General features: G+C 39.6%; 7 protein-coding genes across 7 annotated transcripts; 6 read left to right on the top strand and 1 right to left on the bottom strand.

Moving 5' to 3' along the window:
* Positions 1 to 4,750: 4,750 nt before the first annotated feature.
* Positions 4,751 to 9,047, top strand: LOC140951638 (tubulin alpha-1 chain). The gene is made up of 6 exons (XM_073400936.1): positions 4,751 to 4,891; positions 5,339 to 5,561; positions 6,246 to 6,394; positions 6,503 to 6,895; positions 8,225 to 8,512; positions 8,665 to 9,047. The coding sequence occupies exons 1-6, from the start codon at positions 4,889 to 4,891 to the stop codon at positions 8,965 to 8,967; spliced, it is 1,359 nt and encodes a 452-aa protein (XP_073257037.1). The 5' UTR covers positions 4,751 to 4,888; the 3' UTR covers positions 8,968 to 9,047.
* Positions 9,048 to 12,368: 3,321 nt separating this feature from the next.
* LOC140951637 (tubulin alpha-1D chain) lies at positions 12,369 to 15,722 on the top strand. Its single transcript, XM_073400935.1, has 6 exons — positions 12,369 to 12,511; positions 12,986 to 13,208; positions 13,725 to 13,873; positions 13,980 to 14,372; positions 14,892 to 15,179; positions 15,338 to 15,722. The coding sequence occupies exons 1-6, from the start codon at positions 12,509 to 12,511 to the stop codon at positions 15,638 to 15,640; spliced, it is 1,359 nt and encodes a 452-aa protein (XP_073257036.1). The 5' UTR covers positions 12,369 to 12,508; the 3' UTR covers positions 15,641 to 15,722.
* A 7,075-nt stretch (positions 15,723 to 22,797) lies between these two features.
* On the top strand, positions 22,798 to 25,740 carry LOC140952341 (tubulin alpha-1A chain-like). The gene is made up of 6 exons (XM_073401763.1): positions 22,798 to 22,938; positions 23,440 to 23,662; positions 24,166 to 24,314; positions 24,432 to 24,824; positions 24,979 to 25,266; positions 25,361 to 25,740. The coding sequence occupies exons 1-6, from the start codon at positions 22,936 to 22,938 to the stop codon at positions 25,658 to 25,660; spliced, it is 1,356 nt and encodes a 451-aa protein (XP_073257864.1). The 5' UTR covers positions 22,798 to 22,935; the 3' UTR covers positions 25,661 to 25,740.
* Positions 25,741 to 28,030: 2,290 nt separating this feature from the next.
* On the top strand, positions 28,031 to 31,800 carry LOC140952343 (tubulin alpha-1A chain-like). The gene is made up of 6 exons (XM_073401764.1): positions 28,031 to 28,171; positions 28,411 to 28,633; positions 29,664 to 29,812; positions 29,895 to 30,287; positions 30,963 to 31,250; positions 31,387 to 31,800. Exons 1-6 carry the CDS (start codon positions 28,169 to 28,171, stop codon positions 31,684 to 31,686), a joined length of 1,356 nt encoding a protein of 451 aa, XP_073257865.1. The 5' UTR covers positions 28,031 to 28,168; the 3' UTR covers positions 31,687 to 31,800.
* Positions 31,801 to 34,854: 3,054 nt separating this feature from the next.
* LOC140952340 (tubulin alpha-1C chain-like) lies at positions 34,855 to 38,288 on the top strand. The gene is made up of 6 exons (XM_073401762.1): positions 34,855 to 34,984; positions 35,157 to 35,379; positions 35,847 to 35,995; positions 36,709 to 37,101; positions 37,467 to 37,754; positions 37,891 to 38,288. The coding sequence occupies exons 1-6, from the start codon at positions 34,982 to 34,984 to the stop codon at positions 38,194 to 38,196; spliced, it is 1,362 nt and encodes a 453-aa protein (XP_073257863.1). The 5' UTR covers positions 34,855 to 34,981; the 3' UTR covers positions 38,197 to 38,288.
* Positions 38,289 to 40,449: 2,161 nt separating this feature from the next.
* On the top strand, positions 40,450 to 52,257 carry LOC140953293 (uncharacterized). Its single transcript, XM_073402788.1, has 7 exons — positions 40,450 to 40,573; positions 44,421 to 44,496; positions 45,236 to 45,279; positions 47,299 to 47,792; positions 48,576 to 48,638; positions 49,357 to 49,535; positions 51,363 to 52,257. Exons 1-7 carry the CDS (start codon positions 40,536 to 40,538, stop codon positions 51,900 to 51,902), a joined length of 1,434 nt encoding a protein of 477 aa, XP_073258889.1. The 5' UTR covers positions 40,450 to 40,535; the 3' UTR covers positions 51,903 to 52,257.
* A 4,144-nt stretch (positions 52,258 to 56,401) lies between these two features.
* On the bottom strand, positions 56,402 to 65,523 carry LOC140952352 (acid-sensing ion channel 3-like). The gene is made up of 8 exons (XM_073401774.1): positions 65,393 to 65,523; positions 62,091 to 62,675; positions 60,403 to 60,657; positions 59,421 to 59,577; positions 58,250 to 58,315; positions 57,975 to 58,149; positions 57,156 to 57,247; positions 56,402 to 56,670 (listed from the first exon to the last, which is right to left on the bottom strand). The coding sequence occupies exons 2-8, from the start codon at positions 62,658 to 62,660 to the stop codon at positions 56,525 to 56,527; spliced, it is 1,461 nt and encodes a 486-aa protein (XP_073257875.1). The 5' UTR covers positions 62,661 to 62,675; positions 65,393 to 65,523; the 3' UTR covers positions 56,402 to 56,524.
* Between the last annotated feature and the right edge of the window lie 4,533 nt (positions 65,524 to 70,056).

Genomic DNA, 70,056 nt, shown 5'->3' with positions numbered 1-70,056 from the left:
GCGCCCCTAAACTGTGGAACTCGCTACCATTAGCTAGATTTGCACAAGTCACCATCTTAAGCCAGTTGAAAGAAAGGACTGAGAACACAGTTTTTAGAGAGTAAGTCAATATTTTTGTAAAACTTCTTTTTGTAAAATATCTGCAGATCATATACCTATACTTATAGAATGTATATTCAATCAGTTTTTTGCATGACTTATTATCATTACATAATTATAAACTTTAATGGCAAAATAGTTTTAAAACAGATGAATTCTTGTTTCCTTTTCTTGTTCTTCTTAAATTGCAAATAGATTTTAAAATATGTATTATTTCATGCTCAAGATAGAATTTTTTTTCCTCTTTAACATTGTAAAGCACCATTTGCTCAGGATATGAGCGCTATAGAAAGAAGCTATTTTTACTATTATTAATTTTAACCAGTATAATCAGCACAAAATATGAAGAGAAAATGTGGCTTTCGATAACAAATTTATCACCAAGAAGAGCTTAAAACTTCACTTAAACCTGTCGTGATTCAAACTGAAGACAAATTTCCCCTAAAAAACGGCAATTTCTTTTAGTAGATACTTACAGTTCATGAAAAGACGCCTTCAAGCCGCCATCTTGAAAGGCTAATTTGCCACTGAGTACGCGTCTGAAAACATCTTCCTTGGATGTTCCATTTAGTTGACTTGTTTGTCAATAATAATACAATTTCTTTTTTTATTTTCATGTCTTTCATGTGATTTTCATCAAAATAATGGCAAAAAACAAGGAATTGATATTTTTTTAGCACAGGGCACCCACCATGGTATATCATAATTGCTGTATTATTAAGTTGACTTCTTTTAGTCATTGGTTTCAATAATAATAGTATTAATACAGTTTCTTTTTCCATCTACTTGCCTTTTTATGTGATTTTCATCAAAAATGGCAAAAAACAAGGGATTGCAATTTTCAGCACAGGACACCCATCATGGAAAGTTGTTGAAGAACTTCAGCGAGCAGTTGCTGCAAATCCTGAAGAGGTAGCTGTGGGCACCGATCCTAATATTGACTAACCTGCCCTAAGCTACAACCATGCAAAGTTTGGTGCTTTTGTCCGCTCTGTATAGATCTCGCCAAAATTTTGCACTTAGCCACCGGACTATTAATGATAGACAACAAGTGGTACGAATTCATTCAACATTTTTAGAGCCCTTACCCATTAACTGCGTTATTCCGCAGGGAATTAAGCATACTCGGGCCACTTTTATTTAGCATATACACCAATGATCTTCCTTCAGCACTAAAGAAATGCAGCGTCCAGAGCTATGTAGATGAGAATGCTAGTCGTATCCTTTAAAATGAAAGATACTGTAAACGTCGTTGCTGATTTAAGTGACGACTTGCATAGAATAGGCCAATGGTGTTCCAACAACCTCTTATTGTTGAACCCAAGCAAAACTAAACTTATGGTGTTTGGTAGCAGGCAAACGCATTCCAAAGTGGTCACTCCCAGCCCCACTTTCATGGGAAGAGAGCGTACCTGAACACACCTCTAAAGATCTTGGAGTGATTCTGGATACTAACCGAACCTATGACGAACACATTACCAAAACTGTTTCCTCCTGTATGTCTTGTCTCAGTCAAATAAGCCGCACAAAGCATGTTTTTGACAAACGATCCCTACTGACTATTTTTAATGCTTTAGTTTTTAGGAAATGTTTTATTGTTCAAACGTATGGGCGAATACTTAAAAAAGTAATGTATGTAGATTACAAAGTATTCAGAACTTTGCTGCTCGAACGCGCAAATATGATCACATTACACCAGTTTTAAAAGAGCTTAAATGGCTACCAGTCGCAACTCAATTATACTTTAGGAACGCTATCATGGCCTTTTAATGCCTTACTTCCCGCGTGCCGGAGTACCTTTCCTCCCAGTTCATCAAGCGAGGAGAAAAAAGCGGGCGTGCCAAGAGAAGTTCACAGATGCTGAACATTAAACTTTTCAAGTCTGCTAGTGGTCAGAGGACGTTTTATTATAGAATAGTCAGTATCTGGAACTCCATGGATAGCCATCTTGAAACTTTTGAATCAGTATCTGCCTTTAAGTTCAATCTGAAAAGTAAACTGGTCAAGGATTTTATAGATTCTTAAGTTTTTATCACGTCATTTAAATTTTAGTGTGAATATTTTTATTAGAGTTTTTAAGTACAAGTTTTTAAATTAATGAATACATTATACTTCTGATAAATATTATTACAAATATTTTAAGCGTCATTGAAGTAGGTTTTTATTGTAGTAAAATTTTATCTTTTTAGTTGTATGTAATTAATTGAATTATTGTCTTTGAAAAGCCCTATTAGGAAAGTCAATAAAGTATGTATGCATGTATTGAAGGTATCGACCCTTTCCGGGCACTCTAGTGATTTGCAGTGATGGAGTGGGAGTTTTGGGTCAATTCTCGACTCAGGTGACCGACACCGGTTGCTTCCCAAAGGGCTTACGTTTGGCTGTAACATCAGATGTACCTGTGATATTACACTATAGCTAGGGACATCTGGTTTCCTGCTGCTAAGCAGACTCTGCCCTCTCGGTGTGTGATTATTGTAGTGGAGATCTGCATTGGGTTTGTTAGAGGTTATCCTGACCCCTTTTACTCACAGTCAAAGATAGATCAAGCAAAAGGTTTCCATCTACACTAGTCCCGTAAGACTCCTGTACGAGCCTTGGCTATTCGGAGAGCCACCTAATTTGCGTTAACATGGATCACGTGGGTTAGTGGGCCCCGGTCCATAACCCAATGCGCCTCACTTCATTAACTTAACCATGCTGTTGAAGCCGCCGACGCATTAAAACTAATACGTACATTCGCTAAGTGAGGGGTAAGAGGGGGTTGACTGGCCTGCATGACTCCCCGTGCCCGGGGCATGTTTTAGCCTTTTCATGGTTTGGCTCCCATGCCGGTATTGTCTATGGAGTATCCTCCTTTGTACGATATGAGGGGCGGACTCTTGCAGATTTCGCTCAGTAATGGTTGCTGTTATATTCAATGCTAGTTTCTCACGAGACTTTGCTTTAGGTTAGGCACTTGGTGTGACGGTATTGTGTGACTCACAAAAGGAAAGAGTCGTCATGTTCGTAGGTTTCTCTTTTATGTCGAAGGGCTAGTTTTCTGTCTCGAAAATAAATTTCTGAGAGGGTCGTATGTGTGACATCCTCTGTGTAACCTTTCTCTCTAGCAGATGTGATTTTCACGACTTGCTTGAGCACAGGTAGCCGAAGCTCACTATGAGAGCCCTGAACAACATTATCCTACTTAGCTAATTAATTATTCATATGGCAAGAAAATTATAAGACGTTGTATGGAGAAATATTCTTTGCTCACTAAATTAGCAAAATGTACATTGAATATCGCTTTGAAGCTTACCTTTAGCGTCTTCTTGTTTTTCTTTGTATTCTGACTGCATTTCAGACCTCTTAGGCACTGTTTAAGGCCTTTTTTGGAGCGACAGTTTTTCACCCAGATGACAGTAGAGAGAAGAGAAGAGAAGGTTGGCAAACCTCTCTTGGCCGGCTCCGCTCTGTTTGAGTCGTACCACTTGATAGGGCCCCCCTCACGACAACTTTGCCAACAGCTTCTTTGTGTCGCTAATGAGATGCGAGTTCTCCAATTGCACGTGCAAGTGTCATGCAGTTGAACTGTATGTGGTACCTCAAGTTATCACACGGAAATCAGTCAACCATTCACCACTATTTATAGTCTATTAATATTCATAAGACTTCGCACATAGTATATAAGCATGTGTTCATTATTCGCAGTGAGTTTAACTAACTTTACCCATCCCTTCTGCTTACTTTATTAGCACCTACGTGTCTTCCCCATCGAGCTTGCTCGTCTGGGGTGACTTCCCATAACTAAATGCTAATAAGTATGGAAGAAGGATATTGAACTAACGTAACTGGACCGTGTGCAACTTTGTACTTGACTGATTTTTTATGATTTCTTTTTCAATCCAAGACAGTTTTATAATTTTTTTTTTGTAAACTGAGGCTTCAAAACCACTGCAAAAACCGTGAACGATCAATGCAGCTCAACGTTCGATCAAACAAGATCGTGATCAGTCGAAAAAGATAAAAATATAATTTAAGTCAAAAAGACTTCTGCAAAGACTGATCAAACAACGTGAAAAACCGGCTGAGGTATACAATATTTCGTCTGGCGAAGACCATGCAGCCTTCATCAGGTTGTTAGGAAAAATCACAAATATACAGAATAATACTACTGTAAAATAATAAACGGAAGCAACATGGTACTCGTGGTCAAGTGTGGCTGCTAAGGAAAGATAAAGATTACATATGATTATAATTCGCCATATTCGTCATTCCCTGAGGCTCGATTTATTTTATTTGTTTATTTATTCTTTCGTGAAAATTGAAATGTAGGGGAAATGCACGTGTATTATTTTTTGACAGTGTATTTCTCTACAAGTTCCCAGAAGCGACTCGTAACGATAAGCCCTAAGACCCTGGGTCCCAAGGGACTAAAAAAATGTTTCAAGATGTGTCAATTTGATGGCAATACTTTGCCGGTTGCTATGAAACTCATTAAATGAAACACCAATATAGAACGTTTTCACTCACGTCACCAGCATCTATGCTATATTGGAACAAAAGAGAGCATTTACATGAGAAAAGAGTTCAAGTCCCACAGGATTTTTCTGGAACACCAATATGGCCGCCGTGACGTCATACGAAAAACGCTCTATATATAAAACAGGCGTCCACGCGATCACTCTTGCATATTTCACAACTGTTGCTAGTCTTCTTTCAAAGGCGTCACCTTGAAGAAAAAGAAGACTTCTGTTCAATAATTCGACTCATTCCTAGTATTCTTATTAAGTTAACTCTCTAAATCAAAATGGTAAGTAGAAAGGTCTTAACTGAAAAGTGTCCTAGGTAGTCCTGCGGGTGAATTTCGAAATTACATTCTTCACTCCTTCAGTGTACACGCTCGTAGTATTCAACCGTTCTTGGCTTAATCAAGTCCCCAACACGAAGTAGAAAACTGAAAACATGATACTGTTTCTTTTAACAGAATTCTCAGTACTTTTGGATTGAAACTTTTGAAAATTTTCATAGTGTAAACACAATATCGTTTAGAATTTTCGAGAAGTCCGCCATTTTATTGTTTGTAACAACTCACCACGACTAGAACCTTGAGCGCTTCGAAAGTCACAGGCGTTTTCTATCCGAGGATAAACGGTAGTCAACTTTATCGGAAGCAATGGCAAGTCTTCGTCGAGTAAACAAAGTTGTCGGTATGGTAGTGACGAATTTTAAAATTAAAATATTCCCTGATTTTTCACAGCGTGAGTGTATTTCTATCCACGTTGGCCAAGCCGGAGTTCAAATTGGAAATGCTTGTTGGGAGTTGTACTGCTTGGAGCATGGAATTCAGCCTGATGGCCAGATGCCGAGCGACAAAACCATCGGCGGTGGTGATGATTCCTTTAACACGTTTTTCAGCGAAACTGGAGCGGGAAAACACGTTCCTCGTGCTGTCTTCGTAGACTTGGAACCCACTGTTGTCGGTAAGAAAATACCACAATTGCTTGAAAACCACATCAAGATTTGACGAGGGCACCTTTTAGTTTAGAAATCTAAATCTCGGATTTTATGAGTCTGCTTCTTCTGTGAGTTGAGTCGGTAAATTCAAAGTGTTTTGGTTAATTTTTAGTCGGCGATGTTAGAAAAGTAGAAATTTGGTAAAGCTATAGATTGGTTAATTATTAACCAAAGTTTGACATTGTTTCCTCCCTGAAAGATGGAATATTATTTTTCGTTTTTGTCCTATTTTTTATTCTGTGTGGTTCTGTAAAAATCTTTTTTTGTGTGTGGACAGTGGGGGATCCAGACCAGGGGGGGGGGGGGCGGTCATCGAGACCCTGAGTTAAGGGGGGGGTGGTCTCCAAGAAAGTTTTTTTCGGCTCTTCGGGCCTCATTTTGGTCGAAAAATAAGGGGGGGCCCGGGTCCCCTGGATCCGCCACTGTGTGGAGTTCTTCCAAGTACAGTGTGGCACCGTTCCTGTAAGATCGTTTTGTTTCCAAATTAAGTGCCTTTTGTTGTTACCGCCATTTTGTTTTACCTTAGCAAAAGCAGACCAACTACAGGATAGGATCAAGAATATAATTTATTTTTTCCACAAGTGACTCTCAAACTTACGTGAGCAGTCAATGTATGAATGGTCTTTCATATACAGTTTTTTTTGCTGCAGATGAGGTTCGGACTGGCACTTACAGACAGCTGTTTCACCCAGAACAGTTGATAACCGGTAAAGAAGATGCCGCTAACAACTATGCTCGTGGACACTACACTGTTGGAAAGGAGCTTATTGATATTGTTCTGGACAAGATCAGAAAACTGGTGAGTAACTTGCTGAACACTTTTTCCATTTAAGTATTTTCTCTCTAAAAAAACGACAACGTATTTCCTTTCACTTTGTTAAAAGTTGATCTGTTCTATCCTCACCAGGCAGACCAATGCACTGGCTTGCAAGGATTCCTTATCTTCCACTCTTTTGGTGGAGGTACAGGTTCTGGCTTTACATCTCTTCTCATGGAGCGTCTGTCTGTTGACTATGGCAAGAAATCCAAATTGGAGTTTGCTATCTACCCAGCACCTCAGATTGCAACAGCAGTGGTTGAACCTTACAACTCCATTCTGACCACTCACACAACCTTGGAACATTCTGACTGTGCCTTTATGGTGGATAATGAAGCCATTTATGACATCTGTCGTCGTAACTTGGACATAGAAAGGCCAACTTACACCAACCTGAACCGTCTGATTGGTCAGATCGTATCCTCCATTACTGCTTCACTGCGCTTTGATGGTGCACTGAACGTTGACTTGACTGAGTTCCAGGTAACTAATTACAGCGTTTAATCTAGGTCACGTTTTTGCTCTCCTGACGGCGCGAAATATTTTATTCTGACGCAAAGTGAAATTGTGTGGTTCCAGAAAATATCCATACCACCCCCACGGAAGGGATTGGCCGTATAACCCCCTTCCCCTTTGGATTTTCCAAAATCAGCACCCAAAATTTATCCCCCACCCTCCCCTCCGGAATTTCCAAAATTTTCGCACACCCCCTGGAAATATTGCTATCTCTAATTGAAGTGAACAAAGAAGTACTTTTGTTCACCAGGATGCCAAATTTTGTGAGTTTCATGTATTTTCTGTTGAATTGTATAACAGATAAGCGAATTCCTTATGCGAACTCCTTATGCGCTCAAGTCACAGACAAATTTTGTGCGTTTCATGTAATTTCTGTTGAATTCTACAATTCTGCAAATGAAATACAAGGTCGCGTAGGAAACATAACTGTACTTTTCTCGCACTGCGTCAAGAAGAAAGCAACACTTGAAGAAGTATAATTAAAGCGATCAGAACCTCGTCGCGCGATAAGACATTGTGAGTATCGAATTCGAGTTTCGCCGATTTCATTGATAAGAAAATTGTCACGCAAAGTCTAACGTGCTGGAAAAGACTCGTGTATCTTGGCTTTGTGATAGAGAAACAGCCAAGAGAAAAAGAAATGCAACCAATTAAAAAAACACATTTTTCGTGTTTTGTGTTCTCGACATGCAAGGAAAATGAAGTTTCGTTCCGCTGGCTCATAAACTACAAAAGCGTAAAAGATAAAAAAAATATTATTTTCGGGAACTTGTTGAAAAAAAGTTAGTGGGGAGGAGCGTTGCTTGACGACACTAAAAACGGCTGTGTAGCAGACTGAAGCCGTTCGAACGGATGACAATTATTGTGTCATACTGACTCCAGAAAAGGTAACCTTATTTATATATACTGAAGAACATGAAGATGGGCTGGAGAAGGATGGTGAAGCTGGAGAAGTCAGTTTAATAAGTTAAGCTCCAACTGCTTCAAGCTCAGCAATTAACACTGTGATACAGCTTTGTTTGGGTGATGTCAGTTCTTCAAATTTTCAAATTCGTAGCCGAATAACCCAGACCATCTTTGGCATGGTCCAATTTATTTAAAATGCTATGTTAAACAATACCCACTTTGACTAATTTTTAGATTGAACACTGAAGTTAGATAAGTTATGTCAATAAAAAAAGCTTTATAAAAAGCATGTGTTTAGTTACTTATCATAGTTTTTTCTTTAGTAACTCTCTTTGTGATTCATGATTTGAATGGTAGCTAATTATATGATTTTGGTTTTTCATTGTACAGACCAACTTGGTTCCTTACCCACGTATTCACTTTCCACTGGCCACTTATGCTCCAGTTATATCTGCTGAGAAGGCCTACCATGAACAGTTGAGTGTTGCAGAGATTACAAACATGTGTTTTGAGCCAGCCAATCAGATGGTAAAATGTGACCCACGTCATGGCAAATACATGGCTTGCTGTCTGCTGTACCGTGGTGATGTGGTACCCAAGGATGTGAATGCAGCTATTGCGACAATCAAGACCAAGAGAACCATTCAGTTTGTAGACTGGTGTCCAACTGGCTTTAAGGTTGGTAAAGCCGTCTTAATTTTTTTTTAAACCAGTTTGCGTATTCGTATATGTTTCACATCCGTGACACGGAAGCTGCTCTTAGCTTTTACACACCTTAAGCTAGAAAAAGTCATGTTGCATTCAATTTTTTCAATCAATTTATTTTTCAGGTGGGCATCAACTACCAGCCTCCCACAGTTGTTCCTGGTGGTGACTTGGCCAAGGTTCAGCGTGCTGTTTGTATGTTGAGTAACACCACAGCTATTGCTGAGGCCTGGGCCCGTCTGGATCACAAGTTTGATCTGATGTATGCCAAGCGTGCCTTTGTCCACTGGTATGTGGGTGAGGGTATGGAGGAAGGAGAGTTCTCTGAGGCTCGTGAAGATTTGGCTGCCCTGGAGAAGGATTACGAGGAAGTTGGCGTGGATTCTGTTGATGCCGAGGGTGAAGAAGAGGAAGGAGATGAATACTAAATACAGAGCAATCCTCATGATTTGAGAAAAAGTCTGGTTGGAATTAAAAGTTCCTAATAAAAGCTTCAGTTAACCTCTAAGCTAATTTGTCTTAAATGAGGAGTATTATTTTTCTTTTTTGTGTGATTCATGTTAAGAGAGCTGATGTGTCACCTACTGTAGGTATTCACCCCACATTTCATATGACAGTTTCCTAACTCGTAGCCCAAAAAATAAGATTTAAAACATACCAAACTACCCCACAGTATTGGAGAAAATCTGCTAAGAATGTAATGGAAATATAGTTTTGATTATCTTTTCGATCCGTTTCGTTTCTAGTGGCATAAAATCCCTGACAAATCTTCATAACCAGCTAGCCTTGACCAAATTTGGACGATTTTCTTTTATTTGTTTGTTTGATAGAATCTACATAGTGTCCTGATAAGAAAGAGCAAAAAAATTCAATATCGATTTTTCTTTTCCTTGTTTTGACCATAGTTATTAGAGGAGACTGGTTATGAAAAGCGGCAAACATCAATGATAAAAACAACAGTGCTGCAGTAGTTTATGTTGGAAGCATCCTGAAAGTGCACAATCCTTTGTTTTCTGTTGGCAAATTGTTACGGAATAAATTAATGCAACGTTAATATTGATCAATACAATCAAAATGATAGGAATTCTTTTGAACGTTGTGCACTTTCAGGTCCACAAAAACATATAACAAAGGAGTCTGACGGGTTTCATAGCCATTCCACTCAATTAGCTATGTTTTGACGATCCAAAAACGTGAAATTTCATTTCTGATGGCGTACAATACCATAAAGCGCAACTGAAAACAGCAAATTTCCCAGTCGTTTCTTTCTTTGTTTCGACGTTGTTCGATGTTTTAGCGGTATTTGCAGTTTACTGAGACCGGAAATGGGGGCCTGAGACTAGGGTGTACGGGAATCGGAAGTCCCAAGGCAAACCCTGTAAGACTGCGAGCAGTCCCTTAGGATGGTCACGCGAGCTGAGAAATCGAGCGAAGCGACCGAAAGTAAAAAACAAGACTGACTGAAGACCATGTCGGTCCCAATACCTCTCATAGTCAAGGCTACAAAATGGCGTCAGCTATGCCAGCCGATTCTAGCGAAAACTTACAGCTCTCTTAGAGAAATGACGGGCCAGAACCAGCCACAATTGCCAGAGACCGTTATATATTATAGCTGACAAGAATAAAAGGCTTCTGATTAAAAAAATGTATTTTTGGTCTTACTTGCCGTGGTTTTTGAAGAGCACAATTTTAAAAAAAAGGAACATACGCTGGAAAAAAGAGCATAATTTTAGCATAATTTGACCAAAAACAGAGCAGTGCTACTGGCATAATATGCTACTTTTACCAGCACAATCTATAAAAGCCTACGAGGGACGCGTGGAAGTTGGAAAAACTGGAGAAAACTCAGAAGACGCTCAGCAACATCTGGCCGCCGAATTTGCAAGCCTTGTCGTTTTATTATGTATTAGTCGGGTGTGTCAGTTTTAAGCGACTGAAAACGCCACAAAAACGCAGAACACATAACTAAGAACATACGGTAAGTTATCTTTATTCATTTTTCTTACATTATGTCAACATTTGAGATCAAAAGGTGCAAAATTCTGTGTTTTATGAAGCATTTCTACCGATCACTTGAATCAAGTCGAGTGCGGGCGTTAGTAAATGTGATCACATGTCTCGCGTGACATCACGATGCCTCGAACAGTTCGGATGGTTTACCTGTGGTACGAGTGAGCTTATTCAACACAACGGGAGTAGAAAGAAACTGAAGGAGACGGCAAATCTTGTGTGCCAAGCTCGACAATATTTTTGTTTGAAAAATCTTTCCGCCAAACTTTACCCTCCGTTAAACAGATCTTCTATAGAAAAAGACCGAAAAAAAATTACTGAATACGAATTCAAGTGAATATCACGACAAAACACGTAACAGTCCTGTCTCGTTTGTCAAACACAAGTGTTTTGCCGTCCTCTTCTTTTTGCCATCCTGTTGATAATGGCGACAGCGGTAATTAATACTTAAGAGCGATTATTCCAACGTCTTCTACCCAACGCCTGAATGTGTCCAAATACATCTAATCTGAGATCAGCGGCCCAATTTTAGCAGCTTCCATACATTCTGTCTTTCGAAAATAGAGCCTGATCTTAAGTTAAAATACATCAGAACAGTCAGAGATGCCAACCTCTGGAGATCTAAATCTGGAGACTCTCTTTTTTCACTACCCCCTCCCGCAATTTCACCCCCCCCCCCCCCCACACACACACACACACCCCGAAAAATTGACCAAGCCCCCAATAGGAATGGCTTAGGACATTATATGAAGTCTTAAATTAGGTACATACTATGAAAATTCGCAATCATCGTTTTGATGCCAGAAATAATCTTTGTCAGCGAGTAAATACGTGCAAAAATGCCCCAGAAACCGTACTGTGGATAAGAAAAATTCAAGTTTTGTGCTAAAAATGAGCTAAATCTCAAACTAAGGCACAGAAAAACTCAAAAGATGATTTTATCCGGGAGAAATGGTGACCCGTACGGGAGAGCGGGAGATCGGTGCCTGCAAAAGGTTTTCTTTGTGCTTTAGAAGCGGATGTCCGGAACCGCAGGGCTGGAACCGGTCGTCTCGAAAGCAGGAGGGGCTCCTGTCGAAAGTTTTTATCAGCTTTCTCCTTTCATCCGAAGCTGCAGTACCAACCATGATGGGTCCGGTTGAAAGTTCGAGGACATGGATTAGCAATATTTGCTCCTTCGAACAGTTACAGTCAAACCCCATTAATATCATGCGGACACTGAAGGGAGGGGCGGAGGGATCCACAAAATTCAGAAAGGGGTGGCCGGGACACTTTCCCACTTGCGCACTTGCCAGCTATATAGAAACTTTTCTGAGAATTCTATAATGAATAATACAAAATTTTAAACTAAAGGGTTGGCCGCGGTCCACCCCTAAATCCGCCCTTTAAGGGGGCCATAGAGAGTGTCCCTATAACGGGGTGTCCGCATGCAGTTGTTAAGCGGGTCAAAGTCAAAAAACCCCTTTCATTAGAAGAAAATACAAAAGAAATAGAACAGGACATATTAGCATCGTTAAATTAAAGGTTGATTTACGATTTCTTTTTCAATCCAAGAAAGTTTTATAATTTTCTTTATTTTTATCTATTTTATTTATTTATTCTTTCGTGAAAATTGAAATATAGGGGAAATGCACGTCTATAATTTTTTGACAGTGTATCTCTAAAAGTCCCCAAGAGCGACTGGGAACGATAGCCCCCTCTCCTCTCCCCGACAAGACCCTGGGTCCCAAGGGACTTAAAAAATGTTGATGTGACAATTTGATGTTAATTTTTTGACGGTTGCTATGAAACCCACTAAATGCAACACCTATAAAAAGAGCGCTCGACCCGCCTAGTCTTTCATGTATTTCACAACCGTAGCTGGTCTTCGTTGAAAGGCGTCACCTCGAAGAAGAAGACTTCTGTTCAATAATTCGACTCATTCCTAGTATTCTTACTAAGTTAACTCTCTGAATCAAAATGGTAAGTAGAAAGGTCTTAACTGAAAAGTGTCCTAGGTAGTCCTGCGGGTGGATTTCGAAATTACATTCTTCACTCCTTCAGACTCCTTCAATTCAGCACACGCACTTGTAGTATTCAACCGTTCTTTGCTTAATCAAGTCCTCAACACATAGCAGAAAAACAGAAAACATGATACTGTTTCTTTTAATAGAATTGTTAGTACTTTTGGATTGAAATTTTAGAAAATTTCAATAGTGTAAAGAAAAGGATCGTTTAGACTTTTCGAGAAGTCCGCCATTTTATTGTTTGTAACAATGATTCACGAATACAACCGTGCGCGCTTCGAAACTCACAGACGTTGCCTATTATTTCTCAACCGCGGATAAACGGTAGTAAACTTTATAGTAAGCAATAACAAATCTTATTCGAGTAATCAAATTTGTCGGTATGGTAGTGACGAATTTTAAAATTAAAATATTCCCTGATTTTTCACAGCGTGAGTGTATTTCTGTCCACGTTGGCCAAGCCGGAGTTCAGATTGGAAATGCTTGTTGGGAGTTGTACTGCTTGGAGCATGGAATTCAGCCTGATGGCCAGATGCCGAGCGACAAAACCATCGGCGGTGGTGATGATTCCTTTAACACGTTTTTCAGCGAAACTGGAGCGGGAAAACACGTTCCTCGTGCTGTCTTCGTAGACTTGGAACCCACTGTTGTCGGTAAGAGAATACCAAAATTGCTTAAAAACCACATCAAAATTTGACGAGGTCACCTTTTAGTTTAGAAATGTAAATCACGGATTTTATGAGTCTGCTTCTTCTGTGAGTTGAGTCGGTAAATTCAAAGTGTGTTCGTTAATTTTTAGTCGCCGATGTGAGAAAGGAAGAGCCAGAAATTGGTTAATTATTAACCAAAGTTTGCCATTGTTTCCTCCCCGAAAGATGGAAAATTATTTCGTGTTTTGGTCCTATTTTTTTATTCTGTGTAGTGCTGAAAACATCTTTTTTGTGTGTGGAGTTCTTCCGAGTAGCACCGTTGCTATAAGACTTAGTAATGTTGTTTCCAAATTAAGTGCCTTTTGTTGTTACCGCCATTTTGTTTTACCTTATAAGCAACAGCAGACCAACCACAGGATAGGACCAAGAAAATAATGTGTTATTTCCACAAGTGACTTTCAAACATTAGTGATCAAACAGTAAACAAATGGTCCTTCATATACATTTTTTTTGCTACAGATGAGGTTCGGACTGGCACTTACAGACAGCTGTTTCACCCAGAACAGTTGATAACCGGCAAAGAAGATGCGGCTAACAACTATGCTCGTGGACACTACACTGTTGGAAAGGAGCTCATTGATATTGTTCTGGACAGGATCAGAAAACTGGTCAGTAACTCGCTGAACACTTTTTCCATTTAAGTATTTTCTCTAAAAAAAAACCAAGGTATTTCCTTTTGCTCTGCTAAAAATTAATCTATTCTATTCTCACCAGGCGGACCAATGCACTGGCTTGCAAGGATTCCTTATCTTCCACTCCTTTGGTGGAGGCACGGGTTCTGGCTTCACATCTCTGCTCATGGAGCGTCTGTCTGTTGACTATGGCAAGAAATCCAAATTGGAGTTTGCTATCTACCCAGCACCTCAGATTGCAACAGCAGTGGTTGAACCTTACAACTCCATTCTGACCACTCACACAACCTTGGAACATTCTGACTGTGCCTTTATGGTGGATAATGAAGCCATTTATGACATCTGTCGTCGTAACTTGGACATAGAAAGGCCAACTTACACCAACCTGAACCGTCTGATTGGTCAGATTGTATCCTCCATCACTGCTTCACTGCGCTTTGATGGTGCACTGAATGTTGACTTGACTGAGTTCCAGGTAACTAATTACAGTGTTTAATCTGGGCCACTTTTGTGCTTCATTGACGTGAAATATTTTATTCTGACGCAAAATGAAATAATTTCATTTTGCGTCAGAATAATTGTGGGGTCATACCGATGCAAAAAAAGTTACCTTATTTACTGAAGAACACAAAGATGGACTGGATAAGGATGGTGAAGCTGGAGAAGTCAGTTCAATAAGTCAAGCTCCTGAACTTCAAGAGCCAACTGCCTCAAGCTCAGCAAGAAACACTGTGATACAGCTGTGTTTGGGTGATGTCAGTTGTTCAAAGGTTTAAACCCAGACCATTTTTGGAATGACCCAATTTATTTAAAATGCCATGTGAAACATGACCCACTTTGACTGATTTCTAGATTGAACACTGAAGTTATTTCAATGAAAAAAAAAAGCTCTATAACATGCATGTAATAATTAGTAACCTATCTTAGTTTTTGCTTTAGTAATCGTGATTTGAATGGTAGCTAATTATATGATTTTTTTATTATTATTTTACAGACCAACTTGGTTCCATATCCACGTATTCACTTCCCACTGGCCACTTATGCTCCAGTTATCTCTGCTGAAAAAGCCTACCATGAACAGTTGAGTGTCGCTGAAATCACCAATGCCTGTTTTGAGCCATCCAATCAGATGGTGAAATGTGATCCACGTCATGGCAAATACATGGCTTGCTGTCTGCTGTACCGTGGTGATGTGGTACCCAAGGATGTGAATGCAGCTATTGCAACAATCAAGACCAAGAGAACCATTCAGTTTGTAGACTGGTGTCCAACTGGCTTCAAGGTTGGTAAAGCCGTCTTAATTTTTTTTGAAATCAGTTTGCGTATTCGTATGTTTCACATCCATGACACGGAAGTTGCTCTTAGCTTTTACACACCTTAAAACTTAAGGTAGAAAAAGGCATGTTGTAATCAATTTGTTTCAATCGATTAATTTTTCAGGTGGGCATCAACTACCAGCCTCCCACAGTTGTTCCTGGTGGTGACTTGGCCAAGGTTCAGCGTGCTGTTTGTATGTTGAGTAACACCACAGCTATTGCTGAGGCCTGGGCCCGTCTGGATCACAAGTTTGATCTGATGTATGCCAAGCGTGCTTTTGTCCACTGGTATGTGGGTGAGGGTATGGAGGAAGGAGAGTTCTCTGAGGCTCGTGAAGATTTGGCTGCACTGGAGAAGGATTACGAGGAAGTTGGTGTGGATTCTGCTGAGGGTGAGGGTGAAGAGGAGGAAGGAGATGAATACTAGATGCATTACTGTCATCTGAGATACTCAGCTAAACTAAATGTATGTTTGCAAGTCAATAAAGAAGCGGGTGTTTAAATTGAAATTTGTGTTCATTACCTTTTTTTATGTATTTTTATGAAATTATGATCCTCCATGCATGACATAATTGCCAAAAAATTGACAGAAATCTATGGGCAAATGTTTGGCTATTAGCTGAATCGTATGGATAGAACTGAAATGACTCGAACATGAGATATCCAAGTCAAGTCTTTGATCTGCTTACCCTCGATACATGCTTAGATGGAATCCTTGGCTTGGGTTTGCAGCCGCTGATGGGAGCCAATGGTCATGAATTCAGTTTTAGCGACATTTAGGCTATGGTTGTTAACTTTAAGGTGGCTGAACACAGTTTTGTGGGCGGTCAGCGGTAATTCGCGTGACGGCGATTGTTTTAACTTAGACAAACAAACATTGCAGCAAAAAAGCAATGGTAAACAGAAGACGATTTCTCAAAATCTACTCATTAAAATGTTGTGATATTTGGAGGAATTTTTACTTTTTCTGTATTTTAGATAATGAGAACTTTAAAATGGAAGTTGAACAGACGATTTTTGTGACATTTAATAATTACAGTAAAATTATATTATTGATTATCTAAAAACCCCTCTGTTACAATTTAGTCAAGTAAGTTTCAAAAGGTAATGATTAATTATAGTTAGCTATATGTAAGTTTATAGGAAAATCTAATGCGTGAGTTTTTTGTCAACTGAGCAAAAGTGAAATTTTAAGGTTGTTTTCAATCGTTTATGTTGCCATGGAAACTACGAAAATGTCAACTTTTACCTGTCAATCAAAATCTTTCATCAGTGTATTTTTCACTTGCCAAGTTTCAGCTTGTGAGCTGCAACCCTTCTCTTGCCGTGATTTGGCAAATGACATATACTCACAAACTGCGAAAACTGTGTTCAGCCACCTGAAGCCAAGTGTTAATGTTGGCTAACTCAGTGTTGATCATCATTTCAAGATCATTATAGTTCATTGGGGCTGCAAAGCTGATACTGGTGCCATCCGCATTCATTGGAGCGGTGCTGTTGTCCAATGAGCTCGGCAAGTCTTTAATGTATAATAAGAAAAGTAATGGACCAATTAGAGAACCTTGAGGGATCCTACAATTAATTTGACTATCGGCGGATAGATGGCCATTGACACTACATTGTTGATTCCTAGGATAGGTAGGATGTGAACCAGCTGACAATTTTGGTTGAGGCCATAGTTGACCAATTTTTGGAGAACAATTTCATGGGAAACCATGTCAAAGGCCTTCTTTAAATTGATAAAAATCACCCCATTAAGGAGACCTTTGTCAATATTAACACACCAGTTTGTGGCTTCAAGCAGCACTATTCAACGACCGAAATTCTGACTGGCAATTCGATAATAGATTGTATTTAGATAAACTTGCGACCATTCTTGAAAGTGGGACACTTGCCTTCTTCCAATCATGGAAAATTCCCGTCGGAAGTGATCGGTTGAATAAAAGCAGTAAGGGAGGGGGCAAGAGTGTCTGCCTATTTTAAGGAGCTTAGACGGAATTTATTCAAGCCCAGTAGCCTTGTTTGTGGCAATTTTTCTTAACAGGGTGAGGACGTCAATATTGGTGATTTCACGGAAGCTGAAAGAACTGTTAGTTTGCTTTACGTAGGTTAGCGGGTCTACATCTGAATTAGGAATTTTATTAGCTAGGTCTTCGCTGATTCTGGTGAGGTGAGGATTAAAAGCCTCAGCGATATCAGATGAGGCCCTGAATCGATCAACACCTGTTCCCGTCTTAATTTCTGTGACGCGGTAGATTTATTGTTATCACGTTACTGCAGCTCTTTAAAAGCCTCCTGTATTTGCTTTGCTTTTTAACTTTAGCGTTTAAGTTTTCACTTAAGTATTTTCTTTTTGCGACTCTTATGAAATTATTGACATCGTTTCTGGCTTTATTGAATTTTAGCCAGGTAACTGGGTCATTCGTCTTGGCATGGGTGCGTTTTAGGAAATCTCTTGCGTATGCAACGTAATAAGTTACGTATATATAGGTAATCCAAGGAGATTTTTTACCCTTGACTCTTTTCCTCCTTAGAGGTGCATGTTTATTAATCAGTAATGGACAACAAATTTTCCTTCCAATGTTGCCAGAGTATAACAGGGTCATCATCATGCACTGTAATGCCCTCCCAATCTACTTGATTGAAGTGAGCCAGAAAGTCGGCTTGGTTCAGGAACTTAAGATACCTAGTTTCATTAGTTTTGTGAGTACTAGTTCGCAGATACCCTGCCTTACGAGTCATGAAGACAAGAGAGTGGTCACTGATCCCAACGTGGACCACACCTGAATGAGAGACTTTTTAGTGCAATTAGTTAAGCACAAGTCAATGTGAGGCGGATACTCTAGTTGGTTCTTTGATCAGTTGATTTAGGCTGTAAATATCCATAATATTTAGAAGATGATAAATATTATGGTCAGTTGTCCCCTCCCCTTGTGCATTTTATCTACAGGTAACAATGCTCTTTGTTTGTCCTCCCAAAATTTTGCATAAGCATTGTGTTTCTCTTGGAGCCATTTTAACTCCCAAAAGGAATTGAAGACAATGCTTATGCAAAATTGTGGGGGGACAAACAAAGAGCAATATGGTATGTATGGTATTTTCTGGAGTGGTCAATTAGGTCGAGTCGAGTTAACTTTCGCAAAGACTTCTGGGGCTGTTACTGGAGACAGGGAAAACAGTCAGTCAGTGTAAAACGCAGTCCTGGAGCGTCATGCGCCTGTCAGGAAAAGGAAAGTCAGAAATCGGCAATGTCCATTTCTAGATCAAGAGATCAAGGAGCTGATGGATGAGAGAGACCAAGTACACAGAGTTGCTCGTGTGTCGGGCGCTGTTACGGACTGGGAGCATTACCGTTGGTCTCGTAATGAGGTTAAGAGAAGGCTATATGATGCTGAGAGGATCCATGTTCAAAAGGAGATGAATGGCAATCAGAGTAGTAGTGCCATGTGGAAGGTAATACGGAACTGTATCCCGTCAAAAGAGAAATCGAAACCGGTGTACTCAAGGGATATGACGGAACTGGCGAACGAGTTCAATGAGTTCTTTACTTCTGTGGGGGCAAGGGCTGCAGCTGAATCTAAGAGGCTTGCTTCAGTTAACGTTCTTCCAGCGTATAAGCCCCCCTCATCCAAGAACTTATTCCAACTAGATGAATTCCGATTCCGCGCAGTCACTACCTTTGAGGTACACCAGATCATCTTGTCTTTTCCTTTGAACAGGGCACCAGGAATGGATAAGTTACACATGAGTGTGATCAAGGATGCTCTACCAGTTATACTTCCAGTTCTGACAGAGCTTATAAATAGATCGCTTTTAACATCAGTTTTTCCATCTGCTTGGAAAGAGTCCGTGATGATACCGATATTAAAGGAAGGAGATCATGAGGTTGCTAATAACAACCGGCCAGTATCACTGCTACCCGCTCTGTCTAAGATCTGCGAACGAGCAGCTCTTAATCAGTTAACGGAGTACACAACACGTCAGAACTGTTTAACTGAACATCAAAATGGAAACAAGAAGAAGCACTCGACAGAAACACTCCATATTTTCATGTCCGATATGATTCTCGAAGCAATGGATCGAAAACAAGTCACAGCGTTGGTTCTGTTGGACTTGTCAAAGGCCTTTGACAGTATCGAGCATGGGATCCTATTACGTAAACTTCGAGAACTGGGTGTGTCTATACAGGCCATGGAATGGTTTAGAAGCTATCTGACGGACAGGAATCAGCGGGTGAGGATTGGTTGTGAGGTGTCAGATCCTCGCCAGGTAGCTTATGGTGTACCTCAAGGGTCGATCTTGGGACCAGCGCTTTTTAATATATACATCAACGATCTTCCAGCTGTCCCTAACCTGTGCTCACTAAAGAGTTACGTGGATGATTCCCAGCTCTATCTCTCGTTTCCTGTCCAGGAGACAGCTATGGCTGTGGAACATTTATCCGAAGATTTGCAACGGATTGCCGCCTGGTGTTGCACACACAGCTTGCTGATAAATCCAGATAAGACTAAGTTATTGCTTCTTGGAACCCCGCAGATGTTAGCTCGTGTGCCGGAGGGTTTTGGAGTTACGCTACTCGGTAAGGAGATTCTACCGTCTCGTTCTGCAAAAGATTTGGGGGTCATCGTGGACTCGCGCCTTAGTTTTGACGAACATGTGACCGATGTTGTATCTAAGTGTACAGGTAGCCTGTGCCAAATCAATCGTGTGAAACATTTGTTTGATAGGTCTACGCTCATAACCATCATAAATTCATTAGTGTTCAGCAAGATTTTCTATTGTTCCTCCATGTGGTCTAGTACAACAAAAAAGAACATTGCTAGGCTTCAAAAAGTTCAGAATTTTGCGGCACGGATTGTGACTGGCACAAGAAAGTATGAGCACATCACGCCGATGTTAAAGGAACTCCACTGGTTGCCGGTTGCTAAGCAACTGGAGGTTAGAGACATTTTAATGGCTTTCAAATGTATAAAGGGATTAGCCCCACCATCCTTGTGTAATAAGTTTTCGACAAGAAGGCAGATGCATACTAGAAATACTAGGAATAAAGATAAACTTCATGTACCATCTTTTAGATCAGCAACAGGTCAGCGATCTTTCTCATATAGGGCTGTTCAGCTCTGGAATGACCTTCCAGAAAGTTTAGCAAACATAGAGTCATTTAATGTTTTTAAGAATGCGATTAAAGGACGTGCCCTTGACGAGTTTTTAAGCCATTGACACTCAATAGGTGTAATTATGCATATTTTATATTTTTTAAATAGTATGGTAATGTTTTTTCACTTTCAAATGTTTATATTGAATTTCTATTGTTCATATTAGATTTTATTGTAATTGGTATGTGAAAACCCATTTTAATTGGATGTACCAATAAAGTTGATTTGATTTGATTTGAGACTGCGGACTATTGTTTTCACCACGCAGATGAGAACGTGACAACAATAGTCACTATTGTTTTATAACCCTAAAATAGATGTTCGATTACCGAACCCAATCGAACGATTGGTGTTCGATTGGGTTCGATTGAATTTTGGTTCGATTTTGTTCGATTAGACACGCCGGATGATCAGAGGTCAATTTCTGATAGAGCAAAGATAAGAAACTAAAGGAAATCACTGTACAGCACAAGACCACATGACTACTCCGTGAAAGAAACCAGTTTGCTAAATCCACACTACGACTTTACCAGTTAAGGACAAAATAAAGGAGCACTGAGTGACGTATTAGCAAGGGGTAAATGCCTTGTACTGAATACCAAATCCGCTTTTTCATAGTTTTTTCATAGTTAACGTTTTGTGGAAAGGGTGAGTGAGGCTTATAAGCTCTTTCACGGTATTTTCAGTTTTACTACACAATCAGTGAATTAGAATAGAACAATACTATAAATTCACTTTGCTTTAACCTTTGATCAACAAACAAATGGACCTCAGGAACCTGTGGGAAAATCTGAATTTTATAAAAAGGAGGAGTTAGAAGAGAATTCAATTATCTATCGTTTTCACTGTCACGCAACAAAAAAATAAATTGGAAACCGTCAACTGGAAGAAGCCAAGAAAATGAAATATTATAAAAGACTAATATATAAATAATTTGTCTAAGTCTCAGGTCTTTGTGGCCCACAGTTTCTGAGTTACTTGCCGAAACGTTTCACGCATTTTTGTAGAACTTTCTATGGAGACGCCAATATGGGTGTGCCGTTTTAGTGTACCAGTATGGCGGCCGGAAATCGACAAAATTATCTGGAGTTCACTTTTTCTATAGAAGCTCTTTCTTTTCACTCGAGAACTAGCATACGTGCGCATAAACATATCTTCTAATACTTGAAATGGTTATGCTGCTGAAAATCTTTTTTAAAGAGACAGCATTCCTATTTTGGTGTCACGCACCGTAAAAACTCGGATGACTACAAATTGCTGTGTTTTCGAAATAAAACATGCTTCGGGACTGGAAACTCGTACAAAGATTTAGTTTTTGTTTATCTTCAACCTGGTGTAAATGAGAATTCGTAAAACCTCGCTATTTTGACTTTACAATTTGATGACGTCACGGTGAAAACCATATGGTTTTGAACAAGTAAGAACACCGAACAAAAAAAAAGTAGTATTGGTGTTAGTCAGAATAACATTCTCATAGATGCCACTATTTCATTTCAAATTAAGCCTTGGGGATATGAGGAAATGAATAACTCAGACGAGAAGGTCAATATAAAGGCATTCCGCCATGTAAGAAAGCGATATTTAGTGCGGAGGGATTACTCAACTATACGTGAATGATCACCGAAATAAAATAATCATCCAACGTTATATTCTAAGCGATGATTATTATGACGTAATTTACACCCTTCTCCCCCCCCCCCCCCCCCCCAGTGACTATTGTAAACATGTTAGAGACCGAGACCAGGTTTAAAAATGGTTGTAGAAAATAGCATTTTGATCAGGCTCAGGATTCAGAGAACTGGGCACCACACCTCAAACAAGAATTTCTTGGAGTATAACTTAAACTCGCGTGTCTTGCTATTTAGGGATCTATTTTATCACACCTTACCTAGAACAAATTAGCATCGTTTTTACCAACGTAGTCCGTGGTCCCTGGGCAGTCCGTGTCTTGTTCTTAGTCCATGTTTTATACCCTAGTCACAATTTTATACCCAGTCCACAGTCCGTAGTCCACACAGTCCATGTTTTAAAGTATCTAATTAGCTAAGAACATTAACCACGTTAAATAAAGGGTATTGTATACTGACACTCATTTTAATTCTTAAGAGAGAAACTGAAGTCAATGCTATGCGGGTTCGATTTAGACTGTTCACAGTCCTCTATTTTCCGTAAGATCATCGAGATCGAGCGCTTTGCGTTACGGGCTGCCATCTTGCATGAGTCCAAAATACTTAGGGGGCGGGGACCTATAATCCCCGACGCCCGCCCCCTCGGTACATTTGAAAATCAAGATACCCGTGACGGTAAGACGCGGTATGTCTAAACGATCTCACGAAAAAATAGGGGACTGTGAACAGTCTAGGTTCGTTTCAACTGTCACTTTGATGTCAATATATTTTGGCAGTTGCTATGAAACAACTAAGAAGAAGGCGCCGAACGCGTCCAGCCCTGCATATTTCACAACTGTTGCTGATCTTCGTTCAAAGGCGTCACCTTGAAGAAGAAGAAGACTTCTGTTCAATTCCCAGTTTCGACTCATTCATTTCTTGTATTCTAAATCAAAATCATGGTAAGTAGAAAGGTCATATAGTGTTATTTTTACCGGTTAGATTTTGATCGTGTCTGTCTTTGGGGTAGATTTCGAAATTGCATTCTTCAGACTTTGCGCGCGAATTCGAGCTCGTAGTATTAAATCGTTCTTGGCTCAATCAAGTTTCCAACACACTGCACTTTGCAGAAAATTTGAAAACATGATATTGTTTCTTTCAACCGAATTTTTAGTACTTTTGGATTGAAATTTTTAAAAGTCAAGGGTTTAATCCCGAAGAAAAGGATCGTTTAAACTTTTCGAGAAGTCCGCCATTTTATAATAATTTGTAACATTTCACCTCGAATCGAACCTTGATTTGAAACTCACAGACGTTGCCTATTATGTTCTTGGCTTTCTTAACCGAGAAAAAACGGTAGTAAACTTTATAGGAAGCAATAACAACTCTTAGGCCCAGTTCCAACGTCGATCTTTTCATGTACCGAGACGAATTTAATTAAAATATTCCCTGATTTTTCACAGCGTGAATGTATTTCTGTCCATGTTGGTCAAGCCGGGGTTCAGATTGGAAATGCTTGTTGGGAGTTGTACTGCTTGGAGCATGGAATTCAGCCAGATGGCCAGATGCCGAGCGACAAAACTATCGGCGGTGGTGATGATTCCTTTAACACGTTTTTCAGCGAAACTGGAGCTGGAAAACACGTTCCTCGTGCTGTCTTCGTAGACTTGGAACCCACTGTTGTCGGTAAGAAAATACCACAATTGCTTAAAAACCACATGAAAACTTGACGAGGTCAATTTTTAGTTTAGAAATGTAAATCACGGATTTCATGAGTCTACTTCTTCTGTGAGTTGAGTCGGTAAATTCAAAGTGTGTTTGTTAATTTTTAGTCGCCGATGTTAGAAAGGAAGGAATTTGGTAAAGATAGAAATTGGTTAATTATTAACCAAAGTTTGCCATTGTTTCCTCCCCGAAAGATGGAAAATTATTTCGTGTTTTGGTCCTATTTTTTATTCTGTGTAGTGCTGTAAACATCTTTTTTGTGTGTGGAGTTCTTCCGAGTAGCACCGTTGCTATAAGACTTATTAATGTTGTTTCCTTTTGTTGTTACCGCCATTTTGTTTTACCTTAGCAACAGCAGACCAACCACAGGATAGGACCAAGAAAATAATGTGTTATTTCTACAAGTGGCTTTCACACTTAAGTGAGCAGTGTGTAACTGAATGGTCTTTCATTTTTTGTTACAGATGAGGTTCGGACTGGCACTTACAGACAGCTGTTTCACCCAGAACAGTTGATAACCGGCAAAGAAGATGCCGCTAACAACTATGCTCGTGGACACTACACTGTTGGAAAGGAGCTTATTGATATTGTTCTGGACAGGATCAGAAAACTGGTCAGTAACTTGCCGAACATTTCTTCCATTTAAGTATGATTTCGAAAGAAAAACAACAAGTACAGTAGTTCCTTTTGCTCCGTTAAAACATTATTTTGTCTGTTCTATCCTCACCAGGCGGACCAATGCACTGGCTTGCAAGGATTCCTTATCTTCCACTCCTTTGGTGGAGGTACTGGTTCTGGGTTCACATCTCTGCTCATGGAACGTCTGTCTGTTGACTATGGCAAGAAATCCAAATTGGAGTTTGCTATCTACCCAGCACCTCAGGTTGCAACAGCAGTGGTTGAACCTTACAACTCCATTTTGACCACTCACACCACCTTGGAACATTCTGACTGTGCCTTTATGGTGGATAATGAAGCCATTTATGACATCTGTCGTCGTAACTTGGACATAGAAAGACCAACTTACACCAACCTGAATCGTCTGATTGGTCAGATCGTATCCTCCATTACTGCTTCACTGCGCTTTGATGGTGCACTGAATGTTGACTTGACTGAGTTCCAGGTAGCGTAGTTACTATTCCAATACAAAAAGCTTTATCAAAGCTTGTTTTTTAGTTACCTATCAGCAAATCAGAACTTTTGCTTTGTACAACTCTTTTTGTTTCATTCATGTTTTGAATGGTACATAGCTGATGATATGCATTTTTTTTTTCAAGACCAACTTGGTTCCTTATCCACGTATTCACTTCCCACTGGCCACTTATGCTCCAGTTATCTCTGCTGAAAAAGCCTACCATGAACAGTTGAGTGTTGCTGAAATCACAAATGCCTGTTTTGAGCCAGCCAATCAGATGGTAAAGTGTGACCCACGTCATGGCAAATACATGGCTTGCTGTCTGCTGTACCGTGGTGATGTAGTACCTAAGGACGTGAATGCAGCTATAGCAACAATCAAGACCAAGAGAACCATTCAGTTTGTGGACTGGTGTCCAACTGGCTTCAAGGTGTGTAAAACTTTATTGAAGAAAAAAGTTTATGTTGACTTTAGTGCTTACTTAGGAGAATGAACTTAAGACTAGTTTAAATTTAAATTTTCAGGTTGGCATCAACTATCAGCCTCCCACAGTTGTTCCTGGTGGTGACTTGGCCAAAGTTCAGCGTGCTGTTTGTATGTTGAGTAACACCACAGCTATTGCTGAGGCTTGGGCCCGTCTGGATCACAAGTTTGATCTGATGTATGCCAAGCGTGCTTTTGTCCACTGGTATGTGGGTGAGGGTATGGAGGAAGGAGAGTTCTCTGAGGCTCGTGAAGATTTGGCTGCACTGGAGAAGGATTACGAGGAAGTGGGTGTGGATTCTGTTGAGGCAGAGGGTGAAGAGGAAGGAGATGAATACTAAATACAGAGCAATCCTCATGATTTGAGAAAAAGTGTGGTTGGAATTAAAAATTCCTAATAAAAGCTTGAGTTGACCTCTAACCTAATGTGTGTCTTTAATTAGGAGAGTTATTTTTCTTTTTGGTTTGATTTATGTCAAGAGAGTTGATGTGTCACCTATTTCTCCTACATTTCATATGACAGTTTCCTTAGTATCTTATAGCCCAAAAAAGAAGATTAAAAACAATGCATACCAAACTACTCAATACTGAAGTAAATGTGCTAACAATATAATGGAAAATGTACTTTTGACTTTCTTTTGTATCGGTTTTCTTTCTAGTGCTTAAATTTCATAATCAGCTGGCCTTGACCAAATTTAGACGTTTTTTTTTGTTTGCTGGATAGAACTGATCTACGCAGTGTCCTGATAAGAGAGAGCAAAACAATTCAATATCGATTTGTCTTTTCCTTGTTTTGACGAACCAAAAACGTGAAATTTCATTTCAGATGAGGTACAATACCATAAAGCTCAACTGAAATCAGCAAATTTCCCAGTCATTTCTTACTTGCTTCCCATGAAACAGTGTCCGGAAATGAAGCCACAATCATTTCGTAACCAGAACTCTAAAGCCCTTCAGAACGGTCGCGGTTTTCGTGAAAAAACAAGGGAAGTGATGCACGTAGTCCTTCGCAGGGGCTTCCGCTCGGTACTCCAATAAAAATAGCGAAAAAAAGTAGCTCGCGGTGGACGATGGGAAGAGGGAAAAGGCGAGCCTCTTTTTTCTTCCCATCGTCATTCCCATCATTTTTTCCTCTCCCCAGTCTCCCTTCGACAAAAAGAGGCCTCTGAGAAATCGTTGTGCTCGCCGTGGAGATGACGTACCAATCTCCCACGATCACGTACAAATGAAAAGAGACGACTGTGAATGAGTCTGTGGTCTGATATGCCACAAATACTTGTGGACCTAATCAGAAATATTCTAATATGAAAAAATGAGAGAAGGAGATTGGATATTTACAAAAGATGTATAGACACTAGGTACAAAAGCTGTTAATAGACCGTTGTTGTTGTTATTATTATTATTATTATTATTATTATTAATATTATTAGTATTAGTATTAGTATTAGTATTGAAAGCACGCGCCTTAGTTTGGTCGAGCGCTAGCTCGGACAACATGGATTCTCCCCTGCCAGTCAGTTTGGTCTAGCATTGCCGTTCTGAGTCCTTAGATAGTGGTCAGTGTCCTCAGGCATAGTGACTGTCTATTTACCCTATAATAATACCCCTGAATAGTTTGTTTTGATTTGTAGAACGCTTTGAGATAAACCGCGTTTCACCACCATTTTAATTGCTCGCACAATATTGTATCACAAAAAAGTGTCAACTCAAATTTAATGCAAAGGATGCCTGGAAGGGACAATCGACGAGGAGTTCCCTCGTTATCTCCCCTGCCCCTGCCCCTCCCCCCTCCCGCCATTTTTACAGCTGGCTACTTTCTGAACTGGGACCCGTTACGCACACTGATCTGAACGCTTTAATCGGGTTGGCCTGAAAATCTTGGCTACAATTCAGGGGCACCCAAAGAGGATATAGTTCAAAACCACTTAACATAGCATTTTTGAACGTATTTTAGTATTTAAACGGTAGATGTAGGCATATTTTTATACCCTAAAAACTTTTCATCTGTTCGGATTTCCTAGCTGAAAGTCTAATGAAAATGATAGGGATCAAAACTTACCTTTTCGAAAATTTCAGCCAGGAAAAGGCTCCCGAAAATTCTAGGTGGCCTTTTTTAGCGTAAAAATCCGTTAAAAATGGGTAATTATACCATTTTGTAGATGTTCGAAAATCCTAGGAGAGGCAGGAAAGCAAGAAATTTTACAACAAATGTTCCGAAAATTCTAGATCTCAAATCGTCTTCCGAACAGATATTTTCCGAAAATTGCCGTTGGGTGCCTCTGACAATTCGACTGGACAAAAGAAGATTTAAGCAGTTCATGCTCAGCACTGAACTTATTTGATCTTGTTAAAAATTGTGCAGGCTGATCATTTTGGTTGAAATGGTGGCCGAATACATAGTCTAAAAACCTTTGCAATCCTTCCCCCGTTTGCTTGTCGAAGGCACGCATGTGCACAAAAATGAGCCAAGACTCCCTCCCACCCTTCCTCGCCATTTTTTTTAGATATTAAGAACAGGTTGAACCGATGTTGAAGCCGTCTGATCTGCAAATGCCCCCACAGAAAACTTCCTTACTAAAGTCTCTTTCAACCTTTGCTGAAATGGTCTTAAATTGAGAGTTATTCTTGCGTGCTTAACGCTCCCATTCGCCCCACAAATACCTGCTATTGTTTAAGCGTTGCGGCTTTTCTCTCGAGGTTTAACCTGTCGATTTCAAACAAAACAAATTTGAAGAGAAAAAACATAAACCCAAATTCTTCATCGGGAGGTGCCGTTACTACATATTCCTGAAGGAAAAAAGTTTTATCTGACGAATCTAACGAACGTTGTTACTAAACGGTGATATAAAATGGTAAGAATTTTTGTAATTACTGTTAGAATGTAAGGTGTAAGATGTAATAGACGATATTGTTTGTTAATTAGAGCATAATCCTTCGAATTGTAGTGGTATGTACTTAGCATCTAACGAAATTTACTTCATGGCTAAAACTTCATCCAGATCATTAAATGAAAAACTTAACATTAAATATACGACAAACTACATATATGGAAACAGAATTCTTAGTTCTCTTTTAACTTGTTTTTGTTCAGCGTGAGTGTATCTCTGTTCATATTGGTCAAGCCGGCGTTCAGATTGGAAATGCTTGTTGGGAGTTGTACTGCTTGGAGCATGGAATTCTGCCTGATGGTCAGATGCCGAGCGACAAGACTGTCGGCGTGGTAGATGATTCTTTCAACACGTTTTTCAGCGAAACCGGCGCCGGAAAACATGTTCCTCGCGCTGTGTTTATTGATTTAGAACCCACTGTAGTCGGTGAGATGCATTCTGTAAATTACAGGTTTTTCTTTTTTAAAATTATTTCCTTGTAGAACATACACAATTATTATATATAAACCTAAAATGAAACAAGTTACTGAATTTTTGTTTGGCAAAGTAAGTTTAAGAAACAATTAGATTTCTGTTTTGGGAAGGGTATAACTATGAGCATCAGAGCAAAATTAAAATACCATTTTAATGCAGGATATTGTCTATGGGTAGCCGTTGTAACATGGTTGCGACAAATAGAAAAAAAAAGGGTCAAAAGGTGGACTTAATGGCAGAAGAGCAAATCAAAGCAATACACTCTTTTAGGAGCTCGGGGTCGGCTGAATGTTTCGTTATGTTCTTTCCAATTACTTTGCTGTTTGTCCAAACATTCAGGATCGAATGGACCCTATAAATGATATGGGTATTGCTTAAGATAAAATCAAAAAGGTAGACATACAGTCCAACGGTATTGACTGTTAGACAGTAGCCAATTAGATGTCAAGGGTCTTCATCCAAAAAACTCTGTTTTTTTTCCCTTCCGCTCAACCCGCCGACTTGCAATTGTTTTAAGAATAATTAACATGACTGATTCAGGAGAAACATTCTTGTGGTAACTGGAACGCGAGGCAGGTATTTTATTCACCCTCCTCCAGGTGTGGCAGATTCTAATAGAATATGACAGTCATCCATTCCTCAGTATGGGCCTACTAATAAGATATAGAACTGAAAGTCGACTTTTAAAAAAGTCGACTGAACAGCCACGAGCAAATCTGAATTGCTATAAATGAGTCCGTTTGAACGCGTTCAAACGTATGAGCTCCAAACCGCTCGCGTCCACCAGTGAAGATGCAAACGGTCTTTAGAGTTGGATAAGTTCAGAGACAGTCTAATAATCTTTTTCGTGTAACCGCAGAAGCTTTTAGACTGACGTTAATGAAATCCTCCTCGGTGACTAAGCAGACTCCTTAAACCGACCGTAAAGACGTGCCATTCGAGTGGGACTTGACTGAGCATATCATGTACTATGATTTTTCAGATGAAGTCCGCTGTGGTACTTACAGACAGCTGTTTCACCCAGAACAGTTAATAACTGGCAAAGAAGACGCTGCAAACAACTATGCTCGCGGGCACTACACTGTCGGAAAAGGAGTTGTTGATCTTGTGCTCGACAAGATTAGAAAGCTGGTAAGTATAGCGTTTTTAATTTTTTTCCATTTAATAATTTTCTTTCAAGACAGCCATATTAGCTGTATCTATTCGTTACTAGGCAGACCAATGCACTGGCTTGCAAGGATTCCTTGTTTTCCACTCATTTGGTGGAGGTACTGGTTCTGGCTTCACATCTCTTCTCATGGAGCGCTTGTCTGTTGACTATGGCAAGAAATCCAAATTGGAGTTCTCTATCTACCCAGCACCTCAGGTTGCAACAGCAGTGGTTGAACCTTACAACTCCATTCTGACCACTCACACCACCTTGGAACACTCTGACTGTGCCTTTATGGTGGATAATGAAGCCATTTATGACATATGTCGTCGTAACTTGGACATAGAAAGACCAACTTACACCAACCTGAACCGTCTAATTGGTCAGATCGTATCCTCCATTACTGCTTCACTGCGCTTTGATGGTGCATTGAACGTTGACTTGACTGAGTTTCAGGTAAGATGTTCACAAATCACTCAACCTTGGATGGGCGTGGTTATAGTGTGATAGTGCTAGTCGAATTTTATAGCAAAGCTTTTGTCCTCTCAGTCTTCCTGTACCGACGAAATACGAGGAGCATCACTAAACACTAATGAAAACTAAGGGAGTAAGCAACTTGAAGTAATGTTTGAAATTCAGGCTAAAAAAATAAGATGATAAATATCTGAACAAGTTGAAGACGTTCTGATAGATTCACTTTTGTTCACAGGCCACATTATACAAGTAACGGTAACAATAGTTCGGACCCTATTTTCGCTTCGCTTGGAAATTAAAGCGCGGAAAGGCCAAGGGAAACGAAATTTAACCCGACCACGTAAGAGGGAATGTATGAAAGCTGCTAAAGATTTGCTAGATCTCAATTTATAGAAACTTTTAAAATTTTAAAATTGCTTTTGAGTGCTAGAACTCTTTTTTTTTTTCTCTATAAAGAACTATCAGAATTGAATTCAGCCGGATTCAATTTTTAAGTAATTAAGAGCAAAAACTGAAAATAACATCTTTTTTAGATTTAAGAAGTCGGAATAAGTTTTGAAGTTGCTTAGATAAGTCTGGCATTGAAGATTCCTTTACCAACGTTTACCGCTGTATGTCGATATTGTGACTTTAATTCATTTCACACATTTTTTTTAGACCAACCTGGTTCCATATCCACGTATCCACTTTCCATTGGCCACTTATGCTCCAGTTATCTCTGCTGAAAAAGCCTACCATGAACAGTTGAGTGTTGCTGAAATCACAAATGCCTGTTTTGAGCCAGCCAATCAGATGGTGAAATGTGACCCACGTCACGGCAAATATATGGCTTGCTGTCTGCTGTTCCGTGGTGATGTAGTACCTAAGGATGTGAATGCAGCTATTGCGACAATCAAAACCAAGAGAACCATTCAGTTTGTGGACTGGTGTCCCACTGGCTTCAAGGTTTGTTGGCTCCTTAGTTTAGCTATCTTCGCTGCTTGCCTTCCCAGTTTCTTTTAGCTGCAAAAAGTTAAGAAGCTCAGCATTAAACAAAAAATTTCGAATTTTAACAAATGTTTGGAACTGATTAATTTTACAGGTTGGCATCAACTACCAGCCTCCCACAGTTGTTCCTGGTGGTGACTTGGCCAAGGTTCAGCGTGCTGTTTGTATGTTGAGTAACACCACAGCTATTGCTGAGGCCTGGGCCCGTCTTGATCACAAGTTTGATCTGATGTATGCCAAGCGTGCTTTTGTCCACTGGTATGTGGGTGAGGGTATGGAAGAAGGAGAGTTCTCTGAGGCTCGTGAAGATTTGGCTGCTCTGGAGAAGGATTACGAGGAAGTTGGCTTGGATTCTGCTGTTGAAGGGGAAGAGGAAGGCGATGAAGAGTATTAATTAACTGAATAATGCAAAGAGCTGCTCGGAGGGAAAGTTGTATACTGCACGTGTAAAAGTTTATCTTAGAATAACCGTCTTTCATTGAATAAAGCACTTTTCTCGTTTACTTGACTCAAGTTTACGTATTTGTCTCGACTTGAAACCCACAATGGAGAGAGAAACCATAAAAAGCACGGAGTCTACAAGCATCCAGACTCATCCTATCACAGACACTAGCTCAGTTTTCACTTGCTAGATATTGGGACCAGATGCCCGTGTCTTAAAGGTACCGTTGCGGACTTTTCCTGAAGGCCGAGCATGCGGGGCTTCGCAGAGACAGGAAAAGGATAGCTGTAGAAGCATTGTTTACAATATTTCATCCCGGTTACCAGCTCCTGGTATACCCTATGATTGGTCAAAAATCTTAAGCCTGAAAGTCAGTGAGTTCTAGCTCACTGTTAGCCCAGTGTACAATTTTAATTGCAGTGACTCGTGCATGTTAAAACCGCGCTTAAAATCATTTTACGTAGTCTGGATAGCTTTCTGGTCAAAAAAGAACCTCAAGACTTCACGGTAAAAGGCCCTAAGAAACCTCGCCCCTAGATCATGATAGGAGCTTAAGCAACCACGACGGCAACGGAAGCGACGACGTCACTTAAATAGCGAATTCACGCTTTTTGAAACCCCCATCATTTCATTCAATTTGTCAAATGCTGGAGAATTTTTCAGGAGTTAATTCTAAAGGACTGTATCTAAGTTCCGAAAAAGAAAACGAAAATTGTCGTCTTGTGGTCACGTCCTCCATAAAACGAGAAACTAGATGGTTTCACGTTGTAGTAGTGCAACAACGGCAAAGAAATGTACAAGAAAGCGTAATGCACGTGCAAAGTTGTTGTTTTGTGCTTTTGTGCCGTTCTCGTTGCCGTCCACGTCCTCGTTGCTTAAACTCCCTAAAAGACGAGCGGGCCGCGCCCCTCTTATTTTCTAGGGGAATAGCCCTAGGTACGAGGATGGACCTTCTGTACGGGTTTAGACTGCGAGCAGCCTCTCTTTTTCTTCAGACTTAGTAAGGGAGTGCACGCGCGCGCCTCTGCCGTCTAGCGCCTTCAGTCACGCGCGTGGTCATTTGCGTGTCTCGGACGTTTTGCTCGACGGACCAAGATAAAAGAGAGACTGCTCGTAGTCTAGTATGTGTTGAGAAGTTCACGAAAGGGTCATGAGGCTTCACCTTCTCGACATGCAACGCGCTTTATATTTGTGGTCAAATAGCAGTTACACTCAAGATATGGAAAAGGGTTCTGTTCTTGAGCCAGGTTTTTGCTTAGGACTGTGCCGTTGAGAGATCCATACCTTGAAACTGCTTAATATCAAGAAAGGACCTGAAACAGGACGACAACCTTCGGTTTTTAACCCTTTTTCAATGGGATATCACTGAAAAAAACTTGAAAGGGTTTTTTTCACTAGGAACCTGTTCAGGGAAGAGAGACCAAACACATGTCACCGAGAAAAGAAAAACGATAACTTTTGCCCTGCCTCAACACAATGCAAGCAAGCTATTACCCAACACGTAATCACCTCTGTAAAATGTGTCGTACCACATTTTCTTACTATTTTAGTGGCATCATCAACACCTTACGAGCAGAACCCGATATTTTGTCTTCGGTGAAAAGGGGACTCTACTTGACTCAAACCTTTGAGGTCGCCGCAACCCAAATTCTGACTAGTCAATCTCGTTCTCTCTCGGCAAACTGGTTGTTTTGAGTGCGAGCATCCGTTTATTGATAAACCGATGGTCACAACCGAGCCTGCTGTACCAAGCACGCAGCTATTAGGCCTGGGTTCGAAACTATATCCTAGCAACATACTCTGCATGCTCAACAAAGATCTTACTCGGTTCATGCAGTACGACAAAATCGAGCAACCGATAGAGAGGCGCTGCTGACAAGGTGTGGCATCAACTGAATATATTGGTAATCAAATAAAGTTCAATAAAAATTATGCGAAGGAACTCTCTCCCAAGACATTGGTACCCCATGTGTTTCATACGTTTTCGCTCAAGATCCCACTGGTTCACCTTTTTTGTTTTAAAAACGATGCTTGTCAATCCCTCCAAAAAGCGAGTTTTAATTTCTCTTTATGCATTAGTTTATAAAAAAAAAAGTCAGAATTTGAGAAATATAATAACAGATAGTGTAACTCTGACAAAATTTGAAGGCGGTTTTAGACTGCTCAACTAGATATTCTGAACAGAAAAAACCATTAATATGATAAGATTTCGATTCGTTGCTTCTTTTAGTTCGTTGATCAATTGCCCCTTTCTTTTGTCCCTGTTTTGTTATGCGAAGTCTTTCATACGTTTAAGAAAGAATAAAATTGATGACTTATTTGTCGAATTATACAAGGGGACCTTTTATGTTGGCAAAGGGAAGGCTTACCTGCGTGCAGAGGTCTCCTATTTAGGAGAAAGCTGCACGCAGGCTGAAAGGGAAGGCAATATTAATGCAAAAAAATGGTCATAAATAATGTAATAAGGTTTCTAGCTTAGGAGCAAGCCATTCTTGACGCGGAAGTGTGTTTTCTTTTCCTCTTTTTGAGGTGATAAAATATGTTTGAATCGGGAGGTTAATTTGCGTTTTTCACGGTTGTCTTTTTCCAATGCTTGTCAGAAATATTAAAAAACCTCATTTTGTAATTGTTTTTACTTGCATTTACAATACCGTCCGGTTATCACCAAAGTTGTGTTGCACTTTCTATTTAGGCATTATCATCGGGACATACAAGTAAAAGTGATACGGCTGATAGATAAATTTTAATAAGGTTTGTGAATTTTACAGGCATTTGTTATTTGAGGTAAAAAAAAGTTTAGGCTTCAAAAATTTTCCCTTAAAAAGGAGAAAAAAAATAAACAAAGCAAAAGCAAAAAAAAAGTAGGGTGTTGGTCTATTAACCTGAAAAATATTATCATTGAATTTACCACACATTGTGTATCTGTCGCTTTGGTCAGCATTATTTTTCCCGCTAAGCCAATGAATTTATTGTAATCAGATTGAATCTAAATAAAAATTAATCTCATACAGACTTTCCATTCTAACATTTTGAATTTATGCAAATTTTTGGCGATTATGAAGTCAAACCATTAGCCCGGAACACCTGCGTTGTCAAGGAACATAATAAATATAATGTTTTCTGCTTGAAAGAAATTATTCATTCCACACCCTTTCTTCGAAAGCCGTCACTGCTATTTCGGAGCTTGGATATTCTCAATTTCCCAGCTTCACTTCCTTCTAGAAATAGAAACCACCGAGATTGCAAAATGGTACCGAGACTTATTCCCATTTAAGTTTTCTAAAGCTGTTATTCTTTTTGATCATTCAACTTTAACTTTGTTATGAAATCCGTTTGCTTAGGTTTCACTCTGATTTTCGCCTAAGACTACTCCTCAAACGCGGGAAAAAGGTTACTCATTGTTAGTGTTTTTTTTTTTGCAGCGCGAGTGTATTTCAGTCCACGTTGGCCAAGCCGGAGTTCAGATTGGAAATGCTTGTTGGGAGTTGTACTGCTTGGAGCATGGAATTCAGCCTGATGGTCAGATGCCGAGCGACAAAACCATCGGCGGTGGAGATGATTCTTTCAACACGTTCTTCGCTGAAACCGGTGCAGGAAAACACGTACCACGCGCAGTGTTCGTCGATCTGGAACCAACCGTTGTTGGTAAGAATTTTTTATAAAAGAAGTCTTACATGTATAAAGAAGAGGATTTCCTTCAAATGGGTGGCGTTGTCTCGGAACTACCCATGAATAAGTTATTCTCCAGGTACAATTGCTAATCCTCGCAGTGTTGTACACAAGTTGATTCAGCTGTCACCAATAAGCATCTAATGACGCAGTGAAGTGTAAAAAGGTTTTGTGATCAGAAAGCTGCTTTTCGCACCTATAGTTTTATGCTTTCATTTAAGATAATTGGCTTTCAGTTTATAGCACAACTCACAATACAGCTTATAACTGAAGGAAGCCATTGCCACATTTTCAAAAATAATGTCTCGCATGATTGAAAGAAATGATTATCTGTTCACTATCAGCCTACTCGCAAAAACTAACACTCAAACGCTAGAGGCTCCCCACTCAGAAGTGTTTCTTTTCTCTTTAATTAAGACCATAATTTTTTTTCCTTTCTGCAGATGAAGTCCGCACAGGCACCTACAGACAGCTGTTTCACCCAGAACAGTTGATAACCGGCAAAGAAGATGCCGCTAACAACTATGCTCGTGGGCACTACACTGTTGGAAAGGAAATGATCGATCAGGTTCTGGACAAGCTGAGAAAATTGGTAAGAGTGACGTTCATGTGCTGTTTCAGTAATTCTTAAAGTTCGTTTTAGTTAAAGGCGGTAGGGCATATTACAGACCATCTGCGCTTGGGAAAACGAAGGATCAACAAGGTCGGAGAGTAGGGACCCGAGAGACTGGGCCCGAGTCTTCCCAGGCCTTTTGCTTTGTTTCCCCGTTGACTCCTCTGTATTTAATTTCGAGAACCCTGTACACTCAGACTATCCGCACCTTCAAACTGACGAGACGGGCTAGTGATTATTACTAGTAAATAAAAATGCATGTAAAAAACACCATTAGCCGGCTTTAGTAACTGTCAATCCAATAACGGAACTGAATGTTTCACTGCGGATATAACTATGCCTATGTAGGAACGTGTAGGAACATGCTGCTAATCAGTTAGGAAAAAATAATTCCATTAACTTAAGGCTAACTGGCATTAACATTTTCCTGGCGTGGCTTTTGTGGTTCATTTATCTTTGGTCATTCATTACCATCCACGACATCCAGTGCAATGATAATCAAAATCTATAAACCAAGGACAAAACTGAAATATGACATGTTCAAGAAACTCACTTTCTTTCACAAGCTATTTGATAAAGAACATGTAAAACAAACAAAATAAACGGTGGTTTTAAACTTAATGCGAATAATTCAAAGCATATAACTGAAAAAGAAAACTGAACGAATTTTACAATGTGCATGTATATCCTAGGCTGACCAATGCACAGGACTGCAAGGTTTCCTTATCTTCCACTCCTTCGGTGGAGGTACTGGTTCTGGCTTCACATCTCTTCTCATGGAACGTCTGTCTGTTGACTATGGCAAGAAATCCAAACTGGAGTTCTCTATCTACCCTGCACCACAAGTTTCAACGGCAGTGGTTGAACCTTACAACTCCATTTTGACCACTCACACCACCTTGGAACATTCTGACTGTGCCTTTATGGTGGATAATGAAGCTATTTATGACATCTGTCGTCGTAACTTGGACATAGAAAGACCAACTTACACCAACCTGAACCGTCTGATTGGTCAGATCGTGTCTTCCATCACTGCTTCACTACGCTTTGATGGTGCACTGAATGTCGACTTGACTGAGTTCCAGGTAGGATATCAACAACGTACCTGCCGAACCACCCTTCATATATCCACGCGTTGTAATCTAAATGAGTTGGTAGGAAATGCGTGAAAAGCTATCAAGATTCCATGGTAGTTTACTAGTGACGAGGTATTATCAGTAACGATTGGGCTGGAGCCTTTGTTACGTACGTGTTTTGGCTCGCGGTATTCTTCATTCATTTACCCCCTTTGTTTAAATGTTTCTATTTGGATGATAATAAGTTTAAAGGATGGACTAAGGATGGACTGAATCTCAACCCAGATATTCCTGGAAAGACGTAATTTAACAGCTCTTTAGTGGCGTTAATATTAATGTTAGTATTTTTGAAAAGTTATTTGTCTTTTTGACAGACCAACTTGGTTCCTTACCCACGTATTCACTTTCCATTGGCCACTTATGCTCCAGTTATATCTGCTGAGAAGGCCTACCATGAACAGTTGACAGTTGCAGAGATTACAAACATGTGTTTTGAACCAGCCAATCAGATGGTAAAGTGTGACCCACGTCACGGCAAATATATGGCTTGCTGTCTGCTGTTCCGTGGTGATGTAGTACCTAAGGACGTGAATGCAGCTATAGCAACAATCAAAACCAAGAGAACCATTCAGTTTGTGGACTGGTGCCCCACTGGCTTCAAGGTTTGTTGGCTCCTTAGTCTAGCTATCTTCGCTGCTAGCCTTCCTAGTTTCTTTTAGTTGCAAAAAGTTAAGAAAATCAACATTAAATCAAACATTTCGAATTTCAACAAATGTTTGGAACTGATTCATTTTTCAGGTGGGCATCAACTACCAGCCTCCCACAGTTGTTCCTGGTGGTGACTTGGCCAAGGTTCAGCGTGCTGTCTGTATGTTGAGTAACACCACAGCTATTGCTGAGGCCTGGGCCCGTCTGGATCACAAGTTTGATCTTATGTATGCCAAACGTGCTTTTGTCCACTGGTATGTGGGTGAGGGTATGGAAGAAGGAGAGTTCTCTGAGGCTCGTGAAGATTTGGCTGCTCTGGAGAAGGATTACGAGGAAGTGGGTGTGGATTCACAGGAAGCTGGAGATGAAGACGAAGAAGGAGGAGACGAGTACTAATTACTGAAATGAAATTAATTTAACTCAGTCATTTATGGATCTGTAACTGCCACTTGTATAACTGAAATAAAGAGTGACAAGCTGTGCAAGAATTTAGTCATAATAATCTATGTCATTTCTTAAGCATGTTTAGGCGTGGCCTGATGTTAATTTGCATAAAATCTTACAATGATCATAACTTTGTGAAAAATTATCAGAAACTTCCAAAATTTGGCAACCTCGGAAAAATCGGTAACCTTAATCAGTTCCCGTAGCGAGATGCCAAACAATATATATTAAATACTCCCAACAGTATTTTTGTCATTGTATCATCTTTTGTCGCTTGAATCTGGCCGGAATGGTTGACTCACGTTTTTATTTAATTAGTAATTAAGCAACATAGGTCATGTGACACTTTTCTATCTTTTATTCTCTCCTTTGCGGCTGCGGAAAAAATTCGTACGGAAAACAAACATTTACACGTGCTTCAAACAATTTCTTTTTGAATATAATTATGACGTCACGTTTCACATGACTACATCAATTCAACCCTGATTAATTCAATGCCTCAAAAGAAAGTTTCTCAAAAGTTTTTTGCAACTTTTAGAAAATGCATGGCCGTAGAAGAAAAACAGCCTTATATTCACGGGGGGTCGAGACCCAAAATTGCTCCATGCCTTAACATGCTTGAGTTTGTGACTTTCCGGATTGTATGTTACGCCTCGAGGCTCAGAATGAATACCTTTGGAGGAGCTTTTTTCAGCCGATTGAAATGGAGGTTTCCTGCATCCCTTAATCTCCCCTCTTCTCTCGGGTGCCAATCGCGCGTGACTTCTCACGTTATCCCCCAAATGGATAGCTTATTTGCAGGCTAGAAAATAGAGAAAGAAGGGTGAGGAGAGATAACCCCACAGGTGTCTTAGTCTAATCGCACCCCTCTTTCAGTCGCGAGAGAGAGAGAAGAGGGGGAAGGGGTTAGAACAAATACGCAAAAGGTCTATTTGGCGGTAACGTTTTCAAAAATTCGGCCAGCTTGTTCCAGGCGTTCGGATAGTGGAGCGCGGCACGAAGTAAGAGTGCCCATCCCCTTGTTTTTTTTTTCTACTCACATTTCGTTGCGCCTTCACCATGATCTTATATAAAACGCCTGAAACAGGCTAAAAACCGACTAGACATGTTGTGTTTGCTTTCGTTTATTTTCCACGTAAATAGAAAAAAAGAAAAAAAAATCGGCTTTAGTTATTAATTCTTATAATTTTACGATCCTAACGCGTATAGTCTCTTTTGTATTAACTCCTAACCAACGTTTGTGTTTCAGACCAAAATACATCGTGACTGAATTTATGTAAACATGGCTTCAGTGAGTGTCTACAGGTTCTGTGCTAACTATGTCCTTTGTACCAAGACTTTGACCCTCCCCATCCAGGACAATGGGTGACTGTCTGCACCCCACACCCCATCAAATAACCCCCTCCCTACCCCACAAGTTTTGCTTCCAAGGCCTTGTCCATCTTCCCACTGTTAGGGCAGTTCCTGGGCTATCCAGCTGTACCGACCAAGACGGCAACCCCGGCGCCTACTTTTTAGGACATCGCACTGCCTGGAGCCGGACGTAGCCCGGCGCCAGGGGAAAACCTAATGGCCACGTTTTAACGAAATCAGACAGATATATATTTCATATATTCATATGCTATTTATGTTGCCCTTTCTACTTCTCCTCCCGCGAGGATCAGCTTGTTTTTTTCTCCTATTTTTCCGTATCACGAGGAGCTAGAGGACGCGAGTTGTCATGGAAAATGATTCTATTTCGGATCTTCCGTTTTTTGGTAGTGAAGAAGAGCTGGGTCTCAGTTGTAGATAACGAAGGGAACACGTTCTGGTGTGCCAAGTATGAAAGTAAAGTGGGGCGTAAGTGCTTTCCTTCCTCTCGCCTCCCCTCTTTCTTCGCCGTGTCACATGCACTAGTCACGCGCGAGCGAATCGCCCATCGAAAGGGTTGCCCAGCCCACTTCACGCCCCCCGACCCACGCTCGCTTGTCACTCGCGCGTGACGCTTTGCCTATCGCGACTCTCAAATGGAAAGCTTGCTCGCTGTCGTGCCTCAGTCAAATCTTGACTTTCAGAGTTCTCCATGCGTCGGAAGTCTGAACGGGGAGACTGAGTAAACCCCCGCATTCCACCCTCCCACGACGCTCTAAGCCGAGCGGCCTCGAAAGAAGCGAGGGAAAGCGTTGTGAGCTCCTCGTGAACCCTGGGAATTTTATCTCATTTTGCCGTGTGATGAATTGCCCATCTGTGTTTTGTGTTCTGTCACTTGACTAAAAATTCCTCAGTTCTAAAAGCATTTTGTTTTCAAGACGATGGCAGATACTGCTCAGAGCGCTGCTGATCACCGAGGGTATGTTGAATTCTCCGATAATTGCTTCCAACTGTATATTCGCATGCTTTTCCAAGTTACAGCACCCTTTCGTGGAGCTAAGGTATTTTGTCAAGCTTCGGTCACGACAATCAGTTTTCTATAAACGGTGTAAAATTTTCTTTCGTTAAACGAATGATATATGTTTTGCGTGGCCTATAAATCATGGGAATAAACTTGCAAAAAACTGGGTTTCTTGCAGCGAGTAACACACTGCTAATAGAATTCCACAACAAAAGCACGTTGAAAGGTGCTTACAGAAAAATCTCCTCTCTCATTATTAGACGTTGTAAAGATAGGAGAACTAAATTTCAGCTACATTAAATAAAAGTTATACAACGTGGCAATAATTTTAGGACATTAATCAGAAAGTGCTTATGGTGACACTAGTGGTTCATTGGTTTATATTCATGCATTTAAAAGACGATGCAATATATGATTGTATTATTGCAGATGAAACCATACTTTCAAGTGATTTAATAATGCAACTAAATAGTTGAAAACAATGCACCTCAAAAAGCTAGGCATTAGTTAAAGTTCTTGAATATTTCCCAACTCTTTTTTGTCAGCTTTGTTTTTGTTTGTGTAAAAAGGATCGAGATTTTGAGAAATCTTGTTCCTTTCTGAAAAATGACTTCACACACATGGTGTCAATCACTAGTTATGCATCTTATGCTAATTTAGCTGTTGTAGTCATGCAGATCAATGGCCAGAGCAGTGTTCTTAATACATCTCTTTAGTTCAGATCTTTTATTATGTTTAAGTAACATACAAAAATATGTAAGAAAATTAATTGAAAAATGATCTGACTAGAAAACCCAGGCCTTATAAGCCTTTTGGTTTCTCTCGCCAGTTTATCATTTTTGTATTTATTCCCATTTTACTTTGGCAAAATAAATGAAGTGAACTGAAAAGATGTTCTAAAAAGTTTAACCAAATACAGTCGACTCTCTCTTAACGGACACCTCTGTAAAACGGACACCTAGAATTGGTCCCTGCCTTAGTTTATTCCCTTTATTTGACTCTTTATAAGAGGGACATCTCTCTAAGACGGACACTTAGTGCCGGTCCCAAAGGTGTCCGTCTTGGAGAGAGTTGACTGTAACAGGCATTGGGCACAGCCAGTCATGTTATCTGGTGACTGACATGACTAGTTCAAAGTAGAACTCATTTTCATATTTTTTCAATTTGCTTCTGATTCTGTTGGGACATTACCCATTCTTGGCTGGTCAAATGTTGAACCAGCATAAGTGATCACCAACTGAGGAAATATTCAATGCATCTTGAGCAAACAAAATGCATTGTCTTCCTTAGGACCAGTTATTAATAATACCTAATGTGCTCATTGTAAATGCTTCTATGATTGAAGCATCCTTCTATGGTGTAGACTGTAAACACACCCTCTGAATTTTTAATGTTGAGTCATCGGCTGTGTCCGCATTTAGCAAGCTATTAGGGTTATTTTTTGAATAACCCGGTCAAAAACTCTACAAAGCATTAGAGCAAAAGAGTTTAACTGAATTAAGTTTTATTATTAGCAGCCAGACACAATTTAGACTTTACCAAAGTCCTTTCAAAGTCACACAGTTTTGTTTTGCACTATTTTGTTGCTTGCTTGGGGTGCTCATAACACTGCTTGCCATAGAGTTACTGACAAAATTTTACCACACAGTACTGATAAAGGAGGTCCACTGTGTATAAGTCTAGACTCAATAAGTGTTGTGAAAGAAAAGTTGAACTGGACACGAAAGAAGTAATTTTAGAAACTGCCTTGCTTTAGCCAGGGGCCCAAAGTTTAGATTTGCACAATTCTCGTGTGTAGGCAGAGATGATCGATTGGTTACTAACGTTAACCTGCATTCTTCATATCATACAATAGCTGAATTGATTAAACAATAATGATACCATCAACTGACATGATACAACTCCAGGCCTGTCAACCCCGCATGTCTTCAAATATTGAGAATTAATGGGGAGTGGGTGATAGATGATGTCATAATGCAGGGCACATGATGTCATATTTTGGAAAAAAAACATGGGAAAATAATGTTTTAGTTGTAACATTTGATCACCTAATTGGTTTACCTCCCACCAATCACATTATTGCTTATATTACAATGGCATACCGGAGTTTGTGAGGAAACTTTCAATGTTAACAGGAAAATAGCTCAAACAATGTAAAATATTTGAAATTTTATTGTCAGAGAGTCGAATCTACAAGAAATGGCAAACTTTGGCGATTATCTGGGATATGTCAGACTCTAATCTGGAGACAGGGAGAAACAGTTTAAAATCTGGAGTCTCCCGGATTATCCGGGAGAGTTGACAGCCCTCAACTCTCTTTGACTCTGAAGGTGACTACCACACAGGCTGTCAAAACGTCAGTCACTGTCAAAAGCCCTGCCAGGGGGGATCCCATGTCGCTCGTCTGTATTTTAAAATGTCTCTTGTCGGTGTTTATAGATGCTTTGAGTCGCTGTCGGAAATTGATGAAAATTCTTTGTCTTTGTTGGAATTTTAAAAAAGTGGGTAGTGATGTGTTGTAAAGAAACCATTGCACATTGAACACATCTACATCACCAATCACAATTATGTGACCCATGTTCAACATTTTAAGAGTAACTGACCTGATAAATCGTGAAGGCATGGTTAACGGTGGTCTACTCTGTGAGAGCGGTTTCCGAAGGTCAGTGGTTAGGTTACCTGGTCCCTGGTTTCTTCACCGTCGTGGCTGTCGTGTTGCTTACATTAAACAAGAAACTTAAGTTCGGATCACATTGTCTCTCTTCACCCAAGTGTATAGTGAGTAGGAGGATCATACTGCTGGCTTGGGACTGAAAGCCTTGCGATGTTCCAACATCCTGTTCATGGAGTTGTAGCATAAAATTAAGCTATGTGATGGACAACCTCATTCTCAGGTCTCCCAGGAATTGTGCGGGGTTGCGTAAATGAAGTGTAACACGACGTGCGCTCAGGCGGGTCTGCTAAAGCTCACTGACAAGAGACCCTGGGGTGTTGGGGGGGGGGGGGTACTTGGATTAATTTTTGCTGGGTATGTGTCGCTGGCCTCTCAGAGCCCCTACCCCTTTATAGTCTATTCTGTGGCCAATTATAGACACCATCTTAGTCACTTTTGGGCAAATGTGTAATTTTTGTGACCCCAACTTAGTCACTCTCTACCTTATGTATGTACCTTATATTACAAACATTCTTTTATGTTTGCTAACCGTTAATATGAAGAACTCTCTTACCCCAAAAATCAGAAAATGTGAGACCCCATTCTAGTAACTCTATTGAAAATGCCACCCCATTATAGTCAGTCCCGTCATGAAATGCGACCCCATCCAGTGGCACATCTCCATTAGCCTCTTATGAGGAAGTACCCCAGGGACAAGAGACATTCTTTGAAGCACAAGGGGTGAAAATTACTTCTTCTTGGCATTCAGACTGGTGTTAAAATAGCCAAACCACCTTTTTTGTCGCTTATTCTCGGCTTTGCTGTCACTGTCACAATTTGGCCAACGGAGGGACTCTTGTCGCCATTTCATTTTACACTCTGTCGCTACTTTTTGGGTCACATCACTTGTCAGAATTTAGCTTGGCAGGGCTGTCTGTCAACAACAGTCCTATTCATGACTACTTTACCTGGATGATCATGCTCAACCTACTCATAAAATGACTCCTGCCAGGTTCAAACCTTTCAGGTTTGAACCTGGCCGGAGTCATTTCATAAGTAGGTTGAACATGATTGTCTGGGTGAACATTATGTTCTTATGCAAAGATTGGACTGTATTGAAATCTATTATATTTTCTTCCAACTGAATTTCAGACTGAAACTTAAAAGTATAATCCAGAAGCTATCTGAACATTGTGACATAAAGAATCCTGAAGACCTGGAAACTGTTGTGAGTAAATATTAAAGCAGACTGCCATGAGTACACCAAAATGAGTGAAACATAGAAATGCACTGTAACCACTTAGGCCCTGTTTAGATGCTATAGTATATATGGGCCGACTCAAATTTGAATTTAGGCAGACCCAAATTACTATAGGCAGATTGAGATGCCAATCTTTATTGCTGCTGAACTAAATTCAAAAGGAGACAAATAAAAATGCATTAAAAATGTATTGTAAAAATTCATACATTTAGTTTGGGTCATATGAACTCTGGGGTCTAAATCAATGCTGCCATTGTTCTTGGCTGAGACAAGGGTTATTATTGCCCTCCTTAAATAGCTCTGCTTTGTAATTTACATGTAGCAATGTATTTGCTATGTAAGTGTTTATGTTTGCATTTTTTTTATTTCTGCTTGTTTTCGTTGTAATAAGCAGCAAAATCTTTTTTCTTCATTTTTTTTTGCCTTAATGTTGTTTTTGTTTGAGTCATGTTTTTTTCCTTAGACTGAATAAAAAAATTGCAAAAAACCAATCATAGTAGAAGGCTTGGAATTTTTTTGTTATTAGTGTAAAGACAAATGTACAGCTATTCAAAGAAAAAATAAATGATTAAATGAAACATATGCTTAGCTTATTTCCATTAGTACTTAATTTACCAAAATATAATCACCTGGTCAAGACTATATATAAATTATAATAATTTTTTATTATTTACAAAAATGTTTCTTTATTTTGGCTTGATTTTAGGATGACAAAGAGACAACGCTACAAAAGAAGCGTGGGAGTAAGAGGTAACTAACACAAACAGTTCCCATAAAGTATTCTTTATTGCCATGTACATGTAGGTTTAAATTCATACCAGCTTGGATGTAAATTTAATATTAAATATGACCAAAACCTCAACAATCTACAAAGTTTAACTTTTTTTGACAGCCTTATTGTTGCCAAGGAGAAAATACAATTTTATAGTGTAATAATAAGACATTTTATCGTCAAGTTCTTGCCAGTGTCAGTGGTTTTTAGCGAGAACTTTACTTAAATTACATGCTATGTCAGGGTTTTCATTAAGAATTGTGGTAGCAGGAGAAATGTGTAACGTTGTGTGAATAAAACTAGTCGTAGGCTACTGAATGTTAGCGGGAGAATTTTGGGTAGTGAATGGCGAATTCTCCGATCTCCGATGCCTAATTAATGCCTAATGCCTAATGCCTAATGCCTATATCTGTAAATGCCCATATAACTGCAGCTATCATGATCAACAAAGTTATTGAGACACACCCACACTTTTCTTAATATGGAACACAGCTTAAGGCATTACACAGTATTATACCTTCCACCATTACAATATTGTGTTTACCATGATCCAAACAAATTTTGGCCAGCATTATCATAGACCTCTTTCATAATGGTGGTATACCTATTATTATTTTCTGTTATATGTAGGATAATAAATTAGCCTTTCTGACCTCATTGGAAAGCAAGAATTCTTTTGTCTTTTGCACTTGCTAACGAGGTCAGAAAGGCAATTAACATTATTAAAATCATTATGAAAGAGGTCTATAATATAAGGTGGTACCTAATGGTGAAGATATTTAAAAAGAAACACTTTTTGTAAGTATTTCAAGACTTTTTGCTAATGATGGAAATTAATTGCTTTTACTGCACTTAATGTGGGTCCTCATGTGTTTTTTTACGGAAAGTTCTTAAATGAATATACTTTTTCTTATATAATAGGTAATGAAATACCAGGTAATGAGCTTTTTCGCAAAAACATGATATCTTTGCACATGAAGCGACGTGTTATCTTCACACGTGAAAGTATTACCGTTGCTATGGCTACATGATAAAATGCACCTTTTACAGCAAAAAAAGAAGTATTTAAGTGAAAGGTTATGTTCTGTATACATGTATTAGATAGAACATTACGTAGCCAGCTGGAGATATGAAATTTCTCATCTCTGCACATCCATGTAATATCCTCTGAGTATTATAATGCAGTTAAATGCAATTTAACAGAGTTAACAACAAGGAGTGCCTGTCGCACCTATGATGGAGCTTCCTTCATAGGCGAGACATTTCTTGCTATTAATGTGACTGCATGATGCAGTTAAGCCTAAATATGTTGCTTGTGATGGACTTTGTGAGTGTATGATGCGGTTCACAAGTCTAATCCACAAAAAAAATGACCATTGCTTGCCAGGTTAGAGTATCCTATCTAGAACACGGAGGGTTGGGGGTTTGAATTCCATCTGGGGCTCAGATTTTTTTGTGTCCTCTTATGGTTGATTCTTTATATCTCCCTTTGTTTTCTCTCATGGAATAGTCCACAGAATAACGGCCTAGTGAAGTTTGAGATGTTTAGTTTGACGATGCTAGTGTCCTGTTTTATTTCTGTAGTATTTTGATCAAATTAAAGGTGTATTTTTGACTGTAAAAACATGACCCACTTAATACAGACGTCCTGTTAATATGGACACTATCTATGGCCCCTTTAGTAACAGTCCATATTTAATGGGGTTTGACTGTATTATTGCTGACCAGTACAACATGTCGACATCGCAGGCTTAGGTGTTGACTTATCGAGGCTAAATAATTTTTTTAAGTTCTCCTAAACAAGTAACTAGTTTTCTAATGATTGCAGGCTCAATTCCAAGTTGATTTCTTTGCAATGGTGACAAGTTTATTGTTTGATGTAAAATAAATCATAAATTTTTAATGGGAGCTTTACCTTTAGCCTTGGCTAAATCTATATGTTATTCTCTGTGTATATTTTATTAGTGTTGATATCATTATCGGTTATTCTCTCGTAGAAAAAGACAGATGACAAGTGAGACTGATGTACTCGCAGTAAATGCTTCACGACTCAATTCTTCTACTAGCAAAAGTAACAGTGAAGTGGAGCGAAACTGCAATAGCAGAGAATCAAACAAACAAACAGAGGATGCTAGTAAAGAACCATTAGAGCTTCCACGTGAAAGAATCAGTGCCCGGATAAGAAGTTTAAAGTCAAAGAAGGTGGCCTATGAAGAAGACTGGGTTGACCCTGATCAAATAAGACTTTCGGGGAAAAAAATCCCTGTACAATCACGTAAGGACAGTTCAGCCAATGACAATGCTAAGTCAGTCAATCCAAAGAGAAAACGAAGAAAGAAGAAAACTGTTCAAAGTGTTGAAGAGTACGTTGATGAGGCACCTGTGATTCTAGTTGGTAATTTAGTTGGTCTGAGGCAGTGTTGTCTATGTGCTGTGATGTTTGTAGAAAAAGAACAGTTGATCAATCATATGAAGGCTGTACATCATTTGGGTGAGTCTAAACCCAGCTGAACTTTGCTTTATAGTGCTCCAGGATCTTTTGATTTAGGGGGAGGGGGCAAACCATCAGAGGGTTTCAACTACTGTTTAGTGGTCCACCCAAGACACTACCAAGATCCTGCAAGAACTAGACAACTGTGAAAATTTGTGTTAAAAGAAGCCTGTCTGAGGTCAGATAGCTGAAGAAAAAAATTAAAGAAAATATCTTTGTGAACAAATGACACCTCCAAGGGATTGATGTCGGGCTAGGGAAGGACTGACTCCAAACTGAAGGTTCAACTTCATTCCCAGAATCCATTCCTTCCTTAGTGGTTCCTTATGCAAAATGCTTTCAGTTTAAATTTTGTAGAAGGTGTGGTCGTTAGTTGGTTGAAAACCTTTTCTTTTGGGAACAAGGTGGGAAATCCCGAGTGGGCTAGATGAGTTCATCCTTCCTGCTTAATTAGCCAATCAGAACAAAGGATTCACTTCATCTTGCCCGCTCACAGATTATTATGATAGTAGCCGTTATAATAATCAACCGTGTTCCAAGGAGGAGGGAACCCTGTGAACCAGGTTTATATTATAGAATAGTATACAAAGAAAGATTGCAGTAGATAAAATTGCATAAATATTTTTTGTTGTTGTCCCTCCTACTTTCTGTGTTTATCCTTCCCTCTGCATACCATCCTTTTTTCTGGGATGCCTTTTTCTCTTCTGAATCCCTTTCCTGTCCTAAGGGCCTGTCGTAGGTACCTTGACTGGAGTTTCACTTAACTTCATACTTTTGTTGTAGGTGACAAACTAAACGTTAAAAAGGATCCCTTAGAAACACCGCAAAACATAGAGAAAATTCGAGGTAGGTTTAGTGATTGCTGACACATTCGAGATCTGCAGTTTGGTGTACACTCTACAAAAACAACAACAAGAAAAAGACAAATAACTCATCTGTCTAGAAGACTAACTATTATGAAGAAATTGAATTATATAAACTAGAGGAAAGCTGAGAATTTCTTTGGTGTCACACCTTCTAAACTGACTCCTTACTACCACTATCGATTTCTTTTTCTTTTGCAAATGGGTAATACGTAAATCAATGTGGCAGGTCATAGCAGGTGCGATTACGTGACAAGTGTCCCGGGGAATGTGATGGGTATTCTAGCACCTAAAAATAAAAGCAATTTTCTCTGCTTACTATATAATCTTTGGACGAAATCAGATTCATACATGACAGAATTTACCATTAATAATCGCGTGATTTTTACGAGGTCAAACATTGAACTCCTGTCTTCACTGATTATTATCTTGTCGTTAGGATAGCCCATAGCCTGTTCCAGGCTCTCAGATAGTGGGGAAGACGTGAAAGCAAAAGGCACGCGAGAAGTTGGCGGGGCGGGAAAAAAGGAAAAAGGAAGGGAGCCGCCGCCCCTTCTCTCCCCAGTTTCCTCCCGTTTTATTTTCGTGTTTCAGCATGCCCGACTATCTCGGAGCCTGGAACAGGCTAGAAAGCCCAGGATAACCCGAACTTCTTAGGTTACAATAGGATTAAACTGTAACATCTGTTTTGGTTGTTTCAGATGAGAAGCCTCATAGGTGTTCACAGTGTGATTCATCCTTCAGGAAAAGCAGTGGTCTCAAACAGCACGTTACAAGACAGCATTCACAAAATACACCACAGAAGACCAACCAATCACAGGTCAACCAAGATTCTAATAAAAAAGGTGCTAACACTGGTGACAGACCCTATTCATGCCAGGTAACGCATAGACCATGGCTATAAACGTTCAGCCCCTTTCGCGTTTGCCCCGCAAGTTCGACCAATCTAAAGCAGCCACAGAATTTAGAGAGCTAAGAAATGACGCGCGCATAGTGTATTTCTTGCTCTTTAGATCTACTGCTGGGTATGTTCAGAATTCGCTGTGGGACGAACTTGAAAACCAGGTCGAACTAGAAAAGGCTGAAACCTCAATACATTTTTGGAAGTGTATGACTCTTGTTGTTTTGATGTGTTGACGTAAACCTCTGTTAACTAAGAGTAATCATTTTCTCTCTCGCCCAGTTTCCTTTTCTGTCGTTTCTTCATTTAAGCTACCGTAAAATTCCGAAAATAAGCCCCTCCCTGTATAATCCCCTCCAAATATAAGCCCCCCCAAACTCGTAACGCAAAAAAACCTCCGTTAAATCGCCCCTTGAAATATAAGCCCCCCGTGGGCTTGTAATTGGAAATTGCCCTTAAATACAAAGTAAAACAAAGCAAAAAAGGTAAATTTCCCTCGAACTATAAGGCTAGCCCAAATCGATTTTGCAACGCAAATCTCCCTCCGTAGATAAGCCCCCCCGAATATAAGCGCCTCAAAAAGGGCCTTTGAAAAATATAAGCCCCGGGGCATATTTTCGGAATTGTACGGTATAAAACTGAATGGAGAAGTCTTCGAGCCCTTAATACTAACACCTTTCCGGAGAATTTTCGACCTCCTCTTCCGACCATCGGAAAAAGTTGCACTACTACGTCTTGCAATCCAAAGCCTTTCAGCGCCAAACTCTTCAAGTCCCGTTTTTGTATCTGTCCGCAGCCTTTGTTCTTCAAAAATAATGATGTTTTGTCGCTTTCTTCACTTTCCTGAAGTCTTCTTTTAGAGTCGGCCTCTGCAGATGTTTTCCAGCTAGTCACCATTCAACCCCAGTGCTTTGTGAGGTTGAACAACTTTGCCAGACCGTTATGTTTTTGTTTCGACTCCAATGGTCCGAGAGACTTTTCAAAGGCTTTATATTGCAACATAGTGTAACTTTTCCCGAGTTGTCGCAGGTGGCGGTCGAAAAGATGTAATGCGTCGGTCAAATCGAAGTTTCAACATCTCCCCGGGCATACCCCGAGATTTAACACCTTAACCTTCCCAGGGGGGAGGGAATTTGATACTCATGTAGTTCTCCGGGGATTGGGAACTTTGATGCTTTTGGGCAAATGGAAAAGAAACCGGATTTAAATTAAACCGCGGCGGGTTAGCACTAATCGGCCTGGTCAACCACAGGCAGCCCAAGTTCAGTACGAGGGTTTCATTAATTCGTGTGGTATCATATTGCATAATCCCCAAAATGGCCATCAGTATAAAAGATTGTATGGAAATTCAGGTAATAGATCCAAGAGGATAAATACTCGCTGTTATGAAAGTCCCGATAATTTAACGGGCCCGGAAAGCTGTTGTGGTTTACATGCAAGATAGAGGTTTCAATAGTTTAGCATCTAACATGATATAACTATCAGTTAATGAAACAAAATGGAGTAGCTTGCTAGCCAGGACCTGCGCTGTTATTCTTTATATTTCGATTTGAATATTTGATTTCGGGGCCGAAAAGTTACCGGGACTTTCGAGAAACCGACCCCAGGGAACCTAACGAGCTTTAAATTTCTTCTTCTCGTATTTGTACTCGATCTTATCCTTATTTTTAATTGCTAGCAAATCGTGGTTAGGTTAGCTTAGGAGGCATCTCCCAGCTTGTACAAAAGGACACAGGAGGAACTTGGTCTGCCATCATATTTTTTGTGTTACACATGACTATTCTAATATGGGACGGTTTGTTGTAGGTATGTGGCAAAGCATTCAAACGAAAACATCATTTACAAGAGCATAGTTATATTCATTCAGATGACAAGCCTTACAAATGTGACACTTGCAGCAAAACTTTCAATCAGAGAATATGCCTTACAAAGCACCTTCCATGCAGGGAACACGAAAAACAGCAGCGAAAACCAAGTTCCACCAACGCAATTAACTCGGGGGTGGGGTCACCACAGAAACAAGCAACTGACAAGTGTAGTGACGTGAAAATATTAGCAGTAACTGGCACAGAAAAGGAAAGTGTATGCAGTGTAGCCAAAGGAGCACTATCCAATCACAACTCGCATCTAGACCATACTAAAACATCGCCGATCCCATGTGAGATAAACGGAAATGAGTGTGATGATAGTAAGAAACTTGTAGAGGAAGAGTCACATGGAAAGCATACAAAGTCAGTCTCGCTCTCTGTTACTTCCAGCGCATCCACTACAACCGCAGTTAGAAATGTCACGGAAACACCACGAGAAGGGACAGAAGAGAATCAAAATATTGGAACAGCAAAATGAAACGTGAAGTCGCTACGCTTTGGCTCCACGTGAAAATGCCCATCATGAAGAACAAAAGTAGCCGTACTCTTTTTTCAAGTATTGTTTTGTTTTGTTGCCATCAGGGTAGACACAGGTGTTCCTGTACGGCTTACTCGCCATTATTGGGTTACATTCATTTTGCCGTCAAGGTGTAGCTCTAAGCCACATCCGTGATTAAGCTACATCAGTGATCTACTGAAGGTATTTTGGTAGTGGAATACCCAGAGGGCGCGATCTATTTTATAAAAATAGTCCAGTGATTCCGAATTTTCGAGAAAAGAGGAAAATCACATTCTTTCCGGAAATTTCCGTTCCATTTCATTGTGTTCCCATCTATTTTCATTGAAAAAATTAATTAATTAATTAACGGTCAATGTTACCAGATTTTACGTAACTTCTCCCCGGAAATTTAAGGTACCATTCGTTATCGTTTCCAAATATCCAGTATATTTGTTTGAATTGATCGCGAGGCAGAAGACTCCAACAAACTCTCGACTCCAATGGCTAATTTTAAAAGGACAAATACCTCTGGTTATTCCATGTCAACCGGGGTTGCTCTTTAGTACAATATAGTTTTACTTTAACAAGGATCTCTAGGGTTAATTTTATTTATTCCAAACTGAATACAATTCGAAGAAAAAGGCAAATAAGCAAATCGAACAAACAAAAACATAAATTGAACGCAACCTTTATCAGTGTAATTTTAGGCTCATCGAGCTTAAAACGTTTCCCGAATTATTTACTTCTGCTTAGATCCGTTCTTGTCAAATCTACAAAGTCCATAGCTCTCAAAAAGGAGAGAGAAACGTAAGTGATCATCCCTAGCTCCCCCTACAATGGTTATCAGAAGGGTGGGGGTTTGCTAGACTAGAATTTGTTTTAAAGGGCGTACTAGATATCATGCATTCCCTTATAACAATCGAACGTAGACTAAAAAAGAGGGATACTATATTCATTGTAAGAAATTTACCGAAAGTGCAATATTTTGCGACAAAATGTTTTGGAATTTTTGCGTTAATTGTTTTCATAATCTTTCATCTTGTTAAATATACAAAACAATTACGTTTTTGTACAAAATTGGTGTCGCAAATATTTCCTATAAGAAAGTTATTATAAACTTAACGGACTGAAGCTGGAGGTTTCTAGTAAAGGAGGACATTGAAAGGTGTAGTTAGGTCAAAAGGGATTTCCAATAGACTTTCACGAAAGTTTTCTTTACAAAACTGAATTAAAGAGTGTAATGAAATAAATTTAACCCTCTGCTTGAATAATTAAAACATTTATTTAAAGGACGAATGCGGAGGGGGTGTGAGGTACTTTAAAAGAGTAGGCTTAAAATAGGTCAGATTAGGGACCTTGAAGCACAGGCCGCGTTTTAGACGCTACCAAATTTGTAATGCTAAGTGTCTTTACTCTTAAAGAGACAATTTACACCAAAACGTGAGCAGAACCACTGCCAAATTTTTCCACTTCAGGTTTAAGTGCGCCACTCAAAACGTCCTCGCTTAAACTTCCTGTATTTACTATATTTGAGGACGAAGCGACCTTTCTACACACCTGAGACCAAGACTTATCATGTAACCATGAGTTTTTTTTTCATAGTACTTTAAAAGAAATAATTTATACCAAATTTATACAATCCTACGTAACGAGATCGTTAAACCGTCGTTATGAAGAAGCGTCTTTTTTTATTTTTCACCACTCGGTGACGTTAGTGGGGGCTATGCCACGCTATATGACATTTTTTGTTGTGTTATTTAAGACTATGTTTAGGCATTGAGACTGCTTCATGTCGTCTGCTTCTACGGATGGCAAGGATGGAAATGGATTAAAACTCTGAAAGGTTCAACTATGCGTGCAAAAAATCGTCAAAAAAATTATTATGGTGTGTGCTCCCTGATGAAATTGGTTTGATATCTTTTTTATAACTCTACAGGAGCATTCTGGGTATGGGTTAATAAGGCACTGAGTAATGACTATCACACAAAATTGACCTAAAACAGCAAAATCCACGTGACATAGCCACTTAAAGAAAAAAAAATCACTGCGGAGTGAAAAAGCAGAAAAAGACGTTTAATCTGCAGTATTCGTAATCATACTCTCACGTTCTAGTTTTTGTACCATATTTCATTACGTACAACCTTCGAAAATGACGCCAAGAGAAGCTATCATTTATATCAGATTAAACAAGAAGCTCTGAAGAGCTTTAATGAGCAATCAATAAAATATTTCATAGCAAATTTTTACTTGTTTTTTTTTTCCCCTTCATTTCCTTAAATAGGGTCCCTAGAAAGGGCGCATGCTTTTGATCACCAATTCTTCTTACTAGATAATACCTATTGTTTAGCAGGAAAAGAAGCCAGGTCCTGGTTGTTCAAACGTTGGATAGTGCTATCCACTGGATAACGCAATTTGGTTTCCTTAATAGCTATCCAGTGGAAAGAGATTTATCCGGTGGCGCTATCCATCGTTTGAACAACCAGGGCCACTTCTTCGTAAGCATGACTCACGCGGCTTTGACGCGATCCATAGGTAATTCAAATAATAGCGGAGCTCGCGCGCACAGCTTTGCACCATGGGTAAGAAAATTTGGTTATTTTTGCATACAAGAAATTGTGGTTGTAACAAAATCGTCTGTCTGTCAGTACTGCCCCCGCCTCATGTTTGCAGATGTGAAACGTCTCACTTAGTAACTGAAAAATTAGCCTGGGAAGCTGGCGCTAAATCATTTCATATCCAACAAGCGCGAGTAGAATAATTGTTTTATTAAAAACGACCACAAAATATCGAGAATTTTTTCCGCATTTATTTGTAAAAACAACCGATTTTTAGCTTGTTTTTAATTTTAAGCAGTCGCGTACAGTTACCATATTTGGAGAGCATGGTATGATGGCTCATATACCATGATGGCTAAGCCAATCAGAGCTCTAGAATTGCATTATTCAATGATTTAGTTTTAAATAATTGGAATTATCAGATATGGGGAGTAGGTCATTTACATTTGACTTGATATTAAGACATCATTTAGACATTTAGACCTTAAAGTCCTTAACATTTGGATTCTATCGTCAATATCTAACGACAGACAATTCCCGGCTGGTTTACTTTCGTTTTATTATTTCTGTATTCACTCAATAACTTCGTTTTTACAAGATATCTTAATCCCAATCCTATTCACAGTAGGGGTATATTATGAAATAAAGACTTTACATTTTCGTTGAATAAAAGATCAAAGTACATCCTCGCTTTACTGATTAAAAAGTATAAACAGCTATCTTAAATATTGGCCAACTATTCTACACAGCTTATTCTAAATGGATTGCTATGTCCTTAATATTCCTTTAATTCGGTACAAAGAGTTTAAAACTAATTGCTCAAAAATTATAGATAAAAAGTTGCCAAAGTGAATTATCTGTTTGACCGACTATTATGAAGTCATCATTATTTTCACACGATAGTGAATGATCGATTATACCACTGATTGTGAGCAGATTATAATCTTCTATAAACTGCTTTTCCAAAATTTACGTTCATGCAACCATCTGATTAACCTGGTCATGATTTCTGAACCCAGTGATTAGTTGAGCCTATTAAGATTGTTCAGGTTGAGGAAAAGCGAGCCGGAAGAGAAAAAACGCAATATGCAACTCAAAGCAGAATGAGAAATGCTACAGGAGCCGTTCCTTAGTGCTGCCGTTTACTTCCTGACTGCTTTGAAATTGTGATCTTGCTAACTTTGTTCGCATTTCCACAGCGTGAGATCTTATCAAAACCCGAGTATAACTAATAATTTTATAAATTGTGTTACTTTAATAGAGTGTTTTCACATGACGTCACGACGGCCATATTGGTGTCCCAAAACAATGAAACGGCGGCCATGTTGGTGTCCGAAACCAGTCCTGTGGGAGTTGAACTCTTTTCTTATGCAAACGCTTTCTTTTGTTCCAATAAATTTGCATAGATGCTGGCCACGTGAGTGAAAACACTCTATAAGTGACCCCTGAGTTATTAGTCCATGTTCCGAGACGGTGGAAAGCAGCGTGGAGGCCGCGTGGCCGAGCGGTTACCCGAGTTCAAGTCCCGCCCTGACCGCTAGCTGGATTTGTTCTTGGTAGTCCCAACCTCAGATCCTCGGCCACGCCTAAAAGCAACTAACTGAGTATATTTTGAACTCAAAAGCTTCCCCTTCTTTCTAAGATCGTTAAGGATCTGTCCCAGGTTGCTCGAAAGACGGTAAACTTTAACCCAAGCCTTGGGTTTGAAAGTTTACCGTCTTTGGAGAAACCCGGGACAGATTGTAATTGTGACTGATAACTAAAGATATTGCGGAGGCGTTACTTAGAGATCCAGTTATCTGAAACTCTCAAGCAGGAATGGGTATTATTTTAACCCTGGGTTAGGGCTAACCGTAAGTTTTCAGGGAGCCTGGGACAAGGCACTGCAGTGAGATCGGGAGTCTGGGGACAGGAAAGGCCTTTTTCCCCCACTACGGAGCCTGTTTCCAGGCTAGTTCTCGAACTACTGGGACTTTAAGTCTTGTCATCAACATCCATTTTTGTGGTTGACTCGGGTTTGAGAACTTGTGTAACTTCACGGTAGCTTTATCTAAAGTGATCTTCCCTCGCATGAACTACTGCGTTCTTTTTCCGCCAACACTGAAGACACATGATCACAATCAAATCAACAAATTCACATAGCGTCAGCAGACTGCAGCCCAAAAATAATCCCATGTTACCCCCGACGTCCGCTGAAAGGAAATTGAAATGCACACTAATTAGACTGCCTGCAGTCCGCCTTTTGTCTTGAAATCCGTTCAGTTGTGATCTCAGCCAGCGCGATTACAAACAACGACGTCACTATAAGGGACAAGCGTGCATGGGTTACCCGTCGAGCAACTTTGCAAAGAAAAATAAGAGACTGCTTGCAGTCTACCCTAAAAAACACGGACAATAATGTTGCCCATATCCCATATCCAAATCAGAAGAATCTATGATAGATGTGTAGTACAAATAGTAGGGCAAAGTGACGCAAACGGCGTGTAATCGACGGACGTATCAGATGTGTACGTCATTTTAGACCGTCAAGTTCCAAGACGAGACGCACATGCGTCTGTGGACGTAAAAAAATAACTGAAGAACAGCGGGTGCCATCGTGAGGGAAGTGTCGGTCTTCAAGAAGGGTCTGAAAAAGAATCGACTGTACCTGACAGACCCCGGTACTGTTCATACTTACATCCAAAATCGTTGAGATCATAAGCAGGTTTTTCCTCGGTTACCTCTGTGTCCAGAGTTTCATAATAAACGTTCACTTGTACCATCCTTTTTCTAACAAGTCAAAAGAAACAAAAAGCAGTAGTAGTTAAAATCAAATAAAATTATGTCGATTCAAGTTTAGCTGCGTTCATTTCATTAAATGGTAAAAAGGTAATGTGGAAGTGAAGTGCATTTAGCTTTCCACCTTGTCTAAAAGTACTCCACTCGAATTAAAAACGGTAATCAAATTAAATAACAGAAGGCAACCAGTTGGGGATTTACAAGCGTAGCAAAGGATTTTAACTAGGAACGACCGAGAAACAAATCCAGCTAGTGGTCTGAGTAGATCTCGAACCCGGGACGGCTAGTGTGTCTGAAAAGACCACTGCACGGCCACGCATGCCTCTTTGTAAGATCTAAAAATTGAGGGGATTCAAGACATTAGGCAATCCCGCTTGTGCGTAATGACCATAAGAGGTTTTGGGTTAGTAGATGAGGGTAGCTGAGTGAAGAGTTTTAAAAGAAATAAGTATTTTCTCGAATTCGTTAAAAAGAAAATAAGCAAACAGTGAACAATCTATACATGAATTGAAGAGGCGATAGTTGTCTTGAAAATAGTGCAAGGGTAATAAATCCGCCGACTTCAAAGTTGCTTTAAAAAATTTGCTACGCTCCATTTTTCAGTGTTTGAAATCTGCTGAAACACTCTTACCCGCGTGTTCGAAATGTAGCAATTATTGCGGAAGATCAGGGAGATTCGAAGAGAATTTCGAACAGATTTACATTACAAAAGGTTTACCTGACATACTCTTGGTACTCTCTGACTTTTTCTGTATCATTTGGTGCGACGTTATAGAGTGGCAAGAGGGTATCCCACAAGTGGCTCGACGGGGAATAGGCCATGGAGGACTGCACCTGATAGTCAATTTTTTCACACGGCAAGGGGCAATCACAGCGGCTTGGGTTAAAATTTGCTATAAAACAAGGATACAAGAATCTTGTCGATATCTCCGACTTAGTCTTTTTTCAGATATTTAAAATGGCTGTTAAGACTTTTATTTGTTTGTTACTTACTGGCTTTTGGAAAAGCACATTTGAGGAGCTCTTTTGCACTACAGAATCTTGTATGATTAACTTCACCTGTTGAAATAACTGTAAAATTTATTTGTGCCCAGAACCATGACGTTTGACTTTGTTAATTTACAGCAGAGGGTAAAGAAAAGCTTTGAGCCAATGAGGCCTATAACGGCGGAGCTAATTTCGGTTTATGTTGAAGCACCTAGGAGCCTCCCCCGCCCCCAACCATCACCCGGCCAGATGTTCACAGTATTAATCTGTCACACCAGGCAGTGTAGAAAGAGACAAGGTGGAGCATTAAAGGTAAGGTCTCTGGTAAAGGCTAAAACCTTTACCTACACATTCGAGGAGACTAGTTCACTATACCTCCACTGATAGCTGAACCCCGTAATGAAATAAAATATATGACATCCTGCGATCAATAAACAGTGAGTAGCCTTTTACAAATGTTTACAAAATGTAGAACTCCTATGGATACATGTACGGGCCAGCAAAAATATCAGCTAACAGTCTATCTATTGTGGGCTAAAACGTATAATAAAAGATGATCAATTATCCGTAATTTTCAGTAGAAACCTAGCAGAAGTAACATGAAGTGACGCAATAACATTTGACCGACACTCTGAGGAAAGAAGGCGCGCGTCAGTTTTTTACTCACGTGGCCAGAAGCTGTGCAAACTGAAAGTGTACGTTTACATAAGTAAATGGCTCAACATCTCCCACGGGACTGGTTTGCATGGGACATCTAGATCTGTTTTGGACGATAATATGGTGGACGTAAAAACGTCATGTGACGTCATTTATCTATTGCTGGTTTGCATGTGACGTCACGGCGGCCATGTTGATGGTCAAGAACGACAGTATTTCTCTCCACTTGAAACTCCATTTCCGTTTAAATTCTTCGAAAACCTTTTACTGAATTGACCACCAATACGAGATTTCACTACTATTCAATATCTACAAACACTCTTACCAGTAATGGAAATAACGCTTGAAAAGCTAAGCGCGCGCAACAGAAAAAAAGAACGGGAAGGAAAAAATAATAAGGAAAGATCGCGCAATTTGCATTTTGTGAGCTTTCATTCGTCAAAAGTTCTCGAGAAAAGATAAATAAGTGCAAAACAAGAGTAAAGAGCTATTAACATTAATGCATCAAGAAATATCTTACTCATCGGTGGCATTGATATCATGCGACAGTCACACGCGTTTACAACCATCTTAGTGTAACAGTCCAACAGACATGCGTATTCCGTGTAAACCGGAAAAGTTGAGTCCAGCTTCTTTGTACCACAACCGGATTTAAATGGCTTCGGAAGACTTATTGTCTACAATCAAGACGTGAAAAATGATTAAGTAAACTAAAGCTATTTTTCCTATGGTCAGCTGTAATCTTTATGGCCTTGGATGTCATTACTCTTGGTCCCGGGGGATACTCCCATAAATTTCGGATAGGTGTGTTCCCCACAGGTTTAAGAATAACGTAAACAGAAATTGACAGCCTATTTAAGATAGATAGATAGATAGCTTTATTATCAACAGAGCACCAAAAGGCACATGTGTTTACAACGTTAACAAAGATTACAGTGCAATAATTACAGAGGGAAAAGGGAAAACAACATTAGATCACTTTCCTATCACTAACAGTAGTCGAATATTTACAATTACGTACCAGAATTTTAGCTGATACAATTTTTGTACCCTATCTAAGGATCATACTGGGACCACAATGCCAACTAGGACGAAAACTACACCCTATTTAAGGATCAAGCCCCTCAGAAATCATACCCCGTTTTGCGGGACCTATCGATGTCACATACGGGAGAACTGCATGTCCCCCGACAAAATGGGCGATTTACAGCCTGGCCTCGGTTGTTCAAAATTTGGATGGCGCTATCCACCGGATAACTCGCTATCCAATGCAACCTCGTCCCCAGGGTTTTCCCCTTAAAATATGGCCCCACCCATTTTTTAAGGGAAAAGCCCTGGGGACGAGGTTGTATCTAATGGATAAGTATTACGGAAACTAATTGCGTTATCAACTGCATAGTGAATTATCCAGTGGATAAGGCTATCCACCTTTTGAACAACTGGGACGAGGTTTCTGAAAAAGATGTTTCAAACAATGATGATGACTATCTTTTCAAACCTACCTTAGTCCTTCGTACGCGTATATTCGTAGTGAAACCAGGTGGTAAATCCACACCAAAGTCTTCAATGTTGGGATACGACTCGTTTTGATCATGAACCAAAATTTTAAAACCTGTTGCGTCATAACTGTATGGTCCATAGTACTCCTCTGGCTGTGCATCCAGGGAGAGTGTCAACGCTTGTATTTTTCCCGATGTAGTCACGTACAGTTTAGTGTGATTCGGATGCCCAGAATTTAGCGTATAACATACGCCTCGCTGAAAAGGAAAAAAATACCAAACGCTTTAGATTACTCATCTCGCCTCTTACATGAAGAATACTGACGGATCTAATAGAAAAGTATCCGCCCCCCTCCCCTCAACCGTCTTCGCCATGAACACCACCACCGCTGTCACATGGAAAAAACGCATCATTACCTCCATCACCATCGTCATCATCATCAGCACTACAACTGGGAACTAAATTATCACAATGAATATGATCATCATCATCATCATCATCATCATCACCAACGCCATCAATATCCCCATCACCATGGCCATCATTATCACATCATTATCGTCGTCCTCGTCGTCGAGTATTATACCAAGCAAAAAGACAGGAGGTTAGAGAGCGTCTTCACCAGGCATTACTGTTATATTTTTAGGGTAGCTCTTTGGTTATGTTTAGTTCAAGGCCAATGAGATGTCGAGATTAATTTCTGCATGGGTTACGTACAATCGAACCAACATATCTTCATGAACATTTTAGTCTTACTAATTAAAACCTTTCGCTTTTGTGATTTCCATACGTTTGATTTATCTAAAAAATACGAGTTAGCCTGAAGGATGGTTGAAAGATTTTCTTTTCCCCATATCCATTCAATTACAATGCGCTAACTCTAAACAAATTATATAGATATGCGTTATTGACCAACCATGCTCAGCCATGAGCGAGTTTGGCTAAATTCTTTTTTGTGTTTTATACGGACCGAAACGAAGTCGAGGCTTGGTATATAAAGGATTTATTGTATTGCATAAAAAAAAATATCCTTTTTCTTGGGGGACCAACGCGGGAAATCCCGAGGGGGTAAGGTGGACCCATTTTGCCCTCCCAGGTAGCCAATCAGAGTACAGGTTTCGTGGATTCAGCTGTATAATAAGAGAGATTGCTAGTAATAAAATGATTGGACTTATGAGGTGTTTCACTTAACACGGGTAGTTTCTATGAGTTGCGCAAGGATGCATGTCACCACAAAACAACCTAAGCTTCTTGAGGAAAATGGCTGGAAGATTTCGAAGCATTCTAAAACAATTAGTGAAGACAAAATAGCCGAATTAGTCGAGGTACTGACCAAAATAGATAGCAAGAAACTGACAAGAACTGAAAAGCCACGTGAGGGAGATTAACTACTACTAAGTGCTATGACATCCAGTCATGTCATCGAACTGCACATCAGGCCTGGAAAGTGGTTTAAAGAAACTTAAGGCATAGAAAGAATGTTATAAGGTGGGAAATATTCGTCGGCTTTCGTATGATGAAGAGAATTATGCAGATCTCGATGAGTGTTACCACATCAGCCTTCGGCCCCTCTGGCAGGTAACACCCTCCGCGATATGTATAAATCTTCATATCGTATTCATCTGATCATCTTTTCAATAACAGCTCATTATTTTCCCTGTTTCTATCTGATATTATCATTTACTTTTACCATCAATGAGAGGAATGAAGGGAAGTTAGCGGCTGAACATTCCTGGTGTTGAAAGGTACACTTATGCAGCATTTCGGAGAGCACATGACTGTTGTTCGTGACGATTTCGTCAACGTTAAGCGACGGATCAACTTCTTTGTCCATGAGGCTTTTACCTAAGACGTGAATTTTTACAAAATCCTGTTGGTCAAGGAATGTTTGGGCGTCCGTTCCAAGAATTTTGCTCCTCTTCATCATGTTCTGGTTGCATATAGTTATGGCAGGGAATAAAAGCTTCTCATCGTGCTCAACGGATTTGCTTATGATGCTCTGGTTCCTTTGATATTTTCTGTAGTTATCTCGAAATTGGAAGAAAAGGAAAACAATGCCCAGCAATATTAGGGTTATCCAGATAATTCTTCGTATCAGCGAGCCGGAGTCAAATATGAAATGGAACCCATGTAGCGTAGTGTAAGACCCGAAATCTTTGATCACGCGTGAGGCTTCGTCAGTCTCTGACTTCCAAACTTCTTTCGCTCCTTTCACGCAGTGGTCCGTTTTTTCTCTTATGGCTTTTAGCTCTGTTTCCATGGTGCTGTTAGTGACCTAGAGGGAAAAAGTTATAAAGCACAACTTTAAAAATTGACAATTCGTCTAGACAAAACAAAAAAAGGAATACAATAAAGTTTTAATTGGTCTATTTCGTACCGTTAAATAAGTTCGCAGTAAATTTTTTTGTTTTACATGCAAATTCTTATTTGAATTACATTTCCTCAAAACTGTATTTTATGTCAACTTGTGCGTCATTGTCGGGGCCGACTTTTATAATATCTTTTAGTTTTAAGAGTAAAACAAAAGACCGACAAAATATACTGCGTCGAAGTGGTGCCATAAAAGTCTTTTAAAAGAGACACTACAGGCTTCTTGGCCCTGAGTGGTGCATCAAACTCCACTGCAATTATGTCAAGTCGTTACTGTCAAGCATAAACACATACTGCTCTGATGAGAAGAAATAATGCGTCATTACCGCTTATTTAAAGAGCTGTGGATTGAGTCTTGAAACCCTTATGCGCTTTCATTTGACGCTAACATCACGGAATGAAGTTAAAAAAAAACAGATTTCTCTTTCTAGACAATCTTTATGTAAACTCATAGAGGAATTATTCTGAAGTTCCTTGCATAGAGATCTTTGGGTGATTTGATTGCCACTTAAACTGGTAGTACCAGAAGTGCATTCGTGATTCGCAATATTTCAATCACTACCGAAACTATTTGAAAAGATAATGTGTTCATAATTAATATAAGCAGGAGCCGATAAGTAAAGGCTAAACAACACGGGATGTACCAGTTTTATTGAAAGCGAAATGTATCTGCAAAAATCGTAACAAACATTGATTAGCTAGACGAGTTTGCACGTAAAAGAAGAAGAAGATTAAGAAGAAGACTTGAGCAGAAGAAGACAAGAAGGAAAAGGGGCAAAAGCAAATTTTAAAATCTAAGCAAGAGCCTGCCAAGAAAAAATAATAATTAAAAAAAAAACACACACACACACACACAGAGATGCATTTAGTTTAAGTTTTTTGGCGTGTCATCAGTCTCCAAGTGTTTTAGAGTCGAACCTCCCGTAGGCGACCACCCAAACTGCAAATACTGAGTGGTCGCTTACGAGAGGTGGTCCTTTACAAGAAACGAACCACAGGGGTTTCTTCCCAGAAGAGGTGCAAGCACATAGACTTTATGGAAGATAATTTATTGCATGCAATTTCTAAGATACGCCATGTGTAGTTCCATGTTTTCACTGAAGATCTTCGCATATTCTAAGTACCATAGTGCACACAGCGAACCTAGAGATCAGAGAATACGTCAAGTGCTCGCTTACAAGAGGTTAAAAACCACTGGAAAATTATTAAACTTTCAGGCCCAAAAAGGTGGTCGCGGTCTCTTACAACAGATGGTCGTTTACTTTACAACTGTAAGGCTTTGACTGGGAAAAGTTTGGTGTTTTAGAGAGGCGTTCGCTTAATGGGAGGTGATTGCTTACGAGAGATGGTCGCACATGGAGGTTCGACTGTAGTACGGTATTCCAGAATTGTTATGCTTAATCTTGCTTAATTTAAAGTTGTGGCTATCACCCATTCTGCAAAGTTACTGCAGCAAGACGAACAGATCAAATTAACTAGGCCCTCCTTTCAAGGTTAAAGGAGTATGCAACCTTTTTATTACAGCTTTTCAATACTGAGTTTTTTTTGCTAGTAATCACGGTTTCTTTAGTATGCAGTGTGCCCTAGTGTCGCGCTTGTGAACACCTTTTCTCTCACACTATGTCCTACTGGAGGTGGGTGTACTGATTGCCTTGAAGTAATAACAACTCAGTTTAGGTCTCGCAGCAGGGGTAATAATGCTAACGAGAAACAACAAAGGTGACACAAGGAAATGGTAATAATTGTTACACAACAGAGCCACTATGATATTACAAAGAGGCCTCCAACAATTTATCCTGCTTAACAATAAAAAATATCCCGCACAAAAGTGAATTTTGAAGATTTCTTGTTTTTTTTTCCTTTTTCGATTTCATTAAGCCCGTTTCCAATCTTTTAGGCCCTGAGGCTCCAGCTAAGTCTATCGAGCTCCACAAAAACCCACATATTCCACTTTAAAAAACTAGTCCAAGTAAAACTGATGTCATATTTTAAAAGGGAACATGGCCGGTGATATTATACCACCGCTAGAGCGTATCACTAACAAAATTGTTGCAATCCAAATAGCCCTAAAGTAGAGGCCCATTAAAATAATGGTAAAACTGCATCAGTTTACAGCCCTAGTTATTGTTAGTTTTGCCGACTTTAGTCCAATGTTGATTAACGATAACTAGCATAAGGTTAAGGTTTTTTATGGGTTCAAAGTACCTGACCGCCTGATTCGAAGTAGAGAGTTAAGTTCGTACGGAGTGATGCAACAAAGTTTTGTTTCTTGCTTCAAAGTACACAATTTAATCTCCTACCGTTGGCTACACGGATTAGAGAAGAAAAGGAAATGAACTGCTGGACTCTGCAAATAATTTTCGTAATCTGCATTTTCCTAGCAGTCAGAAGCAAATGACTGTGTGGCATTTTATTGTGAAAAAAATTTAATTTAAACATTCTCTTTCTTGTGCATGGTTAATAAATGAAGGTTAATGGTAGGACTTACCTTTTTGACTGAACGGGTAGAAGGGCTAAGTTATCTTTGTTGCTTTTGATATCAGATTGTAATTATTATATAAAGTTGAAATGCGTGGCGAAAAATCAAACACTGACCGACATATACCGGTAATCATTTCTTACCTGCCTATCGCTCACTTCACTGTCGCTTCTCAAAGAACATTCGTGAGGTTACTGCACTATGAAGTACTCTTGTTACACCATCAAGTTATATTAAGTTCAAATTTCAGGATTAAATTCGAGACAACCTTGGCTATTCCATTTGCAATTAACACTTGATTGTCTTTGCCAATTACTGCTGGGCTATTATGCTCCACTCACCTGTCGGAAATGTGTTCTCTACAATCAGCGACCAAACTGAAAAACAAAAAGAAATAAACCGTTTGATAACTTAGCTTCACAGCACGGAACAGTGTTTTCACACTCTAAATCTCGATGCAGGTCTTAAACTTTGTCAACAAACGGGCCAGTTGCCTCGCCAGTCTCTTAACAAAAAAGGAGAAATTTTATCAGGATTATGATTAATTTGATAGCAGAATTAATTAACGCAGGGTGAATTAATTACAAAAGCAGAACATTACTTAGTTACGGCCGCTTTCGAACCTGAAAAGTCGTCGCACAGAACGTTTCTCTATAACTGCAGGTATAGACGCACCAGTCCACGTTTTCAACGTTAAAATTACAAGTATTTGTATCGGAACAACCCTTTATTTTAATCAATTTTTTTTTGCTTTCTGTGCAGGTTATCTTGATAAATAAATAAACTTGCGATATGCATTTTATTAAAAAATAACGCAAATAGCATAGGTTTTCCATTCAAGGTAACAAAAAGGCTATCTCGCAGAATTCTTAACTGATTTACTAAGATCTTAACGTGGTTAGCAACTCTCGAAATTGAAATGCAAGGCAAGGACATAGTCTAATTATTTTTGGGTCTTACATTTTTAATGAAAAATTTTATTATCCTCAAGAATAAACATATATCTGGTATAATTAAAGGCGCTGGAAAATATCGTGCGACCCAATTCTCAAGTGAGTCACAAACCAGTCCACATTCTGTAGTGTCATGCTTCCATTTTAACCTACAAATTCTACATGGAATAAACCAAACCAAAATCCCAACCGGTTTCTCTTTGAACAATACCACGTATTTTATTTCGTTCCATACAACAGAGATAAAGATATCCCTCAAGTAAGTGATTCTTATAGCTGTTCTTTGGGATCTGTAGTTGGCACACCCTAATCACCCTAAAGCAGGTGAAGTTGATCTGCACTTCTCACCCCTATCTTCAAAATCCCTTCCTCAATTCAAACCTAGCCTAGACCTTTTTTTTTTTTTTTTTTAACCTAGCCTAGACCTGTTATAGCTTGTCTCTGTCCTATTCAGGAGGACAGTAGTAGCACTAATTAACTATTAAAGAGTCTTTCAATCCAATCTCTCTACAACTCAACGGAGAAACTGCAAACTGAATTTTTGAAACTTTATGTGTAAAAAACCTTAAGTACAGACTCATTCGGGTTTACGACCCTTATTTTTACAACTTACACGATCTTTGCTGGCATTTCTAACACAGACACTGAATCATAGCCAAGGGCAATCAAAGAGCACACAGCGAAAATCTAGGATCTGACAACTATGGTTAACAGAGAATAAAACCACTCAGAGGATTCAGGGTGAAAATTACCAAGAAGTCTATGTTTGGCTTTAATCATGAACAGCGTTAAATCATTAGAGATCCATGATGGCGGTATTATAAAAATGGTATTAAAACACATCTGTAGACATACATAACACATAATTTAATAAATTCGTGTAACTCACGTTCCGTGTTTTGAAAAGCACAGTATTACGAGCTAACAGCATGCGCTATATGTTAATGGTTTTTGCATTCATTTTTAATGAGACATATGTTGTTACTGGATAAGTTTTGTTGTAAAACAAGCCATAATGACTTTTGCAATACTCGTAACATTTCTATTAAAAATTTAAGATTCAAAACTGATTGCGAAAGAGTTTGTTTGCAAACTCAAACGCATATATTATTCTTCGAAAAAATAGTGCAAAAGAAATCTGCCTAGATTTTTCAAAACAAGCTCTTTGATTAGCTGATGTGTTTTTATGAAGATTTCCGCACGGTTGTTTGTTTGATTTCTTCCATGTCTAAAATATAATCATCCTTCATTGTTCCGGTATTCTAACTATTGATATCGCAGACTGCGGAGGCATTACAATAGGGAAGTTATGCTTTTTCCCTAACAGCCCATCACAATATAGGCCAAGGTAAAAAATATGAAATATCAGTTTTTCATGAAAAGAAGGTACTGTAAAAAGAAATGCCTAAAAGATTTCTCGAATAATTACAGCAAACAAAAAAAAAACAAAATAAAAAACAACAGCAGCATGAACCTCGCCTTACCAGTCCTTTATTCTACAACCACCCTGTTATTACGACCAACGACTGCCTTTTAGAGTCCTTTTAGAGTCATATTAGAGAGCTTTAGATTCTAGGACGAGTACGAGTGAGGAGAACGAGAGCGAAATTTTCTCAATACCAAGTAGTGCGCGCGCGTGGACCAGCGTTATTTTGACGGGAAAACCCGATAGCCGTCGTCATTCTACTACGAGAATTAGCAAGAATAAATGACGTAGTGGTGAGAACTTTTCTCATTTTTCGAGAGGGAGAGGTTTTAACCTTAACAAAAATGACCCTACAATGAAGCTTTCCTGGGTGTCTAGTATTTGACGTGAAAAAAGCATAATTAAATTTCGTCTTCGTTGCCATTCTCGTCCTTGAATCTATATCACCTTACTAATACCACCATTCGAACGTCGGTTGATAACCAAGTAATCAGTCTTACAAATAACAACTGAGCGTTTCGTTGAAAGTCGATCACAGGCATAAACAATCGTTCAAATTATACGTCGTTTTAACCCCGCAGATTTACTGTCTAAAGTTTTTGTAACATATTAGCTAAGAAAGGCTTTATGAAGCTACCCTGTGGCCATTCGTAAGACCAAATTTTTCGTTGCCTAATAGTGGTCGGCGTAAGTAATTTCGATTTTCCAAACAAATTTCACAACTATTGCAATGACAAGGAGCGTAATGCAAGGGAAAAAGCTATCGAGTGCAAAGTTCCTATGAGTGGAGCGCACCCTCACCTTGATACTTTATTTTATTGCCTAAGGCCCTGTACGTATCCGGGTATTTTTGAAAACGAAAATGTCAGAAAAATACGCGTCCACAAAGCGTATTTGAATCGTTTTCGCCCGTCCACATGAAACCACTAAAACGACGGAAATAAGATTTTATTCATAGCATGCGCAATAATAGTCGTATATGATGTATGACATCATCGTATTCGAAAACCTCAGTTTTCGTCTGTCCACACACGTATACGAGAAGTTGGTGTATTAAAAAAATCTCCACTCTGGGCACCGTTTAGGAAACCTGCGTTTTTGGTGCCTTAATAGACCCTTGACGTATGGGCGGATGGCTAAAACTGATACGGACACGTGTGGACGCGGCTTTTATCTTACACCGTAGTATTTAGACTACCCGTCACGCGATGTCCACTTAGCACGGAGCGTAGGCCCCGTCCACACATCTGTTTCCGTTTGAGAAAGGAGATTTTTTCTCCGTTTCCATTTCGCGATGACGACATGTGACTGCAACTAAGAGAATTCATTTAGTTTTTGCTTTCTTGTTTAAATTTGTCAACCCCGCTAAGGTTTAAAAATACAATAACCGTGATTTGCCCAAGAAAAAAGAAACAAACGGAAGCATTCTGGTAGTTTGAGTAAAAAGACACAAATTGTCCTTCTGAAAACGGTACCACCTAAGTGCCAACGAGCAAAGATTTTACCTATACGCGCGCGCTGTTCAATTTGTTTAGAAATGTCATGAATTACCGTAATTTACGAAAAATAGTCTGAACCCAATTCGACTGCATAAACGAAAACTGCCTTGAAAAAGGTGAAACAAACTGTTCTTCTGCATAAAGAATTTGAAATCCCGACTTTACATAGCATATTTTTCGAGATATTGAAGTTCGTGTTTTAGTCCGAAGTTGCGCACTGGTCATTTTGCTTAAAAATTTAGTGGTCTTCAGTATAAGCGAACTTAGAATCCTCGAAAAAATCATATTAAAGTGCGCGAATTTTCAACGTACAGATTTATATTAGGTCTCATTCTAAAGCTTAGGAAGTCTACTTTTCAGAAAAAAAAAATATTTATGGTGCCCCTATGAAGCCTTCGAATTATTTTGCTTCAAAGACACAATAAACTTTGCGGCGTTATTATTAGCGGCAGGCAATAAAAAATTCCAGCGAGCAAATGCGATAGCTATACGGGTATGATGCAAATGAATCCACCCGACGATTGGTTGAAGATGGGTTGACCACGAGACTCACAAACACGCACACGGCCCGTGGATTCTGTCTTTATTATCACGTGTTCGCTCGAAAACAATGCATTCTCTGTTCTGCATTACGTCATAAACGTTACCTTACACTACTATATCTGACTATATGTTACATCGATTCGAGATTCATTCTGAACTTTCGCGCACGGCTTTATTAGGCTGCCCCCTCGCCGTCTCGTGTCTTCGCAAGGCTACGTACTATATACTCGTTGGCAATAAAAACTGATATCCAAAAAAACTCAACCTCGTCCCGAGGTTGCTAAAAAACTCTTGAGGAACGTACTAGACAGCGGAAAAGTAATTCCCCTGGTGTTATTGGTATTACTAACAATAAATAGCAATTTTGGCGCGCCCCAAATTGGCTG

The sequence above is a fragment of the Porites lutea genome, chromosome 11, assembly GCF_958299795.1.
Source record: "Porites lutea chromosome 11, jaPorLute2.1, whole genome shotgun sequence".
Classification (NCBI taxonomy): Eukaryota; Metazoa; Cnidaria; class Anthozoa; order Scleractinia; family Poritidae; genus Porites; species Porites lutea.
The sequence above is the reverse complement of the archived record's forward strand: the minus strand, read 5'-3'. Positions and strand labels throughout refer to the sequence as shown.

Coding starts and splice junctions, on each gene's coding strand:
- LOC140951638 (XM_073400936.1), top strand. Junction 6,395..6,502: donor TGGACAAGATCAGAAAACTG/GTGAGTAACTTG, acceptor TATCCTCACCAG/GCAGACCAATGCACTGGCTT. Junction 8,513..8,664: donor GGTGTCCAACTGGCTTTAAG/GTTGGTAAAGCC, acceptor TTTATTTTTCAG/GTGGGCATCAACTACCAGCC.
- LOC140951637 (XM_073400935.1), top strand. Junction 13,209..13,724: donor CTTGGAACCCACTGTTGTCG/GTAAGAGAATAC, acceptor TTTTTGCTACAG/ATGAGGTTCGGACTGGCACT. Junction 14,373..14,891: donor TTGACTTGACTGAGTTCCAG/GTAACTAATTAC, acceptor ATTATTTTACAG/ACCAACTTGGTTCCATATCC.
- LOC140952341 (XM_073401763.1), top strand. Junction 24,315..24,431: donor TGGACAGGATCAGAAAACTG/GTCAGTAACTTG, acceptor TATCCTCACCAG/GCGGACCAATGCACTGGCTT. Junction 25,267..25,360: donor GGTGTCCAACTGGCTTCAAG/GTGTGTAAAACT, acceptor TTAAATTTTCAG/GTTGGCATCAACTATCAGCC.
- LOC140952343 (XM_073401764.1), top strand. Junction 30,288..30,962: donor TTGACTTGACTGAGTTTCAG/GTAAGATGTTCA, acceptor CATTTTTTTTAG/ACCAACCTGGTTCCATATCC. Junction 31,251..31,386: donor GGTGTCCCACTGGCTTCAAG/GTTTGTTGGCTC, acceptor TTAATTTTACAG/GTTGGCATCAACTACCAGCC.
- LOC140952340 (XM_073401762.1), top strand. Junction 35,996..36,708: donor TGGACAAGCTGAGAAAATTG/GTAAGAGTGACG, acceptor TGTATATCCTAG/GCTGACCAATGCACAGGACT. Junction 37,102..37,466: donor TCGACTTGACTGAGTTCCAG/GTAGGATATCAA, acceptor TCTTTTTGACAG/ACCAACTTGGTTCCTTACCC.
- LOC140953293 (XM_073402788.1), top strand. CDS start 40,536: ATGGCAGATACTGCTCAGAGCGCTGCTGATCACCGAGG. Junction 48,639..49,356: donor AAACATAGAGAAAATTCGAG/GTAGGTTTAGTG, acceptor TGGTTGTTTCAG/ATGAGAAGCCTCATAGGTGT. Junction 49,536..51,362: donor ACAGACCCTATTCATGCCAG/GTAACGCATAGA, acceptor GGTTTGTTGTAG/GTATGTGGCAAAGCATTCAA.
- LOC140952352 (XM_073401774.1), bottom strand. CDS start 62,660: ATGGAAACAGAGCTAAAAGCCATAAGAGAAAAAACGGACCACTGCGTG. Junction 58,316..59,420: donor GATATCAATGCCACCGATGA/GTAAGATATTTC, acceptor TTATTTCAACAG/GTGAAGTTAATCATACAAGA. Junction 57,248..57,974: donor GAGTACCAAGAGTATGTCAG/GTAAACCTTTTG, acceptor TTGACTTGTTAG/AAAAAGGATGGTACAAGTGA.